General features: G+C 26.1%; 10 protein-coding genes across 10 annotated transcripts; 4 read left to right on the forward strand and 6 right to left on the reverse strand.

The window, feature by feature from the left end:
* The first annotated feature begins 322 nt into the window (after nucleotides 1-322).
* LOC114193197 (grpE protein homolog 2, mitochondrial) lies at nucleotides 323-5388 on the forward strand. Its single transcript, XM_028082916.1, has 5 exons — nucleotides 323-612; nucleotides 1622-2140; nucleotides 2214-2381; nucleotides 4094-4222; nucleotides 5023-5388. Exons 1-5 carry the CDS (start codon nucleotides 484-486, stop codon nucleotides 5110-5112), a joined length of 1035 nt encoding a protein of 344 aa, XP_027938717.1. The 5' UTR covers nucleotides 323-483; the 3' UTR covers nucleotides 5113-5388.
* A 162-nt stretch (nucleotides 5389-5550) lies between these two features.
* On the forward strand, nucleotides 5551-7011 carry LOC114195173 (uncharacterized protein At4g26485-like). The gene is made up of 4 exons (XM_028085564.1): nucleotides 5551-6211; nucleotides 6304-6502; nucleotides 6584-6927; nucleotides 7007-7011. The coding sequence occupies exons 1-4, from the start codon at nucleotides 6070-6072 to the stop codon at nucleotides 7009-7011; spliced, it is 690 nt and encodes a 229-aa protein (XP_027941365.1). The 5' UTR covers nucleotides 5551-6069.
* An 858-nt stretch (nucleotides 7012-7869) lies between these two features.
* Nucleotides 7870-11166, reverse strand: LOC114195174 (putative pectinesterase 10). The gene is made up of 5 exons (XM_028085565.1): nucleotides 10943-11166; nucleotides 9627-9786; nucleotides 9313-9540; nucleotides 8264-8502; nucleotides 7870-8110 (listed from the first exon to the last, which is right to left on the reverse strand). The coding sequence occupies exons 1-5, from the start codon at nucleotides 11164-11166 to the stop codon at nucleotides 7942-7944; spliced, it is 1020 nt and encodes a 339-aa protein (XP_027941366.1). The 3' UTR covers nucleotides 7870-7941.
* A 4400-nt stretch (nucleotides 11167-15566) lies between these two features.
* Nucleotides 15567-17274, reverse strand: LOC114195175 (probable pectinesterase 55). The gene is made up of 5 exons (XM_028085566.1): nucleotides 17072-17274; nucleotides 16704-16863; nucleotides 16401-16622; nucleotides 15882-16123; nucleotides 15567-15732 (listed from the first exon to the last, which is right to left on the reverse strand). The coding sequence occupies exons 1-5, from the start codon at nucleotides 17272-17274 to the stop codon at nucleotides 15567-15569; spliced, it is 993 nt and encodes a 330-aa protein (XP_027941367.1).
* A 3316-nt stretch (nucleotides 17275-20590) lies between these two features.
* On the reverse strand, nucleotides 20591-21422 carry LOC114195176 (putative pectinesterase 10). The gene is made up of 3 exons (XM_028085567.1): nucleotides 21411-21422; nucleotides 20927-21165; nucleotides 20591-20780 (listed from the first exon to the last, which is right to left on the reverse strand). The coding sequence occupies exons 1-3, from the start codon at nucleotides 21420-21422 to the stop codon at nucleotides 20615-20617; spliced, it is 417 nt and encodes a 138-aa protein (XP_027941368.1). The 3' UTR covers nucleotides 20591-20614.
* Nucleotides 21423-26923: 5501 nt separating this feature from the next.
* On the reverse strand, nucleotides 26924-27410 carry LOC114195178 (putative pectinesterase 10). The gene is made up of 2 exons (XM_028085568.1): nucleotides 27208-27410; nucleotides 26924-27095 (listed from the first exon to the last, which is right to left on the reverse strand). The coding sequence occupies exons 1-2, from the start codon at nucleotides 27408-27410 to the stop codon at nucleotides 26924-26926; spliced, it is 375 nt and encodes a 124-aa protein (XP_027941369.1).
* A 2460-nt stretch (nucleotides 27411-29870) lies between these two features.
* LOC114195588 (probable pectinesterase 55) lies at nucleotides 29871-32022 on the reverse strand. The gene is made up of 5 exons (XM_028086108.1): nucleotides 31795-32022; nucleotides 31321-31480; nucleotides 31022-31243; nucleotides 30340-30581; nucleotides 29871-30156 (listed from the first exon to the last, which is right to left on the reverse strand). Exons 1-5 carry the CDS (start codon nucleotides 31998-32000, stop codon nucleotides 29991-29993), a joined length of 996 nt encoding a protein of 331 aa, XP_027941909.1. The 5' UTR covers nucleotides 32001-32022; the 3' UTR covers nucleotides 29871-29990.
* A 2561-nt stretch (nucleotides 32023-34583) lies between these two features.
* On the reverse strand, nucleotides 34584-37860 carry LOC114193041 (putative pectinesterase 10). The gene is made up of 5 exons (XM_028082734.1): nucleotides 37640-37860; nucleotides 37186-37345; nucleotides 36891-37112; nucleotides 35028-35269; nucleotides 34584-34860 (listed from the first exon to the last, which is right to left on the reverse strand). Exons 1-5 carry the CDS (start codon nucleotides 37843-37845, stop codon nucleotides 34695-34697), a joined length of 996 nt encoding a protein of 331 aa, XP_027938535.1. The 5' UTR covers nucleotides 37846-37860; the 3' UTR covers nucleotides 34584-34694.
* Nucleotides 37861-45273: 7413 nt separating this feature from the next.
* Nucleotides 45274-46073, forward strand: LOC114195484. The gene is made up of 2 exons (XM_028085972.1): nucleotides 45274-45661; nucleotides 45808-46073. The coding sequence occupies exons 1-2, from the start codon at nucleotides 45334-45336 to the stop codon at nucleotides 45861-45863; spliced, it is 384 nt and encodes a 127-aa protein (XP_027941773.1). The 5' UTR covers nucleotides 45274-45333; the 3' UTR covers nucleotides 45864-46073.
* An 8760-nt stretch (nucleotides 46074-54833) lies between these two features.
* On the forward strand, nucleotides 54834-56845 carry LOC114193191. Its single transcript, XM_028082909.1, has 2 exons — nucleotides 54834-55158; nucleotides 56625-56845. The coding sequence occupies exons 1-2, from the start codon at nucleotides 54843-54845 to the stop codon at nucleotides 56639-56641; spliced, it is 333 nt and encodes a 110-aa protein (XP_027938710.1). The 5' UTR covers nucleotides 54834-54842; the 3' UTR covers nucleotides 56642-56845.
* The last annotated feature ends 8575 nt before the right edge of the window (nucleotides 56846-65420 follow it).

Below are 65420 nucleotides of genomic sequence, written 5' to 3' on the forward strand. Positions count from 1 at the left end.
GTAACCTAATCACATGATCATGGCATGATATATAACAGTTATTTTTCTTTTTAATTTTAAAAGAATAAAAAAAATTTAAAAATAAAAATTTCATAAAATAACATATGATATTTAAATTGACATGAACAAAAATAATCAAATTAATTTTTTTTACAAAAAGTAAAAACCAAATTAAATAAAAAAAATAAAAGAATGAAAATAAACCAAACTCACAAATTGAAAAAATAAATCACTGATTACACCTAAAGAATCAGTAAGTAGTTGTGTTAGACGGTATAACAACAAATTTGCCTAGATTTCTATACACTAAAAAATAATGAAACTAAATTTCTATATACTGTCGAATTGCTTGAAGGACGTTTATACAGAAAGGGAATGCTTCATGTAACACTGTTTTCTTTTCCAGAAAGTTCTCAGTTTTCCCATCTATCTGTTTTCGTTTTCAGAAACACCCTGTTTTTCATTAACTCTTCTTCTTAAGAGATGTTTGTCCACAAGGTTTTGTCCCGTGTGTCCACCACCGTTTCCCGAACCTCTTTTCTCTCTGCTTCCAAAACTTCCCAACACTTCTCCAATCACTTACATTCCCTTATTCACCAATCTCCCAACAAGGTAATCTTCCCACACTTATCTAATTCTTAGGGTTTTGCCAGGGTTTTAGGGGTTTCCTCAAATTTTTATTGTTTGACCCTTTTTAACGCTTGTTGTTACTTTTACGTTTCTTACTACCGATTCCTTTCGTGGAGGTTCCGTGTCTCAAAATATATCCTAATTGGCTCGTTTTTAAATAATCGACGTTCATGTTATTTTTTTAGTTTTATTAAGGTTATGGTGGCTTGTGTTTCAGAAATTCTTTTTCATGCATTATAAAGTGTAATCCGGTTGCTTTGAAATCAAACGTTCAACAAACTTTTGTAAATGTCATTTAGAAAGAAAGAAATAATAGGATGAATGTCTTGTGTCATTTGTTGCTGTTGATTGTCCTATTTAGCCAGGGTTTTTTAATAGGTTGCGTTGTATCTCATTCTTCTTTTATTTAGCTTGTTAATTTTCATTAGTGGTTTGATAGTATGAAGATTTTAAAAATTGTTTTCTCTTCTCTGGAAATTTATTGGTTGAAATTTTTTTAATAAGTCATTCTTTAGTCAATTTAAAAAGAAAAAGTCATGGTAAAGGTGTATGGACTGATTTTTACACTGTCATTCACTCATAGAATAGTCATATATGGCAAGTGCATAGACTTTCACAAAAATTATTTTGATAGTCATTCCAATGATGAATTTTTTATTGGTTACTACCAGTGGAACCTTTTTATACGTGCAAGGCATAGAAATTGACTTATAAGTGTAACTTGTTGATTTTTTGATGTAGAAGCACTGCTTGAGCTTTTTTCTTATAATATTTTTCCCTCTTATTCTTGATCATTGTAGTTTTCTTAAAATGAAGGATTGATAATTCCTCCAACTTTGATACGAAGGATTAATAATTCCTCCATTTTTTTTTGTTCTTTTTTTTTGTGTAGAAGATATGATGAGAATTGACCATGCCGTCATTATCATTTTTTATTGAGTGAATTCTAGTTAGGCATTTTAAAAACCCCATATACTTTCTAATGTTCCAGTTGATTCCTGTTCAAGTCAATTTGTCACTGCTACGGATAAATTCATCATCAACTCCAAGATGTGGGTTTTTTTCATCAGCTTCAAGTGAAACTAATGACAAGGAAAAAGGGAAGAATATTAATATTGAAGATTCTACAAATGATAACCCTGATAAAGCAAACGAAAAGGCCAATAATTTTGAACAGGCCGGACAAGCTAAATCTGCAGATAAAACAGAGGAATCAAGTTCTATTTCTGATTCTCAATCTCAAACTGTAAAAGGAAGGAGGAGAGGTTTCAAACGAACAGCATTTTCTGATTCAGATTCAGATTCAGATTCAGATTCAGATTCAGAGAGTGAATATCTATCCAAGGATGATTTGATTAAACTTGTGGCTGAGAAAGAAGAACTTTTGAAGTTAAAGCACAAGGAGATTGAACAAATGCAGGATAAAGTTTTGCGTACTTATGCAGATATGGAGAATACCATGGAAAGGACACGACGTGAAGCAGATAATTCGAAAAAGTTTGCTATACAGGTCTATGTCTGAAACCTTTTTCTCAAATAATTTCCTCTTCAACCGGGTGCTGAGTGGTTTAAATATGATGTAGAATTTTGCGAAGAGTTTACTAGATGTTGCGGACAATCTGGAAAGAGCTTCCTCGGTTGTAAAGGAAAGTTTTTCAAAAATTGATACACCTAGTGACTCTGCTGAAGCGGTAAAACTTCTGAAAACACTTCTGCAAGGTGTTGAAATGACCGAGAAACAATTGTCAGAGGTAGAATGTTCTACTTTATGCGGTATCTATTTAAATTCAAAAGTCACAGCGAATCTATTTTTCAATGTTTTCTTTCTTCTCATTTTTATAGCTGATGTTTATTCCCATTTCTTTGCAGCTGTCTTATTAGTTCCTCATTTAAATACTTTTGTTCAGTGATGATAGCGGACTGATGGTTAATTGAGTGATGTGAGGGTGAGAGTAATTTGGTGGGACTAAGTGAGGAGGCTTTAGACTAAAGTTAGTGGACTTGGTTCAAATTCTGTTAGATTAGGGGCTTGTTTTTTGTTTTGGTTTCTAATGGCCTATTTTAGTTTAAAAGTCATAATCATGTTGGAAATCATTTTCTTATTCAATTTTGTTTTAATTATTTTGTGAATCATTGTATCAAAAAATAGCTGTGTATTGAAACTCTGGAAGCACTTCATTCATTTAATGATCACTAGATTGGAAATAGGTTATTTAGTTTACTTGCTGAATTCTCATTGAGTTGATGGGTATCTAATAACTAGAGAATTTGGGTAAGGACTTTATCACCTTCCCGTGCCATTTGATCAAAGAAGTGCGAAATAACATGCTGACTCTGTATGGTGTGGGGTTGAATAGAGTTCAAAGCTTTTTCACAAATGCTTGGAAAACAAAGTGATAAAGAACACCAAATATTTTTTGTCCCTAAACCACTTCCGGATTTCACAAGTATTCTTTAGTTTGCTACTCCTAGCTACAAATAAAGTTTGATAATGGTTCCAGGAAAAACTCTCTTAGAAAGTTGTTTGATAGAGAACTAACGTTACTAGGTGAAGGATATGACAATATGTTTCTCTCAGAGACTAGATGGTCTAGTTGACCATCTACCGGATACTACTTTATGTGCTTATGGATTTATGAAGACTCTTTCTTGCATGCAATTTTTGTAGTTTTTGTGTCCGTGTATCTGTTGAAGAATTTGTTCAATATTTGATTGTTTATTGACGCAAATCTTATTGTGATCTTTGATTTTGTCCAATATTTTGCGTTGCTAATCTTTTGTTGTCCAATACTCTGCTTCGTCAATCTTTTTTATTTGACGATATTTGTTATAAACATCAAGAATGGAAAATAAAGAACCGTTATTAGATATTTGTTATAAACATATTTATGTTTGGGATTAATCGAATATTTCCTTTTATGAGATATTATATTTGGACCAACGAAAGAACCGTTAATTGATGAACCATGTTAGGTTAAAACATAGGAAGACATTCTTAATGATTTGGTTTTAGATTACAATGGGTCCTTTAAAATTATAACGAATTTAATATGATAAATATGATGTTGGGTCTGGTCAAGATTTTTATTGATTGAATTTATTTGTTACACTTTTGCATGTAGGGGCATCCTATAGATTTCAGAACTGGTCTACCAGTTTGAGAATTCTTATTATATACAGTTTAATTAGCTATTAGTAATTCAAAACTTAATCTTATTTATTATAACACTTACGTGTATGGATCATCCACTACGTCTGGCTAAACTGTTTTAGACTAGACTATTCGGAATTAACAAAATGTTTCCTTACACAAGTTATGACTTTCAATAATATTACAAAAAAAATTGTCTCTTGAATTTTACTGTGGATTATTATGAGTTTGAGTTTGAAATAATAAATCTTTGTGGACTGCAAATTGTTTCATGCTCCAGCATATTGTAGAGCTAACTGCTAGTGCGTACAGGTACTTAAAAAGTTTGGTGTAGAAAAATTTGATCCTACGAATGAGCCCTTTGACCCACACAGACATAATGCTGTCTTTCAAATTCCTGATGGTTCTAAGCCTCCAGGAACTGTTGCAGCTGTTCTGAAGGTAATTTTCATAATTTTTAGGAAGGAACTATGATCTGCTTGTTCCTATTTTATAATTTCGTTTAGACCCTTAAAACTGTTGATACGACGTGTTATTTTGTATATATGAAGCATGGATACTAAAAGGTTGTTGGCATATCTGTATCATTCATATTTGATACTATTACTTCTATTATTATGCCGCATTTCCATTTTTGATGTTTTCGTACCTTTTCTATTTGAAAAATCTGAGATAGAGATCAATGTCATGTTCTCATTTCCGACCATTCACTTCGTAGGGAAGCATTTTCTCACCCTTGCGTATTGCATAGCTTACTTAGAAAAAATCTGGCACTGCTCTAGTCGCAGTGACTGCGGATGAATAAATTTAATTTGTTTACAGATATAAAATTATTATTTAATACATGTTACCGTAATATATGAATTTTTTATTCAAATAATCGTTTTTGCTTATGGGAGGAGCTAGAAATACTTTTTAACGTGCTTTCTATCATTGCATTGATTTCATGTTGCCCGTTGGTTCCATTAAATAAATCTGTTACCTACAGGATTTCAAGTGCAGTTACGCCCTTTCAATTTGCTGTGCAATAAGTTCTGGTTTGATTTTGTCGGTATTTTAAGGCAAATTTAGAGTTTTATAAAGCTAAAGTATGATCGTTTCCATTTTTGAATCAGAATCTATTTAATTGCATATTTGAAGAGACGTTGTCTCGTTCTTCCTTTGTTGGGCTGTTTACTTATTTACGGAAACTGAAAACATGAGCAATGAGTATAAAAGCTATCCTATGGTTGTGTTTGCAGGCAGGATACATGCTTTATGATCGTGTCATTCGCCCAGCAGAAGTTGGCGTGACTCAAGCAGTGAAGGATGATGATAATAAGGATTCATAGAAGTGATTCGAGTGGCTTCTGCTGAGTATCTTAGGAAGCTTGTAATTGTGATTTTCTTTCTTTTACATGAATATTTTTCATCCCTTTTATATGCCTGCAATTTACATTCTTTTCAACCAGTTAGCAAGTTTTTGTCATCAAAAGGGGGAACGGCAAATAGTGGCAACATATTTATTACATTTCTTAACAATTTGTTGTTTAGTAGAGCAATTATGTTACTGATATAAATTTTGATCATGTTTGGTGAGGTCAACATAGTGGCTGTTTCTTTCTGTATCTCCATTTTTTTTTTCTTCTTGCACCCTATATCTTTGACAAAATTACGGATTTACTCTTTCTTTCTTTTACTGTGTACACCCTGTATCAGCAATGGCGAACCGCTTCACCTCAAAATCAGAAATGCCAAATCCTATAACAATTTAAATGTGAATTGTTTTATCCGTATCTATATCTAGAAATTTTATCGGTCATAAACTTAAGAAGAAAGAGTAAGCATGAATGACAAATTTTGTGGTGCATTGTTTTATCCGTAGCCTCTAAAACAAACTTCAGTTATATTGCATGGACCCATGCCCAAAGTCTACACATATATGAATTCAATTAAAATTACTAAACCAAGAATGCACCACACTTTTTCTCGTTCTCCCTTATGAAATGGGATTAGTGCGCGAAATTCGATGCATTGAGTAATTGGAAAAGGTAAGTTGCATGCGCATATTGTTGGGAATAACACTTATGATTGAAAATACTCAGTAAACTAATCAATTGCAGTCAGAAAATGTTATGGAGACTCTTCAGTTCTCAAACACTACAATGAGGCAGATGAAAAGCTTTGGAATGCATCCCTCAAATTCAAAAGTTATCCAATTAAAGTTCATCTCACAATTGAAAACGTAAATCTTCCCTATATATAGCAGCTCGAGTAGATGTTTATTTTCATTGCCAATAGTTACCAAAATGGAAGAGAAAACGATAAAACACTACAGTAGCTCCCAGAAGATACTCCTCGTAGGAGAGGGAGATTTCTCTTTTTCTCTCTCTTTGGCCAAGGCATTTGGCTCTGCTTCTAACATGGTAGCAACTTCACTTGACTCCAAAGGTGTTTGAAGGATGTTTTTTCTTTTATTTCAAACTGTTTTACTTTTGATGTCTTTGTTTTCTGATTCTAACTTTCTTGTTGAAATGTTTTAGGTATTTTATTATGGAAATACCCGAGGGTTTCAATAAAGTTGATGGAATTAGAGGAACTTGGTTGCACCATTCTGCATGAAGTGGATGTTCATACTATGAGTGAACACCCGCTCCTCAAAACCAAATGTTTTGACCGAATCATTTTCAATTTTCCACATGCCGGATTTACCTATCGTGAGCATAAACTGTGTCAGATTGAGTAAGTTTTTATGTACAGTAAAATCGTTAAATAGAAACTTTTGATAATTGCAGATTTTGAAATATCTATATTTGAATTCAGGCTACATCAGAAGTTGGTATCTGGATTTTTTAAGAGTGCAAAAAAGATGATAACTCAAAATGGAGAAATTCATGTGACACACAAGAATGGTAATCCTTATAATAAGTGGGAAGTAGTAGAATTGGCAGTTGATGAAAATTTGCAATTGGTTGAGAAGGTTCGTTTTCGTAAACGGGATTATCTGGGCTATGTTAATAAGAGAGGATCTGGGAATAGATGCGACAAAACTTTCGCTGTTGGTGATTGCAGCACCTTCAAATTTTCCCATGCTTCTCAAGATAATTGTTCGCTTATTGGTTTGGAAGACTTATTTTCTTTGGTTGAGAAATTTCCAATTGGGCGAAGTATTTGGATATGCACGTACCTTCATTTGATGTATTTTTTTTTGTCAAATTATTGTTAATAGCTATTTGTCTTGTTTAGTGTGAGTCACACTCTCTTAAAAGGGTTAGCTATTAAGAGTTGTCACTGTAAAATACAAAATCCTAAAAATGGAAATTAAACTTCATTAGTTAAATTTTAGTTAATTTTTTTGTAAAATTTGTGTATATATTTGGTCCGAGGAATGAAATTAGTTATTATAAATTTTCATTTGGAATTTGTTATAATTAATTAAAAACTAATATCTCCAATTTTAGTTACTTTTTTTCCTAATTTTAATATGTAGAAATTAAAATGTATTGTGTTGGAAGACAGTTAAAAGTATAACCGTATAAACTACATCAGTAAATTTGTCTAGATCGTTGAACTAAAAAAACGATTAAACTAAATTTATAGTTATTACCGTATAATTGCTTCAAGCAAGTGATTTATTCAGACAAAGAATGCTTCATGTAATACCTAACCTTTTGTAATAACTTTTATTAATATCATTATTGTTTGCAAATCATGTACTGCACATTTAATAACTTTTACTTCCATCATATTTTTTGAACTTACTAACTAATTTTAAATATTTAGAATAAATTATATATATAAAAGATTGAAAGCTAATATAAATATTTTTGATGTTCTATTTATAAAAATTTATTATACTTTTTTATAATATATTTTTAACACTCGTAATTAATGAAGATTAAATGACATTCCCGTCTATAATATATTTTTAACACTCGTAATTAATTTGACGACTTTTTTGGGTAAAACAATAAAATTTTCATTGACTTGTATACATTGTATTCACTTCGTCTTTAATTGATATGTAATCTTCAACCGTTAATATTTTAAAAGTATAAAAGATATAAAAATCATAGAATACTCACTTTTATTTATATATAAAACACAAAATATGGTTCATATTGCAAATTGCTATATTATCATTTAAGCATACATAGATTAACAATGAGTAATAAAATAAATTAGGAGGATTGTATTGGTAAGTTGTCAACCCATCCATCCTTATTAATAAAAGATGCTAAAGAAAATTCTTCCATTTCTGAAGCATTTAGGGTTTTCATCCATGGAACACGCTTCGAGGTGTCAGCTCCTGCTCCTTCACAATCAACTTCAGCATAAGTGATTCCACTCCTACAACAATTTAATCACAAATCAATAAAAAATCAAGAACAAATACTTAATTTATATAAAATATCATTACATACCCAAAAAAACTATTTTTTTTAAACCATGGAATATATAATAACAACAGTTTTTCATAAGCCACGTATCATTTAAACTTACTCATTGCCTGCATAATGCCAAGCATTCCATCCTTGAGGAGTTACAATATCAGAAAAATATGTTTTATGAAATATGACTCTTGAATAGGCTTTCCATGCTCTTCCTAAATTCACTTTACCATTCCCTATAAGGGAACCTCCTTCAAAAACAAAACCATCTGGATCATCTGGTGAAGTTCGTCCCTGAGCTGTCACATACCCTGCTGAATGAAATCTTCCAATAACATTTATCCAACAGTTCTGCACATTATAAAAACACAACATCAAAAAAATGAATGTTTTGATTATAAGATTATCCACTACCATATATGTAAAATGAATTTAAAAATAAGAGTTAAACATGTTTTTAAATTGAAATTCGTTTATGTCCGAAACTTTGATAAATTTTGGTCATCAGACTTTAAAAACGAGTGGATGTAATCCTTTTAATACAATTACGTTAAATATTTTTGACGTGTCAAACATATTTTATGCTAGTATTCGAGTTGTTTAGACTGTTTGACATGACGTTCTCACTTCAATATCTGTAGGAAAATATGTGTTTTACACGTAAAAAAAAATTAATGTAATTAGGTTAAAAATGCTATATTTATTTATTTTTTAAAGTTTAGGACCAAAATGTATTAAAGTTTCGAACAAAGAAAAATTCTAATTTCGTGTGAAAGTTGAGAGACTAAAAACATACTTAACCATAAAAATAATTAATGTAAGTTACCTAATAGTCCTTTTAATACAATTACGTAAAATTTTTTGACGTGTCAAACATATTTTATACTAGTATTTAAGTTGTTTACACCGTTTGACACAACGTTCTCACTTGAATATCAATTGAAAAATGTGTTTTACCCGTACAATATATATATATATATATATATATATATATATATATATATATATATATATAATTAGGTTAAAAATGCTATATTTATTTATTTTTTAAAATTTAGGACCAAAATGTATTAAAATTTCGAATAAACATGAATTTCAATTTCTGTCAAAGTTACGAGACTAAAAACATACTTTAACTATAAAATAATTAATGTAATTTACCTCATAGAAAGATTGCCCACTACCATATATAAAGTCGATTTCACCTTCAATGTAACAATCTTTGAAGTAATGACGTCCCCAATGATCATACAGAGTGTCTTGATAACCTAAAAAACTACAATTATAGAAGAAATATTTATCTCCATGCAGTCTTGCTGCATTTGCTTGTTCGATTTTGCTTCCCACGTTGTAAGATTTGTATCTTTTATTCACCAAATTATATGAGTTCTGCAGATACATAACATTATATCAGAGACTAAAGAATATTGAAGAACTATGAAAATATTTGTTGTGTAGTTTATTTATGCGTTCACCTTGAAAGTAATGCCACTTGCAACCACATTGGATGCTAAAGAAGTAAACGTAGCGTTATGGTTTATTGATCTGTGGTCTGCGTAACTTATGGTTGTTGTCGAATTACCCTCTCCTTCTAAAATTATACATGATTTTTCTCTCGGAATAGTAACCCTTTCTCTGAATAATTATAATATGAACATGGTTATATGATTATAGAAATGTCATGAGAGAAAAAAATCACAGTAATTTATCTATTAATACAAGAAGGAAAAAAACTGAGATATTCAAATATATTGCATATATTAGAGCCATACTATTAAACCTGAGAAACCTGCCAGATTATATATTTACATTCTTAAAGTTATATGATATAAAAAAATTAATTTTTAAAATAATTTTATTTTAAATTTAATTTGAAAAAAAGTGGTGTAGCAAGTCAATCCTTTTCGACTTAGTTTTTACCCACCAATTTTGACATATTATGTGCACTAACTATTCATTTAAATTTGTATTTATTTAAATTCACATCCTCTCTAAATCTGTATTTAGAAAAAGAAAATTTTCAGATAAATAATTTTATGACTTTATTTTCATAAAAATCATGTAAAGTTATTTGATGACTATTTTCAATTCGTTCTCATGTAGTTGTCAATTGACCATTGTGATAGATGTGACGAATGGTGAAAAATACAACCTTAGCTTGATTTAACTGATCAGATGATAAATGAGGAAAATCTTTCAACTCACTTATAATATCTCATATAACTCACTCATAAATGAATCTTTCAACATGAGTCCTTTTATAACATATCTTATGTAATTCATATATCTCATATTTTCAAAATTTCTACAAATTTTCGACAATCATAATATTTAATTCAGTAATTATATGACCCATAATATTCCATATTACAATAACTCATAAAACTTTATAAGTTCGCATCCCAATAAAATCTACATCAAACGTCTAAGATTAAAATACAAACTTAAAGCAAATGTTTACTGTATTGTTTAAAACAAACTAATGAGTTAAAAATTTCAATTCTAACCTAAATAATTTAACCTATGAGTCATAATCTACTTTGTAACTTATGTAAGTTAATGGATTAAGTCAACACAAAATCTTGGTACGAGGCATATTGTTGGAGAGATTTTTCCACTCTTTTTTCATAATGGTATCCTAATCTTATTTATTCAAGGTAAAACCAAATTAAATGTAGCTATATACAAAAAGATTATGCCATGCATGAAAAACATTCATTGTATTTTCATAACAAAATTCTTGTTATCGTTGATTAAATTTTGATGTTATAAGAGTATGATTTGAACTTACATGTATAAGCCTGCTTGAATATGAATCTTGATCCATTGGTCATTGTTAATTTTTACAGAATCAATGGCTTCTTGAATTGTACTAAATGTTGCGTCGCCTTCTTTACCAACAATGATAGTTTCTGTAACATGATTTCCACCACAGTCTGTGGCTTTACCAACACAAAAGAAACAACTAATCAACAAGATTGGAAGAAAACTCATCATTCTAGAGAACGATTCCATGATAAAATGTTGAAAGCATAAACTTCCCTTTTAATACCAAAAAAAAAAAAAAAAACGTGGCCAAAACTATTTCACTTTTCTTTTTGACTTAAAGAGAATGTTTAATTCATTAATTACTACTTCAAATTATTTTCAATATTTTAATTTAATTTCCCCTCACAATTAATAATTCTCCTAATAAAATGTTAACTATCACAGTGCATTTATATGAAAGAAGACAATGGATCAATGAATATGGGCTGTTACAATAATTAAAAGAAAACAATGTTCACTAAATACATTTATTACTTTATTCAACAAACGTGGCTATTGAAAAAGTCTAAATGCTGCTAATTCCACTATTTCAATCTTTTATCTAAATCTATATCACTACACATTTATTTTATTTTATTTTTTAAAATATTTACGTTTACTTTTATAATTATAACAAAAATAATTTTATTATTTTTACCATAAAAAAATAAATGTCATGCGCAAGAACAAGTGTTTCTACTAATTTTAATGAAATGTTTAATTATTTTCATTTTAGATTTATTGGATACCTTTATATAAATTTTAATTATTATAATTAAGAGTATATAACATTTGAAAAATGATAGTAAATTTATAAATTAAAATTTTAACTATGTGGTTCTTGATTTTTAAAACTAACTAAGTCAGACAACATTAAATCAAAATGAATAGAATTCACATTATACTAAGTTGAATGGAGTCACATTTAACATACTCAAGTCAATTCCACACAAATTTGTATATAAGATGAGAGTGAGATTCATATTCAAGCTTGTTATTGTATACAATACTTTGCTAATAAATTAATGATAAATTGAAAATATTAGTCAACTATAGATTATTACATTAAGACATTAATAGATTAATAAATTAATATTCATTGATTTATAAATTAATAGATTAAAACAATCAATAGATTATTAAATTAAAAAAATTCAAGAACAAAATAAAACTTAAAAATTAAAATGATTTTTTTAAAATTGAAAATTAGAACAATACAAAATTCATAAATTTAAGATATTAATAAATTAACATTAATAAAATAATAAATTAATAAAAAATATAATTGAAATTGAAAAAGGAAAGTAATTAAAGAAATTAATATATTTATAAATTAATACATTATTAAACTAACAAATTGAAAAATAAGAAATTGATAAATTTAAAAAAAAATTAAATTAACAAATTCAATAATTAACAAATTCAGAAATTAATAAATTAAAAAAATTGATTGATTAAAAAGTTGATGAATTAAAAAATTTATATATTAACAGATTAAAAAATTAATGCATTAAGAAAAACAAATTAATGAAATATAATTTCACATATTGATAAATAAAAAAATATATTAACTAATAGATAAGTTATAAAATTGATAAATGAACAAATATAAATTATGTAATTGATATATTAACAAAGTGATATATTAAAAAATTAATAATTTTAAAAATAAACAACTTAATATATCTATAAATTAATTTATTAAAAAATAATACTTTATAGAAAATTAATCGATAAAATATTGATAATTAACATTATCAATTCAAATATTAATTTATAAAATATAAATTATTGATAATGAAAATAGTTTTTATTATAAATAAAAAGTTATAATTGATTTTTAAATCGATAATTAAATTTTTTTTTATTTTAAATTGATCACTAATATTAGTTAATAAAATTTTGATTAAAATAAATTGATTTTTTAATTATTTAAATATATTTGTAGTTATTAAAATTTATTATTATTTAAGAATTTTTTATAATGATAAAAAAATGATAGTTATTTGTAAAATTACTTGCATTGTTGCCTGTCTAAGTCAATGTGACTCAGTACTAAGAGTGGCAAGAAACGTTTATCAGTTTTGATATGTTAAAACAAACAACTATTAATTAAGAAAATTCAGAAAAGAAAGAAGACATATCTAAATACTACTAGATTAATTAATTATTTCAAATTATAAATTGAAAATTATAACAATTATACCTTTATCAGAAGAAGAAGTAAATGTTTACACTAAAAGTTTTACAAGGTTAAAATCAAATTTAATTAATTTTGTTAAATTAAGAAATTTGAATCATGTAGTTTAATTTCCTGTCACAATGGATATACTTCTTCATCTTTTATCTCTTATAATTGGAGTTGTTTAAATGTGATTATTATTTGACTTGTTATATATGTACCTTAGTTCTTCTGTCAACATCATCGGAATTAACTCAGTGAATAGCTAACTTAGTTTCGAAGTGATGATTTTGTATACCTACTAACATGACAAATAGCTACATATATATTTATAACCAAGAGAAAATTTAACTCAATTTATTTTTTAATTTATTAATCACAATGGAAAGTCTTTCAAAAAAGTGAAGAATATTCGTCATGGGAAAATTTGAAGTGTTAAAATCCTCTGTCAAATAAAAATTATTGATAATTAAAATAATTTTTAAATATGTCAATATAATGAATCGATATTTAAATTTGTGATTAACATTAATTATTAAAATTTTAGCTATTAAAGAAATTGATTTCTATTTATCTATTGCATATGACCTTAAATAACATTTATTTCTTTATATTTTCATTTTTATTACTTTTACTTGAATTTTCATTTATTAAATTTATATTTGTATTAATTATAACTAGTAAGTATTTTTGTATTCACGTGCATTATACTTGACCTTTTCCTAGGCATTTATTAAAATTATTAAAATATTTTTTAAAACTATTCATTATTTTACAAAATAAAAATAATAACAGTAACGAAATGTTTAAAATATTAGTTATGATTAAAATTCAATAATTAAAAATCAATACCATATATCACTATATTAACTAGACAAAACACATGGCACATATATAATTACATTTTTTTATAATAATGAAAAATAATAAAATTATTATTATAAAATTAAGTAACTTTGGTAAAGTTATTATAAATAGTTTTTATTTATTTTGTAGACAACTAAAAAAAACAGTTAAATTTAAAGAAACAGTCATTTAAAAAATAAAATTAATAAAATAATTATTTTAAGAAAAATAAAATATTTGTTTAAAGCGTAAATCTGGAAAAGATATCAAATAGACGAGTCCTTTTATATATAGGTATAGACAAATCTATAAATATTAAATTTTTGGATTATTAATTATTTATACACCTTGCACTTGTTACTCTCTTATTTTAAATTGGTATTAAACGTTATTTAGTTATTTGGAAAGTATTATTGTCAAAATTTAAAATATGACATGTGTCAAATTGTTTAAAAGATGTTACATGTCAAAAATTTAAAAGATGTCACGTATTAATCAAGAAAAATATCAAAACAAAAGATGACAGATTTTGACATTTGACAATTTTTCAAACTCCACTAATGTCAACTTAACAATAATAACTACATAACATTTTTTTTTTTATTAAAAAAACTTAACTAAATGAAAAAAACTTATAAAACCCAAAACAAATCATAGTCTAAATAGGAGAACCAAGTTATTAGTTAAGCAAGATGGTTAATATTGCATACAACTATATTTCTTTGTTGATTTTACAAAAGTTATCGTAGTGTTCCTTTGTGTGAATAGTATTATTGAAATTAGTTTGAAGAGATGGATTAAGATGTGAAATGGTGTTTGTTTTAGAAGATGAGCACAGAAAAACACAGAAAGAATTGAAAAAAGATATTACAATTTGATCTCACCACAAATACAAAGATTTGCATAAATATATCGGTTTTTACCCTTTTCTCCTCATATTTTATTATCGTATTATACATTTTTAATAATTATTATTAATAATACATATAATAATCATTAATAATTAAAATATTGATAACTATAACTATGTAGAATAATTAAAATATTATTACAAATATAATGATTAATATATTAATATATAATAACTTATAATATATATAAAATGATTATTATTATTATTAATTAATAAAAGTATATAATAATTAATAATAATTATAATATTGTTAAAAACTAATAATATATGTAATTATTATTAATATATATATAATAATAATTAATATATACAAATATAATTAAAATATTCTTAAATTTTAATATTTTTAATTTATTCAATTATAATTTTATTAAATTTTTATTATGAAGGATATTTTGGTAAATGTAAAAATTTATCTATTATAATTTTTTTAATCTATCACATCAATCAAATCACTCACTAACTTTTATAAAATTTATCTCTAAATTCACTCATTTTATTTTCTAAATCTACTATAAAAACATACATATTCATCCCCTAAAATTCATACAAATCTATTTTCACACCCTCTTCTTAATTCATTTAACCGACGAGCACAGCGTAATGAACACTCAACCCATAGAGTCATGCAAGAATCTCAACCCAATATAGAAAAAACAAAATAAATTAAGACACTGTTGGTAAGTTGTCAAACCATCCGTCGCTATTGATAAAAGACTCAAAAGATAACTCATTCAAGTCTGAAGAACGTAGTTTCTTCATCCACGGAACACGCTTGGAAGTATCAGCTCCTGGTCCCTTACAATCAACTTCAGCATAAGTGGTCGTGCTCCTACAATAGTTTAATAAAGAAAATTAACCAAACATATAATAAAAATCACCTAAAATATAAACCAAAAGTACTCTTTTTTTCTTTAATACAAACATGAAATAATATAATTCTCAAAGTCTTTTGTAAGAGATGTATCTATTTAAACTTACGGATTATTAGCGGCTGACCAAGCAACCCAACCTTGAGGAGTTACAATGTCAGAAAAATATGTATTACGAAATATGACTCTTGAATAGGGTTTCCATGCTCTTCCTAAATTCACTTTACCATTCCCTTTAATCAAACCTCCTTCGAATACAAAACCACTACGATCATCTGCTGATTCTCTTCCCTGAGCTGTCACAAAACCTGGTAAATTTCGATTTCTCCCGACAGCATTGATCAAACAGTTCTACAAACATAAAAAAATGTTTCAGTATTTTACTTTGAAAATAGATTTAAAAAAAAAAAAGTTAATGTAACTATTAGGTTTTATAGAAGAGATTTTACTGACGAGATGCAACCTCAATGAGACATGAGCTCAATCACATAAGAAATTGACACCACTCTCAACTTAAAACCTTAAAACAATAGATTTATGGATCTTTATCCTTATATTGTATTCCACTTTCTCATTTTTACCCAATATAAAACTTAGACTCACGTTTGAGTTCCTATCGGTAACTTACCTGATAGTAGGATTGTGAGTAACCATATATAAAGTCCACTTCACCCTGAATGTAACAATCTCTAAACACATGACGTCCCTGAATATCATATAAAGTGTCTTGATAACCTACAAAACTACACTTATGCATGAAATATTTATCTCCATATAGTTTTGCCGCATTTGCTGGTTCGATTCTGCTTCCCAAATCGCAAGGTTTATCGGTGGCCACATTATATGAGTTCTGTAAATGCAAACCAATAGGTTAGTAATAGTGATAAAGAATATAGAAGAATCATGAAAATGGTTGTTCTATCATATTTACCTTGAAAGTAATGCCACTTGCAATCACATTGGGTGCGAAAGAAAGAAATGTAGCATTCTTGTTTATCGACTGGTGGTCCTTGTGATCAATGGTTGTTCTTGCGCTACCCTCTCCTTCTAAAATAATGCAAGGCTTGTTTTTCGGAATAACAATACTTTCTCTGCACAGTTACAATCAACAAAACAATTCAACATAAAAAAATTATGTTTGATTAAAGCATGCAAGAAATTCAGTTATTAAATGATTCTATTACGTTAAGAATTGAATTTATCTGATTCATTCTTCCAAAATCGACTTGTAAGGTGAAATTTGTACCTATTTATGATCTATGAATCGTTTGATGGTATAAGAATATGATTTAAACTTACATGTACAAGCCTGCTTTGATATGAATCTTCACCCATTGATCATTGTTATTTCTGACAGAATTAATGGCCTCTTGAATTCTACTAAATGCTGCGTCCCCTTCTTTACCCACAATGATGGTTTGTTTAACATGATTTCCACCACAGTCTGTGGCTTTACCAACACAAAAGAAACAACTAATCAACAAGATTGGAAGAAGACTCATTGTTCGAGCAAACAATTCCATAGTAGAGTATCTGTTGAATAATGTTTTTGTGTAAACTAAACATGTCACTTCTTTCTTTTATAACTTCAAGAAAACAAAAAGGGTTTGTTTAATTAATTATTATTTAAAATAATTCAAGTATTCTACATTAATTTCAATTCATAATTAATCACTTTGCCAATAAAATATTAAATATCATAGTGCACATTTCCTTGAGAGAAGGCCGTGGATCAATGGGCAACAAGTCAAAAGTAATTAAGTGAAATATTAATTAACTTTTAAGTTTTTCATAAAATTCAGAATTAAATGTTTAATAATTTTTTTGGGTATATTAAGTACACAATAAAAAATATATATTTTTAATTAAGTCATTATTATTAAATTTTTTTACACTAAAAAAAATTCTTAAGTAATAATCAATTATTTTGATAAAAAAGTTTTGGTACATAATATTTAGTTACCAATTTTCATTGGTAACCAAAATATTGGTAGCTAAATTTTAGAAACCAATTTAAAGATCAATTATAATTTTTCACTCAATAATAACCAATAAATTTTTATTTTAGTAAATTAGTATCTAAATTAGTTGCTATAGTGGTTAACAACTTTTGGTCACTAAGATTTGTTGTTAATGAAAAATTTGCTTATAGTGTTGTTGATCAAATGACATAGTTATTAAATGGCTAACACAAATCTTATGTTTCATCATAATAACTTATAGTCAAATGTTATTTTATAATTTTAAAATTATATAATTTTATAATTATAACTTTTTAATTATTTAAATATTTAATAATTTTTTATAGTATATTAAGTACTCAATAAATATATATTTTTAATTAGCCATTATTATTAAAATTTTCTATTAATCAAATGACATACATATTAACTTATAATCAAATGTTATTTAATAATTTTAAAATGTTATAACTTTTTAATTATTTAAATATTTAATAGTTTTTTGCGGTCTATTAAATACTCAATAAAAATATATATTTTTTAAATAAGTCATTACTATTAAAATTTTCTATTAATCAAATGACATAGTTATTAAATGGCTAACATAAATCTTATGTTTCATCATATTAACTTGTTATCAAATGTTATTTCACAATTTTAAAATTTTAAAATTATATAATTTTATAATTTATAACTTTTTAATTATTTAAATATTTAATAACATTTTATGATATATTAAATACTCAATAAAAATATATATTTTTTAAATAAGTCATTACTATTAAATTTTTCTATTAATCAAATGACATAGTTATTAAATGGCTAACATAAATCTTATGTTTCATCATATTAACTTGTTATCAAATGTTATTTCACAATTTGAAAATTTGAAAATTATATAATTATATAATTTTATAATTTATAACTTTTTAATTATTTAAATATTTAATAACATTTTATGATATATTAAGTACTCAATAAAAATATATATTTTTCAATTAAGTCATTACTATTAAATTTTTCTATTAATCAAATGATATAGATATTTTTTAATTAAGTCATTACTATTAAATTTTTCTATTAATCAAATGATACAGCTATTAAATGGGTAACATAAATCTTATGTTTCATCATATTAACTCATAGTCAAATGTTATTTAATAATTTTAAAATTTTATAAAATTAATTATTTAAATATTTAATAATTTTTTGTGGTACATTAAGTACTTAATAAAATTATATATTTTTTATAAAATCATTATTATTAAATTTAAGAAATATTTGTTTAGGAATACACATTGGGAGTCATTCATATATATACATATATATATATATATATATATATATTTTGATTAGACGACTCTAGCAATATACATCAGACTAATATTTTCATAAATAAATTTTATGAGTTTATTAATACACATTAGACAAGTTTATTGATTCACTTATTAGATGAATATTGGAATATACATTAAACGGGTATGTTTATATATTGATTAGAAGAGTTTAGCGAAGAACACTAGATGGGTCTAACCATATACATTAGATGAGTCTACCCACACATTGATTAGAAGAATATAGCAAAAATTATTAGATGAGTCATTTCATACATTGATTAGATGAGTCTAAGAATATACATTAGATGAGTATGTCCATACATTGATCAGATAAGTCTTGCAACCAACATTAGACGACTTTGTCCATATATTGATTACATGAGTCTAGCAATACATTAGATAAGTCTATTCATACATATATTAGATGATTATCAATACACATTAGACGAATCTATCCATTCTCTAATTAGACGAGTCTTGCAATATGCATTAGATGAGTCTATCTATATACTGATTAGAGAAGTTTATCGATACACATTAGACAAGTCTAACTTTACATATTAAATGGGTTTGTCAATGCATTGATTAAAAGAGTCTAACAATACATATTAGACTAGTATGTTCATACACTGATTTGTATTTTTAGTGAGTGTACTCTATATATATTGGCGTGACTTTTATATTTTTAGAAAGTCTACTCTATATTTTTGGACATGTTTTATCCTCTAAACTTTTACAAAGTTTACTATTTATATTTTTAAATACATATCGATTTTCTAAACATATAAATCATTTTCAAATAGATTCTATTCAAAAAATTATACACTTAAAAATATTTATTATTTCTTTTCTTAACCTTTAAATCTACTTTAATAAACACACAAACATACATCAATATGTGTGTAAACACGAGTTTAAAATCGGTTGTTTTATAAAAAAACTTGTTACATGTCAAAATTTGAAATGTGACATGTGTTAAATTGTTTAGAAAATGTCACATGTAAAGATTTGAAAGGTTTCATATATCATTCATGTGTCAAATTAGAAAGATCTAAAGATGAAAAATGATTTAAATTTTGACACATAACAATTTTTCAGATGTCACTAAAGCCAATCTAACATAAATGCATACATTTAATTTACTTTTTTATTTTAAAAAATATATATATGAAAACCAAAATAAATCATATATATCTAAATATAAAGACTGTTAGGAATCCAAGTGTGAGTCTAAGTCTCACATTGACCTGAGCACCATATAAGGATCAAAGCCCATAAATCCATTGCCTTAAGGTTTTGGGTTGAGAGTGGTGTCAGTGTCTTATGTGGTTGAGCTCAAGTCTCATTGGTGTTGTATTTCCCCAGTGATACCCTCTCCTTTATAAACTTGACAAAAGACAAACTTATTAATTAGGTCTTATTGAAAAGTATACAAGATGATTACAAAGTACTGTATATCTTCGTTGAATTTGCAAAGATTAACCATCACTCAACCAATACAGTGATAGAAGAACCTCAACCCAATATAGAAAAAACAAAATAAATTAAGATATTATTGGTAATTTGTCAACCCATCGATCACTATTGATAAAAGACGCAAACGAAAACTCATACAATTCTGAAGAACTTAGATTCTTCATCCATGGAACACGCTTGGAAGTATCAGCTCCTGGTCCCTTACAATCAACTTCAGCATAAGTGGTCGTGCTCCTACAATAGTTTAATAAAAAATAATAATCAAACATATAAAAAAATACTCGAAATATAAACCAAAAGTACTTTTTTTGAATACAAATATGAAATAATATAATTCTCAAAGTCTTTTTTTTATAAGGGATGTATCTATTTAAACTTACGGATCGTTAGCAGCTCTCCAAGCAACCCATCCTTGAGGAGTTATTTCAGAAAAATATGTTTTTTTAAATATGACTCTTGAATAGGGTTCCCATGCCCTTCCTAAATTTACTTCACCATTCCCTTTAATGGAACATCCTTCGAATACAAAACCACTAGGATCGTCTGCTGAACTTCTTCCCTGAGCTGTCACAAAACCTGGTAGATTTGGAAATCTCCCCACAGCATTGATCACACAGCTCTACAAATAAAAAAGACATAAAAAAATGTTTCAGTATTTTATTTTGAAAATAGATTTAAAAAAAAAAGGTTAAATATATTTTTTGTCCTTCAACTTTTAGTAAAAATTGGAATTAATCTATCTTTGAAATCTTGAACCAATTTAGTCCACCACTCTCGTAAATACGAGGATTTAGTTCTTTTAATCAAATTTAATAAGTTTATTTAACGTTTCAAACTCATGTTACAGAATTTTAGTTTATTTACACTGTTTGACATATGTTTACTTTGATATTAACCGAGAAAATCGTTTGAAACGTTAACTAAACTTAAAAAAATTTAGTTTAAAAAACTAAATCTAAGCATTTTTGGAACTAAATTAGTTTAAGATTTTTGAGAAGAACTAATTCTAATTTTTACTAAAAGGACACATACATATTTAACCCTAGAAAAACAACTAATGTATCTTACCTTATAATAGGATTGTGCGTAACCATATATAAAGTCCACCTCACCCTGAATGTAACAATCTTTAAAGTAATGACGTCCCAAAAGATCACATAAAGTGTCTTGATAACCGATAAAACTACACCTTTGGAAGAAATATTTATCTCCATAAAGTTTTGCCGCATTTGCCGGTTCGATTTTGCTTCCCCCACGGTTAGATTTATTTTCTGTAGTGGCCACATTATACGAGTTCTGTAAATGCAAACTACTAAATTAGTTATAAAGAATATCGAAGAATTGTGGAAATGGTTTTTTTATGATTTATTTATATGTTCACCTTGAAAGTAATGTCACTTGCAATCACATTGTGTGGGAAAGAAAGGAATGTAGCATTATTGTTTATCGACTGGTGGTCCCAGTGACTAATGGTTGTTTTTCGGCTACCCTCTCCTTCTAAAATTATGCAAGGCTTCTCTATAGGAATAACAACACTTTCTCTGCACAGTTACAATCAATTAAAACACATCAACAAATTAAATATGTTGTTTTCTAAATGTATCTTTATGAATCACCGGTGCACTAAGGACTTTTGGTCCCGATTATTTTCATCATTTTGCTTCGATTTTAAAACCGAGACAGATTGGTGTGTCTTTTGGTCTCGGTTATTACCCAAGGTCATAAAAACACTTTTTTATCTCAATTGCAGAGGAACTGAAGTCATAGAGGCACTTTATTGTCTTGGGTCTGCGAGAACCGTAACCATTGCTACTTTTAAAATCAGTCAACATCATTGGAATGGTGGAGAATGTTTCTGATGTAGCCAAAACTTTTGAATATAGTTTTTTGGTAGTTTTATAAATTGGATGAAATGAGTGTGAGTATTCATATCCTTATCAAAATTAGAAATGTATAGGTATAAAAAAAATTATGCTTGATCAAAGTATGCATGAAACATTAATTTCATATTCATAACAGAAGTCTTGTTTGTTGATTAAACATTTGATGTTATAAGAATATGATTTGAACTCACATGTACAAGCCTGCTTTTATGTGAATTTTGACCCATTGATCATTGTTAGTTTTTACAGAATCAATGGCAGCTTGAATTGTACGGAATGCAGCTTGCCCATATTTACCAACAATGATGGTTTCTGTAACATGATTTCCACCACAGTCTGTGGCTTTACCAACACTAAAGAAACAACTAATGAACAAGATGGGAAGAAGACTCATCTTTCTAGACAAAGTATCTGTTGAATAATGTACTTTGTAAACATAAACATATCACTCATTCCTTTTATAATAACCTCAAGAAAACAAAAAACGTTTATGTAATAAATGATTACTTAAAATAATTCAAGTCTTCTAAATAAATTTTCATTCATAATTAATAACTTTCCCAATAAAATATTGAATATCATAAATATAATGTACTGATACTTCAACTTAAATTATGTATTTGTATCTAACTATCTAACACGTTTAATATACTTTATTGATTAGATATATAATATATCAAAGTACTGATATTTTTATAATGATAATAATTTTTAGTTTTATATTGACAATTTTAATATATATAATTTTAATTTGAATTCATATCATAACAATTATATATTTATCATATTTCTAAAAGTTGTTGTACATTTTTTAAAATCATAAATCACATAATATTTTATCATTTTCAAAATAAACATTAATATATCGGATACATGTCTATCCGATATAACGGTGGATCAATATACAACGTGACAAAAGTGCTTAAATGAAGAATTAAAAAAAGTTTCAAAAAGTCAGACAAATTTAAAAACTTTTAATTAACTTCCTAATTTTTTTTTGTTTCACTGAATACTCATTAAATATATATTTTTGAGTATTTAATTTTTTTATTATGAAATTATGTATTTATAAAATGGAAAAATTAAAAAAATTGTAAAATTATACAAAATTATAAAATGAAAATGTAACATGACTGAGAATTTAGTAAGATCACAAAATAATAAAAACAGAGTGCATTTCTTTAAAACAAGACAGCGGATCAATGGACAACGGGACAAAAGTAATTAAATGAATAGAATGAATTAAATACTTTTACTTGTTTGATTCATTGAAGTGTTACTTGGAAAAATCTAAATGTCACTTAATAGACTCTTTACAGACCTTTTAATTATATTTTTGGAAAATGTTTGCATATTTTCATTTTCATTTCACCTCTTTTATTTAGTTCTCCATTATTTATATATTTTTAAAATATTAATATAGCATATATAGCTTAAAGGATAACATTAGTAATATACATCGTTCTTTCGTTACAATCAACCATTATGTTCCAATGAATCATCACTAAATGAATGAATGGTTTCGAGTAATAACTTACAATTATTGAAATATTTGCTGTAAAAAGATATTGCAATTATGTTTTTTAAAACGAGAACACACGAATAAAATAAATTTAAAAAAATATAAATTTATATACAATCTATCACTTTCATTTTTTGCGTGAAACCTACTTTATATACACCATACAGAAGTGTATTTTAGATTCATTTATATAAATTTTTACTCTAGAATCTTGTTCCAGAGGGAGTGAAAATTCGTTTATGATGGTTTTTGTGAGGTAACCGCTGGTGCTGAAGGTGTAAGTGTTCTTGGCAGCAGCAGGATAATGCTAAGGAGTTGTCGTTACAACTCTCACAAACAAAAAAAAAATTATTAATAAATTTAAAAAAATTGTACCAAATATAATATACCACAATGTATTTTCTTATTATTTTGTCATTTTCTAGTTCTAATACCACAATGTATTATTTTTATTCATTAAATCAATATTAACATTATATACTAGAACAACTAATTCTTACATATATATCTTAATATCATTTTAGTTAAATTGTTACTTTAGAAAGTATGTATATCTGAGATCAAATGGTTAAAAATGTTTTTTGTGTGTTATATATATATATATTTATACATAATGATTATTCTTTATGATTGTGGTTTTTTTCATATTTAAAGTTTTTACATTATATTTTAATTTTGTGTTTTCTATATTAATCTTATTTTTCTGTTGTTAGAGTGACTTTTAAGAATAAAAACGGTAACGTTTTTTATTGATAATGTGCATTTTTTCCCACACAAATCTTACCCTCTCCTAAAGTAATAAAGTAGAAATATAAACAAACTACCATCTAGAAATAACAATTCAGTCATAATCTAATTACGATACATAAACAAACAAAAAACAATAAATACATTATATATGTTACATCTAAAAGACGTTATTTTAGTAAAATAATACAAGGATAGCATAAAATAGTCAACTTACTTTAATTATTAAAAAAATTTAATTAATAATTTGGTCTTTATATTTAAATATTTGATTTGTTTTAGTTTTTGTAATTTTTTTGTACCTAATTGAATTTCTATTTCTTGAAAAAGAAAAACTTAATAAAGTTTGCTATTTTTTTTTGAAAGATTCAATGTGATTTCGTATTTTTTTTATAAAAGACTCTCAATGTAGTTCTTTCTCTTCAATTGACACTATTTAGAATGTGTCATTTATCAAAATCTGAAAAATAGCACATGTTAAATTGTTTTAAAAGGGTTATGAGTGAAAATCTAAAAATTATCACATGTCAAACTAGATGGTTCAAGATAAATAATGACACAAATTTTAACATGTAATTCTTTTCAAATAACGATAATATCAATTTATCAAAAATATATATTGAATATTTAAAAAAATAATAATAGATACTTAATTAAATAAAAAAAATATACGTATCAAAAGAAATTAAAGACTTAAATATTGGGATTAACTTTTTAACTATTCCTTATTAATACAAGATGGTTCACATTACAAACCACTACATTTCTTCGCTGAGTATACAAAGATTAGCAATCACTCAACCAAGTATAGTAATACAACAACCTTAACCCTATTTAGGAAAACTAAAGTAAATTACTAAGATATTTTGGTAAGTTGTCAACCCATCCATCACTATTGATAAAAGACTTAAAAGAAAACTCATTCAAGTCTAAAGAACCCGGTTTCTTCATCCACGCAACACGGTCCGAAGTTTCAGCACCTGGTCCCTTACAATCAACTTCAACAAAAGTGGTCCTGCTCCTACAATAGTTTAATTAAAAAAATTAATCAAACATAAAAAAGAAAAACATACTTTAAAATATAAAATATCAATGTAAACAAAAAAAGAACTTTTTATTGGAAGTCCCACGTTGACCAAAGATAAGACAATTTCATAATATATAAATGAAATCAGTTTTATAGAATTGGGTTAGGCTCTAAACTCACTTCTAACATGGTATCAGAGTCTGGTTAGAGTCTATCCTAATGAATTTTTTTGGACATTTTATTTCACTCGATATCAGGTCGCTAACAGATCATCCATTAATTTCATTTATGAGTTACAAACCGGTTTTATGGGATTGAGTTGCACTTTAAACCCACTTCTATCACTCTTTTCTAATACAAACATGAATTATAATATAATTCCCAATTTGTTTTTTAAATATGTGTTTATTTAAACTTACTCATTGCCAACAGCAGTCCAAGCATTCCATCCTTGAGGGGTTACAATGTCAGAAAAAAATGTTTTATGAAATATGACTCTTGAATAGGGTCGCCATGCTCTTCCTAAATGCACTTTACCATTCCCTGTAACTAAACCTCCTTCAAATACAAAACCAGTAGGATCATCCGGTGAATTTCTACTCTGAGCTGTCACAAAACCTGGTAATTTTCGAAATTTCCCCATAGCATTGATCAAACAGTTCTACAAACAAAAAGATACATGAAAAATGTTTCAGTATTTTACTTTGAAAATAGATTTAAAAAAAAAAATAGTTAATGTAACTTACCTGATAGTAGGATTGTCCGTCACCATATATAAAGTCTACCTCACCCTGAATGTAACAATCTTTAAACACATGGCGTCCCGAACGATCAAATAGAGTGTCTTGATAACCTATAAAACTACAATTATGGAAGAAATATTTATCTCCGTACAGTCTTGCGGCATTTGCTGGTTCGATTTTGCTTCCCAAATTGTCAGTGCCCACATTATACGAGTTCTGTAAACGCAAAACAATAGATTAGTGATAAACGATTATCGGATCTCTCGATAGAAGATCACTGGAAAGATACAACACCAACAAGACATGAGTTTAATCCACACATAATAGATTAATAATATTTTTAACCTAAAACCTTAAGACGATGATTTTATGGGTCTTCATCTTTATATAGTACTCAACTTTCTTAATTTGATTCAATGTGAGACTTAGACTCAGAAATTCTCAACGAGAATTATTTATATGTTTACCTTGAAAGTAAGGCCACTTGCAATGACATTGGGTGGTGAAGAAGTGAATGTAGCATTGTTGTTTAAGGACATGTGATCCCAATGAGTAATAATTGTTATTGAGCTACCCTCTCCTTCTAAAAGAATGCAAGGCTTGTTTACGGGAATAGCAACACTTTCTCTGCACAGTTACAATCAATAAAACAAATCAACAAATTAAATGTAGCTATAAAAAGATTATGTTCGTTGATTAAACTTTTGATCGATGTTATAAGAATATGATTTGAACTTACATGTACAAGCCTGCTTTTATGTGAATCTTCACCCATTGATCATTGTTAATTTTTACAGAATCAATGGCCTCTTGAACTGTACTAAATGCTACGTTCCCTTCTTTACCAACAATGATAGTTTCTCTAACATTATTTCCACCACAGTCTGTGGCTTTACCAAGACAAGAGAAACAACTAATCAACAAAATGGGAAGAAAATTCATTATTCTAGAAAACAATGCCATGGTAGAAAACAATTCTAGAAAATAATGTTAGTGTAAACATGAACATATCACTTCTTCCTTTTATAACTCCAAGAAAACAGAACAGGTTTACGTAATTAATTATTACTTTAAAAAAAATTCAAGTATTCTAAATTAATTTCCATTCATAATTAATTACTTTCCCAGTAAAATATTAATTACCATAATGCATTTCTAGAAAGAAGATAGTGATCAATGAAAAACAGGACAAAGGTAATTAAATGAAGAATTAACTAAGTTTTTTAAAAATAGTCTAAGTATGAGTTAAAAGTCTCATGTTAGATAGAAAATGACAAAATTAAACACTATATAAGAATAAAAGTCTATAATATCATTATCTTAAAGTTTTAGAGTTGAAGTGGTGTCAAATACCTTATATATATAAAATCAATATCATATATACGTAACCACCACAATCTCTCGATAATATATAAACCTAACAAGTTTTAAGTGCATGATAGATTTAAAAGGTTTTATGTGAATTTTCATGATCTACTCAATAAATAAATAAATATATATATATATATATATATATATATATTTTTTTTTTTTAATTTAGTCATTGTCTTTAACTTTTCTGTTAATAGTTAACATAGATATTATCTTATACCGTCATCTTATTCACCTGTCCCTCACATGTATTTTATTATTTTAAAATTTTATAATTTATAGTCTTTAAAGGTAGTTATTTTTTAAATTAAATTGATTATTTTACTGTTTTATCTTTTTAAACTTAGTTATTTCTTTTAAATCAAATTAGTTTTATATTTGTATTGGAATTCCACATCGATCATAAATAAAACAATTTCATAATATAAATGGAGTGCAAACCTCTTTTACAAATCAGTTTTGTGAGGTTAAGTTAGGTTTAAACTTCACTTCTAATATGATATCAGAGTCATTCTTTAAAAAACTTATCCAAACAAAATTTTTTGAATATTCTATTTCACCCACCGTATCGAACCGGACCACTCATTTATAATTTACGTACGAGATGCACCCCACTTATACATGTTCTTGAATTAAGACCACACCATCTATCAATCATCCATTTCTCTTTGGTCTTCCACTTATGTCATGGCAGTTTTATGATTGTCAATTGAGTTAAATCATACAGTTTTTTTTTTTTTCAACAATAACAAATATATTAATAGGAGCAACCCATATACAAAAATTAAACAAAGTAGGAAGGAAAAAAGAAAAAAACAATAAGAACAAATCTAATCCATACATTTTTCTTTTCCGTAATTGTTGTCCACCAAATTACAAGAAAAAAGTATAATAATAAAGAAGACTATAGAACATGAACTTGATCTATCACTCTTAATGCTAGTATATGGATCTGCATAGAATCATAAGCACAACACCACACACCAATATAGATTTCAATACCAGAAAAAAAAAAGTCATGTCAATATAATTATTTTTACTGTCCTGATAGGTTCTTACCATGTAAAAACTAAACAAGACTTAAACAACACAACGATTTCATTATAAAGTTATTATAAACAAAGAACATTACTGTGACGAAACTCTTTTAATCTACAATTCTTTAGGTTTATCGTATTATCTTCTCATTTTCTATAATGACTCTGATACACTAAAATAGCTAATTACCACGTCAAAATATGATTTATTTATTCATTAAATAAATATGTGCATACTTATACACTAAAATATCTAATTACTACATATGTTTAGTATTATGCGAACAAATTTACCACTATCCTAAAGTAATAAAATAAAAAATATAAACAAACTAGCTTCTAGAAATAACAATTCAGTTACAAATTAATTAATACATAACCAAACAATAACAATAAATACATTATATATTTTAATCTAAAAGACATTATTGCAGTAAGTAATAAATGAATAGCATAATAATAGACTATTTACCTTTAGTTATTTAGAGAACTTAATTAGTAATCTTTTAAACATTTAATTTTTTTTATTATTTTCACTCAAATTAAGTTTCTATGGTTTTAGAATAATTTAATATATTTTTTTAAACAACACAATGTGGTGCATTATTTTTTAAAAAGACTCTATGTGGTCTTCTATTTTTTTATAACACTCAATGTAGTCTCTTTTGATATTAATGTTATTTGGAATCTTTCATATGTCAAAATTTGAGAAATAATATGTATCAAACCGTTTAGAAACTGTCACTTATCAAAATTTGAAATGCATGTTAAATTAGAAAGATTCCAAGATAGAAAACAACACATATTTTAACATGTGTTTAACATGTAAATCTTTCAAATGATGATAATATTAATTTAATAAAAAATTAATATTGAATTATTTTAAAAGAAATATTCAATTATATATATATATATATATATATATATATATATATATATATATATATATATATATATATTAGTTAAACATAGGATAAATTTATGAATTTTGTCTTATTAAAGGTATACAAGATGGTTCATATTAGAAACTACTACATTTCTTCGTTGAGTACACAAAGATTAACAATAGTCATACAAGCACCTTAACCCAATTTAGGAAAAATAAAATAATTTATTAAGATATTGTTGATAAGTTGTCAACCCATCCATCACTATTGATAAAAGATGCAAACGAAAACTCATTCAAGTCTGAAGAACTTAGTTTCTTCATCCACGGAACACGCTTCGAAGTATTAGCTCCTGGTCCCTTACAATCAACTTCAGCGTACGTGGTCGTGTTCCTGCAATAGTTTAATAAAAAATTAATCAAACATATAAAAAAAATCACCTAAAATATAAACCAAAAGTACTCTTTTTCTAAAACAAACACGAAATAATATAATTCTCTAGGCGTTTTCTAAAATATAAAATATATATCAATATAAACCAAAAATACTTTTTTTTTAACCCAAACACGAACTTACGGATTGTTCGCGGCTGTCCAAGCAACCCATCCCTGAGGGGTTACAATGTCAGAAAAATATGTATTACGAAATATGACTCTTGAATAGGGTCTCCATGCTCTTCCCAAATTCACTTTACTATTCCCTTTAATGGAACCTCCTTCGAATACAAAACCACTACGATCATCTCGTGACTTTCTTCCCTGAGCTGTCACAAAACCTGGTAAATTTGGATTTCTCCCCATAACCTTGATCGAACAATTCTAAAAAAAAGAGAGAGAAAAAAGTTTCAGTATTTTATTATGAGAATATATTTAAGGTTTAATTAGTCGGATGATACCTATTTTCGTTCATATGTGTCAATTTGATACCCGTTTTTAAAAGGATGTCAATTGAGTCCAAACTTTTGAAAAGATGTTTCAATTAGATTTTTTTCAAAAAAAAATTGTTGTTAACAGTATTAATATTTAAATTTTGCTATTTATATTAGAATCTAGTGATAAAAGTCATGAATAAATTTAACTGTGTTAATAATTTTGGTCTGAAAAGGATCTATTGATACATTTTTTTAAAAGTTAGGATTCGATTGACACCTTTTTAGAAACGATAGGAACAGGTACCAAGCTGACACATCTAAATTAAAAGTGGATACCATCTGACTAATTAAACCTAGATTTAAAAGAAACAAGTTTATGTAACTTACCCTATAATAAGATCGTCCGTAACCATATACAAAATCCGTATCGCCCTGAATGTAACAATCTTTGAAGTAATGGCGTCCCGAATGATCAAATAGAGTGTCTTGATAACCTATAAAACTACACTTATGGAAGAAACATTTATCTCCATATACTTTTGCCGCATTTGCTGGTTCGATTTTTCTTCTCAAATCGTTAGATTTATAAATGGCAACATTATATGAGTTCTGCGAATGCAAAACAATATATTAGTGATAAAGAATATTGAAGAATCACGAAAATGGTTGTTCTATCTATGATTTACCTTGAAAGTAATGCCACTTGCAATCACATTGGGTGCGAAAGAAAGGAATGTAGCATTATTGTTTATCGAATGGTGGTCCCAATGACTAATGATTGTTCTTCGGCTACCTTCTCCTTTTAAAATTATGCAAGGCTTGTGCTTGGGAATAACAACACTTTCTCTGCACAGTTATAATCAAGAAAAAGAAATGAATGCTATGCTATGGTGTTTTTTTCTAGATAATTTCAGGGTAGATAGAACTATTAACTTTGAGAATTTTCTTTGTTAGATTTTTTGATGTTATCCTCTGTTTGAACATTAAAATTATACTGTGTTGGTATTTTGAAAGTCATGCAGAGAAACAACAGATGTAGTTCTAATATTAGAATCAAAGTAAAAAAAATATGTTGGATAACAAAATTATGCAGTTCATAACAAAAGTATTGTTTGCTGATTAAATGTGTGCTGTTATATAAGAATATGATTTGAACTTACATGTATAAGCCTGCTTTTATATGAATCTTCACCCATTGATCATTGTTAGTTTTTACAGAATCAATGGCAGCTTGAATTGTACGGAATGCAGCTTGCCCATATTTACCAACAATGATGGTTTCTGTAACATGATTTCCACCACAGTCTGTTGCTTTACCAAGACAAAAGAAACAATTAATGAACAAGATTGGAAGAAAACTCATCATTCTTCAAAACAATTCTAGAACAAGATTGAATAATGTTGTAAGCATTAACATATCACTTCTTCGTTTTATAACTTCAAGAAAATAAAGAAAAAAGGTTAATTAATTAAGGACAATGATATTTTGACTATTAAATTTTGACAATTTTCTCTTACAACCTTAGGTGTCATTTTTTAAGTGATTTTTTATTCTTCCATTTTCTCATTCTTAATATTCCAAAACCACTTAAAAAAATGTCACCTCATATTATAAGACAAATTTATCAAAATTTAGTAGTTAAAATATCATTTTTCATTAATTAATTATCGAGTATACTTACAATATTTGAAGTCTTCTAAATTACCTTCCATTCACGAGATATAACTTTCGCGATAAAATATTGAATATCATAGTGCATTTCTTTGAAAGAAGACGGTGGATAATTAATGGACAACGGGACAAAAGTTAATAAATGAATACAATGAACTATTTACTTTTATTTGTTTGATTCAATAAAGTTCTACTTGGATAAATCTAAAATGCCTTTAATTATATTTCAAGAAAAGGTTTAAATACTTTCATTTTCAATTTGTTGACCACTTTTATTAGCTCACGTTTTAATTGAGGATGTATAGTTTAAAAGGATAGCATGAGTGTTATAGCATCATTCATCTGACCATCATTATGTTTCAATGAATCACTAAATGAATGGTTTCGTGTAAAACTACATGTATTGAATATTAACGGTTTAAAGATATTGCATTAGTTATGTTCTTTTAGATTCAAACAACACACGGAATAAAATAATTTTATAAATATAAAAAGAAATCAAATTTTTTTGTTAGTGGACGAATCGACCGACTGACCGGTGATCAACCGACCAATTGGTGACTGACTGATAGGTTATATAAATTTTCATATATGATACAGTTATAGACATGATCATTGAGAGATTATGGTTCTATATGATTATATAACATTAGTCTTACACATATAAGACCTTAGACATCACTTTTACACCAAAACCTTAAGGCAATATTGTTATAGGTCTTTATTCTTATATAGTGTTTAATTTTATCTTTTCTATCAAATATGAGACTTTTGACTCACACTTAGACTATTCCCAACATTGACCATCAATTGACCAACTGGTGAACTTATAACCTTGACGATTGGCAAGACCAACTGATTATAACAACTATTATATATAGAAGTATAAAGTATGGTGGTTGACCTATGATTATAACATTTAATACCTTTCTATGAGTCACTTATTGACTCAACGTCGAAGTATCTACCGCAATTACCATTAGAACGGTTTTCAAACAGAAGATCTTGAAGATCAAATAAACAATAGAAAGGAAAGGCGTAAAACAAACTATCTTGAAGTTGTGCATATTTGACCGACCCATACCGAAATAACTATTATTATTGTTGTTGTACAATTCCTTCATGGTTTTCATTTATAGAATTATCTTTTAATGTAATATTAAATTTATTAAATAAAAGTGATTCAAAGAAAAACAAAAAAATTCTTTCGCTATGGATTGTTTTATAGAAAAAACAAACATTAATTATATTTGATATTTGGTAGAATAAATATAATATAATAGTAGGTTGGTATGCTAACAATTATCAATAAATTCTTAAATAGTAATCAACTTTAGAGACTAAAAATTAATTTAAATACTTAACATTACTGATATCTAAAATAGTCTATATTATGAATAAAAAATTACAACTAATTTGTGAATTAGACTCTAAATTTGTTACTAACATTATCTACCAAGAGGTTTCAATTACTAAATGAATTAGTATATAAATTGGTCACTAATTAATTAAAGACTAATTTAGATAATAATTCATTTGGTAGCCAAAATATTTGTACTTAAGGTTAAAAACCAATTTAAAGTCTAATTCACACGCCAGTTATAACTTTTTATTCACAACATAGACTATTTTTATATAAATAATTTTAAATTTATAAATTTGTATATGAATTAGTCATTATAGTAATTAATTTAATTATTTTTTTCTCAAAAAATTGTTAAATTTTTTTGTAGTGTGTGATAGTGATAATGTTTAAATAATAAAAAATAATAACAAAATAAAAAATAATAATTATTATTATTATTATTAAGAATCAAAGAAATTATATCACTTAAAAAGATAAGAAAATAATAAATTAACATCATAAAACAATAATTAGCTAATAAGCTTAAGAAGTTAGTAAATTCATAAATAAAAAAGAATTAACTAGGTAAACGTTGTCGAATTAATAAATTAAAAATTCAATAAATAAATATATTAAATAATTTAATGAATTAATAACTTTAGGCATTAATTAATGAATTAATCAATTAGTGTGTGTGGTTTCCTATGTATATATATTTTTTCTAAATATATATTTGATCCATTCTCTTGCTGCCATGGTAGAAATAGACCGAATTAGTCCGGATCGAAATTTAATCGAGAGATTTCGATTGAAATTTTGTCGAATTAGTCTCGGACAAAATTCAGTTGAATATATCTAGATTAAAATTCGAAATCGAGTTTAGTTTGGACAAAATTGAATTGAACATAGATCAAATTATTAATTTTGCCTTATCAAAAGTATACAAGATGGTTCATATTGCAAAGTACTACGTTTCTTCGTTGAGTATACAAAGATTAACGATCACTCCACCAAGTACAGTCATAGAAGCACCTTAAAATAAATTAAGATATTGTTGGTAAGTTGTCAACCCATCCATCTCTATTGATAAAAGATGCAAAAGAAAATTGATTCAACTCTGAAGAACTTAGTTTCTTCATCCACGGAACACGCTTCCAAGTGTTAGCTCCTGGTCCCTTACAATCAACTTCAGCGAAAGTGGTCGTGTTCCTACAATAATTTAATAAAAAATTAATCAAGGATACAAAAAATATAAACCAAAAGTACTCTTTTTTAATACAAACATGAAATAATATAATTCTGAAGGCGTTTTCTAAAATATAAAATATATGAACATAAAGCAAAAATACTTTTTTTTAACACAAACATGAACTTACGGATTACTAGCAGCTCCCCAAGCAACCCATCCTTGAGGAGTTATAATGTCAGAAAAATATGTATTACGAAATATGACTCTTGCATAGGGTCTCCATGCTCTTCCTAAATTCACTTTACCATTCCCATTAATGGAACCTCCTTCGAATACAAAACCACTTGGATCATCTGGGGAATTTCTTCCCTGAGCCGTCACAAATCCTCCTGATTTTCGAGCTCTCCCCACAGCATTGATCGAACAATTCTATAAACAAATTTAATGTTAAGTCAGCTTATAATATCATATAAAAAAATTGCAATGAGAACAACTTCATTTTTTTCGTAACAATTTGGGAATTAAAAATAATTCTCAGTGCATATTTGATGAGTGAGTTTGAATTGCTTAGCCAAAAAGGATAATTTAGTTAGGAGGAGTTGCATATCTTGTAATTTATGTGTCTTGTGTGGTGCATATGAAAAATCAGTTCAAAATCTTTTCTTTTGAGTGTATGGTATTTAACTTTACTTGGAATTTTTTCTTTAAATAATTTGGAGTATTAACAACACAACATAACCAAATTTTACACCGTTTTGATCAATTTTATATGCCTGACTTGAATATAAAAGAAAATAAGTTTCAGAAGGTGACGTGGGTGGTTATGATTAGATTTATATGGGACCACAGGAATTCCATTGTATTTAGAAACGAACAAAGGGATTGTGGGGAAATTTTTGGGATAGTATAGTAAAAGCTTGGACATGATTGAAAAATAAAATATCAAAGACAAATTAAAAGCTTGGACATGGTTCAAGGAAAATGACATGTTTGAATAAGAAAATTTAAAGGAAATTGAAATTAAAGAATTTTAAGAAGATATTTCAAATAACTAAAATAATTTAATTTGAAATTCACTCAAAAAAGAAGGAATTAAAATTTTCCAAGTTGTGGAATTGTTCATTGGTTAGGACATAAAAAGTACGCATTTCCAAAAAGTTGAGTTGAGTCAGACAAAAGATTGAGACAAGTCGGTTTGGACTAAAGGTCGAGTCAGGCTGGGCCGAGACAAAAGTCGAGCCACGCTAGTCCGAGTCGTAGGTCGACCTAGTCAATCCAGACCGAGTGACAATCATCCAAATTTATTTAAGAAATTGAGTAAATTCAATTACAAGTAATTCAATTACTAGGCATTTCAATTTCTTGGCAATGTTAACCCCTCATCCAAACACAAAGTTATTGGTACCTATGTCCAAAAATATGTATTCAAATTATCCTATATTAGTTCAAAAGTGGATAAAAGCAAGAGTCTCATTTGCTTTAATGTTATTATCTTTTATTCTAATTGCTTGTTGCCATCATTGTTCTATGTGTTGTTTTATCGTTAAATTTATAAACAAACTTATTGCAAAGGAGATAATTATATCTTGGAATTATCATAAACAAGCTACTCCGAAAAATAGATCATTTCTTGTTGACTCTAATAGAAAAGATGATTTACAAGAGTTAGTTGGACCTCAGTTTTTTTTTTTTTTTTCAAATCTATTGTATGTTAGATATAAGATGTTAAACATATCTTAGTAGAAGATGATCCTATGATACAATTGTATAAATAGATTTGTTGTAATATTTTGGATTTGTATATCATAAGATGCATTTTATTTGTGATTTGTCTTATGGGCCGTTTGAGTATCAAAAGAGACACTCAAGTTTCAATTTCTCATCTCATATGTTTTTATTGCTATTGTACATAGGTTGAGACATCTATAATATTATTTTATTTATATATTAGTTATTACTGATAAAAATAAATAAATGAAAAAACACATAAAGAAAAATGTTTTAGTATTTTTCCTAATAGATTTAAAAGAAACTAGATTACCTAACTTACCTGATAATAAGATTGTCCGTTACCAAATATAAAGTCCACTTCACCCTGAATGTAACAATCTTTAAACACATGACGTCCCCAATGATCATAAAGAGTGTCTTGATAACCTATAAAACTACAACCCTGGAACAAATATTTATCTCCATACAGATTTACCGCATTTGCTGGTTCGATTCTGCTTCCCAAATCGTAAGGTTTATCAGTGGCCACGTTATATGAGTTCTGTGAATGCAAAACAATAGATTAGTGATAAAGAATATTGAAGAATCATGAAAATGGTTGTTCTATCATTTACCTTGAAAGCAATGCCACTTGCAATCACATTGGGTGGTGAAGAAAAGAGTGTTGCATTATTGTTTATCGATTGGTGATCCCAGTGACTGATGATTGTTCTTGCGCTACCTTCTCCTTCTAAAATGATGCAAGGCTTGTCTAAGGGAATAACAACAGTTTCTCTGCACGGTTATAATCAAGAAAAAGAAATTAATATTATAGTGCTCTTTTCTAAAGAGAATTTGGATTTTCTGTTGATTTTTTTTGTACCATTCCTTTTATGTATCTTCATAATACACTAATTACCATTCAGAGAACAATTAAATTTAAGAATTTACTTTTTATTATGTCAAAATTATATGCTTGACCAACAACGCATGCATGAAACATTTTATTATGTTTTCATAACAAAAGTATTGTTTGTTGCTTAAATGTGTGTTGTTATAATTTATTATAAGAATATGATTTGAACTTACATGTATAAGCCTGCTTTTATATGAATCTTCACCCATTGATCGTTTTTAGTTTTGACAGAATCAATGGCTCCTTGAATTGTTCTAAATGCTGCGTGCCCTACTTTACCAACAACGATGGTTTGTGTAACATGATTTCCACCACAGTCTGTTGCTTTACCAACACAAAAGAAACAACTAATCAACAAGATTGGAAGAAAACTCATCATTCTACAAAACAATTGTAGAACAAGATTGAATAATGATGTAAGCATTAACATATCTCTTCTTCATTTTATAACTTCAAGAAAATAAAGAATAAAGGTTAATTAATGAATTATTGAGTATACTTACACTATTTGAAGTCTTCTAACTTACTTTCCATATATGAGAAATAACTTTCGCGATAAAATATTGAATATCATCGTTAATTTCTTTGAAACAAGACAAAAGTAATTAAATGAATACAATTACTATTTACTTTTACTTTTTTGATTCAATAATGTTCTACTTTGATAAATCTCAAATGCCATTATTAGTCTCTTTACAGTCCTTTTAATTATATTTCAAAAGGTTTGAATATTTTCATTTTCAATTTGTTGACCACTTTTTATTAGCTCTCCTTTATTAAAATTTTTAAGATATTATTAAATGAGCATGCATAGTTTAAAAGGATAGCATTAGTATTATAGCATCGTTCATCCTGACCATCATTATGGTTCAATGAATCACTAAATGAATGGTTTCGTGTAATAAGTTACAAGTATTGAATATTTACGGTAAAAAACAATGCATTAGTTATGTTCTTTTATAATCAAACAACACATGGAATAAAATAAATTTTTAAATAAAAAATAAATCAAAATTTTTTTGTTAGTGGACCAATCGATCAACCAACCGGTGATGAATCGACCGATCGACTGGTTGGCTGATCGTCGGCCGACGAACTGGTGGACCAACAGGTCTAATGACTGGAAAGACCGACCGATTGCAAAATAGATGTCAGATTAAGACTTAGCCAATGATAATCATAAACCAATCAAATAATGTTGATTAAGGTGTGATTGGATCATGATTAGGCCAACAAAAAAGTAAAAACCCATAACAACTGCCATAAATAAAAGTTTAAGGTGTGATTGTTGACACATGCATTACAACACTTAAATACCCTTTTGATCGGCCACCTGTTGACTTTAGTATCAAAGTACCTTTTGCAGTTATCATCCAAACGGTTTTCAAAGAACGGGAGATCATGACAATCGAACAAACAAGAGAAAGGAACGACATAAGACAAACAATCTTGAAGTTGTGGGTTGACTAGCGCATACACTAACACAAAAAAAATCCTATAATGATGCCCCTATAAAAATGATTGATGACATTTTTGCAAATTATGGGACTTTTTTAACATATGTCCATTCCAAATCAAACGTAATTTAACGTATGCCCTTCGAAACTCCGACGTTATTTAAAAAATGATGTCGACCCATTCACCCCAATTATTATTATTATTATTATTATTATTATTATTATTATTATTATTATTATTATTATTATTATTATTATTATTATTATTATACAATTCCTTCAGGGTTTTCCTTTCTAGAATTATCTTTTAATATGATCATTAAACTTACTAAATAAAAGTGATTAAGAGAAAACCAAAAAAATTATTTCCCTATGGATTGTTTTAGAGAAAAAACAAACATTAATTATATTTTATATTTGGTAGAATAAATATAATATAATATAATAGCAGGTGGGGATACTAACAATTATCACTATTACAAGAAAATTCTTAAGTAACAATTCATTTTAAAGACCAAAAATTAATTTAGATACTTAAAATTATTAAAATTATTGATATCTAAAATAGTCTCTATCAATAAAAAATTATAACTAATTTGTGGATTAGACTCTTAAACTGGTTATTAATATTATCTACCAAGGTTTTGATTTCTAAATTAATTAATGTATAAATTGGTCACTAATTAATTAGAGACCAATTTAGACACTAATTCATTTGGTAGCCAAAACATTTCTAACTAAGATTAAAGACCAATTTAAAGTCTAATTCACACACCAATTTTAACCTTTTTATTTATAATAGAGACTACTTTTTATACCAATAATTTTAAGTTTATAAATTGGTATCTAAATTAATTAGTATAGTGACTAATTATTTTTTCTCTCAAATGATTGTTAATTTAAGGATTTTTTTTGTAGTGTATGATAGTGATAATGTTTAAATAAAAAATAATAATAATAACAAAATAATAATAATAATAATAATCAATAATCAATAATAATAATAATAATAATAATAATGATGATGATGGTAAGAATCAAAGAAATTATGTCACTTAAAAAGATAAGAAAATAATAAATTAACATCATAAAACAATAAGCTAATAAGTTAAGAAGTTATTAAATTAATAAGTTCAAAGAAAACTAGTTAAAGGTTGTCAAATTAATAAATTAAAATTCAATAAATAAATATATTAATTAATTTAATGAATTAATAACTTTAGAAATTAATTAATTAATGAATTAATAAGATAAGAACATTAATATATATATATATATATATATATATATATATATATACACGAATTAAGTGTATGATATAGTTTTCTATGGTTTCTTATGTGTATATAAAGTTACGTACACTTCTTGAAAAATTCTCAAGAAGAATTTAGTACAATGGTTACTATTGGAATAAACAATATTAGTATTCTTCTGAAAAAAAAAAGACAAAATTAATCTCTTCCACCACATGTTTCTACAAAAAACTGTGTTTATTGACGTTAGAGAGATTTTATGTCAATAAAAAAATAAGTCAGTTTATAATATATATATATATATAAGATAATCATCATTTTAAATGGGTTATATTTAAACTCATTCTCTATTTTTTTTATCAATAAAAACAATTGGATTACTTCAACTTATATACACAACATAAATACAAGAAACATAAATACTAACATTTTGTAGTCTCCTTTCACATACCAGATCTAGTGCTAATAAACCTTATAATCTCATATATTAAAAAATTTAAAAATATTACGTGCTCATATATACAAAATAATTTCAGACCTTATCAGAAAACACATGAAAAAACATTGAACATTCAAAATCTCAAGTTACTTCTGATCCAACAGTGAAAGTGAGTTTTTTTATGTATCAATTAGTAGATACTTGATTAATACGTGTTTCTTGAATCTGTTATCTAAAAGCTATGTTCCACACCCCTTAAAACTATAATATACATATTACACAAACTGCGCCTAATCTGTAAATAAATCTACAATACCTTCATTTAAATTTAACTTACATACACAAATATTGTGAACTAACTTACTTAATTAAACATATCATAATTATAAATGAAAATATATAAAGTTTATCTTAATAAAGCTTGTTGAATATATCTTGCGATCCATTATTATTAGATCATCACAAATATTTATTCTCGATATATATACTATGTTTCAACATCAGAATATATACTAAAGATCTCACATAATCTAAAAAATTAAGACATAATTTATAATATAAATAGAATAATTTTATCTTATAAAATTAGTTCTGAAGAGAATCTTTTATTTATCTTGAGCATTAGTGTACCTAGATTAAAGTGACATAAGTATCTTAAAAAAATGCCATAATATGAATTTATATATAATATTAATTAACATATATTTTATATATAAAAATATTTAGAGTTACAATATACAAAAACTTGTAAATTATGAACTTACTTTTCAAACAAAATTACTAAAGATTGGAAGTAAGTAATTAATTCCTGAATTTAATGACCTTCTCAAGTAATTGGTCCCTAAATTAAAAATTTAGATTCCCACAATTAGTTCTTATGGTTTAAAATCATGAAAATATTATTATTATTATTATTTTTAAAATAGAACTCATTAAAAATTAGATAATCAATAATTTAATTATTTTATTTTATTTAGAATTTACTTAAAAATGTCTATTGTCAAATAATATCTAACTAATCTAATTAATATTTAAATACTTAATGTCAAAATAGGTTTGGTTTCAGGGATCACTTCATGTGACCTGTGATTCAGGTTATAGGTTAAATTTCCAAAATAATGAGCGAAATTAAAATAGGTTTTTCTTAGCTTGGTCTATCTAGTCTAATAATTAACAATGCTCATATAGTTAAGTTTAGGTTCACATATTAATGAACTGGTCCAGTAATTTTTTTTTACATTAAATTTTTATTCAAAATTTATATTATAAAATAATGTCTGTTTTAATTATGATAATTTTTTAAAAGTATCGTAATGCATATTGAACATAAAAAAAGTTATAATTTGATATTATTAATAAACAGTATAAAACAATATAGGAAATACATGATAAAATAAGATACTAAAATGAATATTGGTATTAAAAAAATAATACTTTTCTTTTCGAAATATGTATTTTTATTTACAATATACATGTAAAAGAATGTTACAGACCAATCAATAATAAACATCTTCCTAAATATATAGTCTATTTTTTAAGTATCATAATATGAGGGTTTTTTTTTTATCAGCAAAATATATATATATATATATATATATATATATATATATATATATATATATATATTAATAGGAGGTAATTAGGTTACCTTAACCAATAAATAATAATAAAAAAATAAAATAAAATAAAATAAAATGTTATGACTTTCTTTTATCATGAGAGTTATGTTAGATAATAATAAAAAAATATCAAATCAATGAAAAATTGATTGTAAGGTCAACAAGATACACTTGTTAAATTATTATTATTGAGTATAATCTTCCATTTAAATATGTCAAGTATGAGAGAGGTTGGGAGGTAAATAAGGTGAGAAAATAATTGTGTACAATCTCTTCTTTAAATATTTAAACAAAATTATTAATCAACTTCAACTTCATCCAAAGTAGTGAAAGTGACGTGAAATCTTCTTTATGAGATGGTAAGAGATCCTTTCTAATAATATGTTTTTCTTATAAATTTTAATATAATTTATTATCAATCATAGATGCAAAAGAATTGCTCAATTGTCCTAACTTAATATAATTTATTATCAATGATAGATTAAAAAATGCTAAGCAAAGAAAGAGATAATGTATCTAAGGAGATCAATAATAAATATTTCATATTTTTTTTATGTCATTAACTATTATTTTTTTGTACTAAATAAATACTGAAATAGTGCTTTATTGTTAAATATTTAATTTTATTTTTTAAACAATGATATATCTATAGATAAATTGTCATTTTTTTTTTAATTTCTACTTCAGAAAAAATAGTATGTTGTTGATCCGTAAATCTAATATAAGACCAAGTTAAATAAAATATTATAACTATTTTAAATATTTTAAAATATAAGTTAGACTCGACCATCAAATATTTTTAATTCAAAACTAGGCATCCCGTTTGGTCCTGCCAACATGAAAAAAAAATTGAGAACCATAATTATCTTTTTGTTATGTGTGGAAAAGCTTCATTGTGTTTTCAAAGAAAATAAATTATTTTGAGCCAGACTCAATTAATTAAGTTTAATACATTGTCTGTGTCCTTCTAGGTAAGGAATCCAAATTCAAACCTCATGTCGTAATCCGGACTAAGAAAATTAAAGATGTATATGTTATTACTATTATTAGTAACTTTCTCATAATAATTACAAATAAAAATTTAATACTTTTCTAATAACTAATTTTAAAATGATAAAATATTTAATTTTAATTACTTAAAAGTATAAAATAAATATTAATGGTTAAAAAAATATTAATTTTTGTTTTGTACATAATATATGTTTTCTTTAATCCACATATGTCAGTTGTTAATAGAGAGAGTTTAACTTATTATCCCTCATCTTCTGTTTTAAACCATTCAAACAAATTTGATTTCTCCCAAATGTTAATAGACTCTCTTGTTAGTTTTACGACTAAATCAACATTATAACTCATGTACATGTTATATGATTCATAATTTTATATATTTCCTTACTTGATGGATAGTCTCCTATCAAGGAATAATATTAGTAACAATTTTTTTATATACTTTTATATATTGAGTCAAATTAATCTTAGTAATACCAATAAAATAATAAGACTTGATAAATAAATAATGAATTCCATGAACTTTTGACAACATAATGATAAGAAATGATAATCGTAGGTTAAATATATTTTTAGTCTTTACATTTTAATAAAAAATTGAAATTCATCCATTTAAAATTTTGATACAACTTGATCCTCAAACTTTTAAAATAATTAATATAATCATTCTAATCCAATTGACATTAAATTTATTTGATATGTTAAAATAACATTTTGGATTATTTACCATTTTACATAACTCAAATGTCAGAGAGATCTTTTAACACAAACAACAGTTAATACATTTGTGTTAAATAATGAACTACCTTTATTTATTTTTAAAGCTAAAAGATTAAATAATATTTAATCCGTAAAATTATAATAAGGTTTTTTATTACTAAGTAAATTTTACACCAAAAAAAAACAACTATTTGATTAAGGCTAGAATAGTTTCCGTTTTGAATTTTTTAATATAAAATTAAAATAAATTATAATTAAAAAAAAAAAAAACTCAACGACTACAAGAATAATTTATTAAAAATTATTTCATTTAAAAAAAATACTTTACCATTATATTAACAAAACTGGGTATGACAATTTGTTGAATCCCGATAATTACTTTACTTTCTCCTCACACAAAGCAGGATAAAATGATTTTCAAGTTTATACAAGATGAGTGTAAAATTTCAATGCATATCTTCATTAATTGAATTTGAATAAATTCAGGAAAACCTCTACAAACAATTTTTACAATTTTAATATACATATAGACAAGTTAAATGATTTATATATTAATTTACAATGCATGAAAATAATTTAAAAAGTAAAAGTGATTGATGTTCAACTAACTTAATTAAACTCCATCTGCATCATACATTAATATACATTATTGTAAGATTCTATGAGATTGCTTCTTCAAGAATCGTATTAGAAGCCATTTAAAGACTACAAGAAAATCATCTCTCAATTAGTTATCTGTCTAATTATTTTGCTATTGAAAGCAAAACCTTTATAAAGTCTAAATAATTTTATTAATATTTTATTGGATCATTAATATATATATATATATATATATATATATATATAAAAGATAAAAAAATACATTTTTATAATAAAGTTTTTTTTATAGATTTAATTTATTTGTAAATCACTCATAAATTTAAATATTTTTAATTGAACTGTTATTAAAATTTTTTATTGAATAAGTTGAACATTCAAAATGTTTATATCTATTTTTTGTATTTTTACTATTTAATTTTTCTGTTAATTTTTTTTTCACATATTAACAAATATGAAATTTATGTTTAATAGACAATGAAATTGCATTCATTGGAAAACAACAATGGATTCTTATCAGCCACAACAAACTAGATGACTAAACAAGATAGTTTCATATTATCCACTTAATAAAAAGATTAAATAACAAAAAATAATGAAAAATATAAAAAAAAAGTCAAAACTTGCGTCTTAATCTTACTTGAACAGTTATGTTATGAACTATGTGTTTTTGTTAGGGTTTGGTGTATAAATAGGTGATCCAAAAGCGAGGATTCCACGATCAAAAGTGTGAGGAAATAAGTTGAGAAGGGATTTGAAGGAAGCAGAGTGAGAATGGGAAAGAGAGAGTTTGCATTAATGGTGACGGTTGGTGCAATGTTAGTGGTAGTGAACCTGCAAGGGGCTTCGGCACAATGTGGAGGAAACTTGAGTGCTATTTTCGAGCAATGTCAGGAGTTCTACAGACCGGATGGCCCAACGGAGCCATCTCCAGAGTGCTGCGCTGAGCTCAGAGAACAGAACATAGATCAGCAATGTGCCTGCGATTACATCGCTTCTAGGCCTCCTGGTATTGGTCCTAGGAATGGAATCGAACTCAACAGAACTGTCTTTGTCTCCAGAGCATGTGGAATCGATGTTCCTGCCGGACTCCAGTGTGGAGGTAACTTATTTATCCAACTCTTATCTTACAAGTCGATTTTGTGAGGTCAAGTTAGATATGCAAATTTCTACATGATTGTTTAGTTTTCATTTTGCATTACCTGTAACCTAACTACTAACGAATTTGTTGGTTTGTGTGGTTTTCAGATTTCACTGTTCCTCCTTATCCTGCACCTTCTTCTGCTCCTCTTCCCGAGGAGTGAAGTTGCAATCAGCATCGACGACTATTAATGCATAAAACTAAATAAGACAGCCATACATGGCCTGTACTAGAAGCGTTGATGCACGAATTTAGATTTTCTGTTTGTTTTTCTGTACTGCTATTATACTGTGTTTTTAAAATATATCGATGGATACTGATATCGATTTGAAAGCACAGTCAAATATAATACTACAAAACTACTAGTAAAGAATATGAACTCTGCTTGCACCTCTCGTGCACTGCATATTTTCATTTTCTTTTTCATGTTATAATTATGAAGTGGTTAATGTAGACACTGATAAATACTTTAGAAAACTATTTAAGGAAGACGTATAACCTTCAAATTTTGTTTGGAAAATAGAAACATATATAGTAATTTAACACCGTTTCACTTAATAATTCGGACAGGTACTTGGGGAGTGTTGATTTTAGGAGGTTATGATGTTAACCTAATGAAATATTTGTTCTAAGAAAATCATCGTGTTAAGTAACTCGATCTGTGAAAATTCACACAAGAAATAAATAAATAAATGTTTAAAGCAAAAATATAAAACTATGTATTAATTATCTCTTACAGCTTTGATAAATTATATGTTGTACATATCATCAAACTTGAAAGGTCGATGACCGATGTTGTGATGAGAATGTACGACGAAGGACATAAGAGAAGAGTCATGTTATAACCGATCGACCGACCCATACGATATGTATAATATAATATTATATAAATTTTTTAATAACAAAAATAAATATATTAAATAAGGACAAAATCGGATTATCCAACCCATGAACATAAAGTAATATAATGAAAAGGTCATAACATCATACAAAACTAAAGGGAGAAAGACAACCATTAGTGACACTTACTAAAGAGTAAAGGAGTTTTAGATGTTATGTTTAGAGTTGTAGTAATTTTAGACATGTGGTTAAGAATAAGAACCGGTTAGAATACGAAAAAGATGTTTTTGGACACTTATTTGCAATTTGGATCCATGTTTTAATTTGTGTCAAAGAAAACATTTTATACGAATTTTAATTTTTTATCATCAATAAGTTGTCAATAATTTGATTTACTGACGAATTTTGTGATTACTATCAGTAATTTCACCTTTTTTTTCTGTAATGGTATTTATATTAGAAGAAACACATTTATAATTACAAATATATATAATTAGATTACCTTAACCCATTGTTGTTTTCCCTTTTAAGGAGATAATATTGACGGAGGGTAAGTGTTTGAAAGAGGGTGCGGAAGGTTTCTGGTCTCCTCCGTTTTGCTTTGTTTGCACCGGTAATGTTTCCCTTTCATTCTTGCTCGTCCTGCACTTGCAATGGTTGGGGAATGAAAAATTCTAGCGTTTCTTCTCATGGGGTGTGGGGAGGAGGTTCGATTTCGCACCTCTTTGCTATTGCGGTGAGAAGGCAATCACGAGAATTGCTAGAACTGCTAAGAACAGGGGGAGAAAATTTTGGGGATGTCCAAAGTTCAAGGTATGCGATATGGAAATGAATTTAGTTCTGTTTTTTGGTGGATGTTGGACAAGGTGAAAGTGAAGAAGTTGTTGGGTTTCAAGCACTTACTCATTTTCCCGATCCAATCCCTAATTACATCATTTAGGGTTTCAAGCACAATGTTTTTTTTTTAATTCTCAGTCCACGCAGTCACTATGCAATACTGAAAAATAATACATAACGCCACGTCAGAAATTCAAAACCAAGTTAACGTTAAAAAATTTAACATTGTTACCGATTGCCCTGATTTAATACTCAATTATAAAAACGAGGACGAAATTGAGATCAATTAAAATACGAGGACCAATTTGAGATTTCTGAACCAAAACGAGGACCAACGAAGTATTTTAACCTAAATAAACTAAAATAAAAAATATTAACACTTTATGGTCTCCTCTCTCATACTAAGCCTACTGTGCATAAATCTTATATTCTCATAGAGCACAAAAGTTAAAAACATTACGTGTCCATACATACAACGTAATTCCAGAACCTACCACAAAAATAATATGAAAAAACAGATTAAACATCCAAAATCTCAAGTCACTTTTGATCCAATACTGACAGTGATTTCTTTCATATATCAACCAGTAGATACTTCACTTATATTTGTTTCTTGGATCTACTACCTAAAAGTCATGTTCCAGCTAGGGCCGGGCATAATTTACTAAACTATACTAAACTATAGTTAATTGTACTATATTAAACTAAAATATACTAAACTATTCATAATAATAATTGAACTGTACTATAAAATAGTTCAGTTTTAAGAAACTAAACTTATGTTAAGTTAACTAAGTTAACTATTGAACTATAGTAGATTGAAAGAGCAAAATACCTCAAATAAAATATTAGTATTAGGATAAGAATTGGACTTATGTGTTTTATATCTTACGTTCTATTCTTTCTCTTTCATATTGAAATATTTATTTTATTTTGTCTTAATTTTTTTCTTTACTCTTTCTTTGAGAAAAATATAAAATATTTATAATTAATTTATTAAAAAAAATTCTAAATTAATTCAATATCTTATTTATTTTGAATGAATTTTACTATGTAATGTTATTTTTATGTTATGATTTTACAGAAGTTATTTTTAAAAATTAAATTATGTGACAACTAACATTTTTATAATTTTTTATTTATATTAAAGTTTTTTGTAACTTAAATATTGAAATTAGTATAATAAATATAAATATTGGTACTAACGTATTTTTTATTTTAAAATCTTATATAATATTATTTTTTAGTTTTAAAATATTTATTATGTGGCATCAACTTTTTTAAAGAGAATTTATTTTAAAAAATTCTTAAAATATTAATTTTAGAACTTCATAAAATTTCTATAACATTTTTCACACAAATATTAATGAATACAAATGTTAAAAAAATATTAATTTTGAGAATTTTCTAAAATAAATCCTTTTAAAAAAATTTACGCAACATAATAAACATTGTAAAACTAAGAAGTAATATTACATAACATTTTAAAATATAAAAAATAAGTTAATACCGATATTTATATTTATTATATTAATTTTAATATTTTAATTACATGTTACAAAAAACTTTAATATAAATAAAAAAATTATAAAAATGTTAATTGGTGTATTGAAGTATGATGCATATTTCAAGTATTATTTTCTAAGCATTTTCAAATTATAAACTTTAGATTATTATTGCGTAGTACAATCATATGTAATTAGTGCAATTCAATTCAAAATCAATGCAATTCAGTTCAAAAACAATGTAGTTAAGTTAAAAATTAGTGTAGTTCAGTCCAAAAATAGTGCAGTTCAGTTCTGACGTAGTGCAGTTCATAAAACAGTTCAGTTTATAACAGTTTAGTTCAGTTTATATTATAGTGCAGTGCAGTTCAGTGCAGTGCAGTTCAGTCCAGTTTATTTTTAAGAATAACAGTTCAGTTCAGTTCATCTGAATTGTTTTCCAGTTCAGTGCAGTTCATGCGAACAGTTTTTTAGTTCAGTGCAGTTTTTGGTAATGCAGTGCAGTTTGGTTTATTTTGCCCAGCCCTAGTTCGAGCACCCCTGGAAGCTACAATATACATATGACACAACATGCCACCAAACTACAAACAAATCTATAATACCTCCATTTGAATTCAACCTACACGCACAAGTATGTGAACCCAACTTATTTGATTAAAACATATCATAATTTGAGTTGACTCACTTAATAATCTTCTATTTTCCTATTTTAGTTTATATATTTATTGTACTACACTCAAAGGATCGACTCTCTTCATTTTTTTATAGGAGTACAATCTAAGTGTTAACCTATTTCACCAAACATATTATAAAAATAGACATTGAAAATTAAAATGTCAATTTACATTAATTGGTAAATAAATAAATTAACATTCAAACTATATTCAAATATTGTTGGACACTGGTGTAAAAATAATAAAAACGTTTTTAGGTAGTTATGAGCCAATTCATTTTTAACTCGACTCAAACTTATTTAATTCATTAATTAAGTGAGTTGTATTCATATTTCACATTAAAAAAACTAAAAATGACTATTTAGATTATAATTTTGATCAAACAATACTTAATATTTTTAATTATTTGATTTTAATCATTAGATCATTTGTTTAAAAAAAAATCAAATAACAAGTTGTAAATTTTGTTGCTATTCTAACATCTATACTCTGATAATGATTGTTAAAGAGTTCAAATGCATTTTCATTCCTATTTTGTAGTTTTTGCGAAAAGCTGAACACATGCAATTGGAGAATACCTTGAAGCAGTTTTCATTGGACATGAAAAATAAAAGATACCTTATGAAAAGAAATAGCCTATATCCACTTGTTTATTTAAATGATAATATAATTAAGTTGTGTAACTTATTCAAAAAAGCTATACATTTAGAATTGTTGTGGTGACTTAGGAATAGATAAAAAATAGGTCACTAATTAATTTCATGTCAAACTTTCTCAATCTTTATGTTGATATGTTCATGTCATTAATTAATTTCATGGCCATCTTTGGTCAAGAATTTGCAATTTTACTTGATTCATTTTCATATACTTTCTCTTCATCTATGTTTGTTATAAATATTTATATCATATTTAATAATGTAATTGAAATTTAAATAGGCAAAAGGATTAAATATGTTTTTGGTCTCTCAAGTTTTAGTAAATTTTGGGATTAGTCCCTCTTCGAAACTTTATACCAATTTAGTCATCCATCTTTAGAAATGCGTGAATTTAGTCATTCTTACCAAGTTTTGTTAAGTTTATTTGACGTTTCAAGCGCATTTCATTATAATATTTGAATTGTTTATACCGTTTGACACATTTTTGCTTCAATGTTAACTCAAATATTATCATAAAATGCATTTAAAATGTCAAATAAACTTAACAAAATTTGATAAGAAAGACTAAATTCATGCATTTCTAAAGATGAAGAACTAAATTGGTATAAAGTTTTGAAGAGGGACTAATCCCAAAATTCACTGAAATTTGAGGGACCAAAAACATATTTAACCCTAGGCAAAAACATAATATTTAAGAGGGTATGTTTTTAGTTCCTGAACTTTGGCCCAAAATTGGAATTCGTTCCTGATCGAAACTTTGATAAATTTCGGTCTCTAAACTTTAAAAATGAATGAATATAATCCTTTTAACCCAATTTTGTTAACTTCTTTTTAAGTTTCAAACGTATTTCTCAGTAAATATTGGAGTTGTTTACGCCGTTTGACACATTCTCGATTTAATATTTACTGAGAAATGTATTCGAAACCTAAAAAAATGTTAACAAAATTGGGTTAAAAAGACTATATTCATTCATTTTTAAAATTTAGGGACCAAAATTTATCAAAGTTTCGACCAAAAACGAATTCCAATTTTGAGTCAAAATTTAGGGACTAAAACCATACTTAACCCTATTTAAAAAGTTATAGCATATAGAAATTCAACTTGCGCCAACTTTTACCAAGAAAATGTCACAAAAAATAAAGAGTCATGTGTCACTATATAAGGAAGCTTCGTCAAAGTAATTTTCTCAGTAAAGATATAAACTACTGCCGTGTACTTGTAGGACTCCAAATTCAAATGCTGGTAAAACTAATTAAAATGTGAATTTACTATGTATAAATGGCCAGTTAATATGCACAAAAGTCATAATAATTTTTAATGGCAATTTAATAACAATTTTTAAATAAGTTATTTTAAAATATATTAATGATAATTTTTTATTAATTGACAGTGTAAAAAAATCACATTGTGGTGCATATAAATAAAATTCATACATGTTTAATATAATTTTTCATTACATATTATTCTTTATGAAAAAAAAAAGTTTAATGATTATGAGTCTCAAATATTTTTCTCAAAATATAATTAATTAATAAAATTATGAACGTAAAACTAAATTTAGTTGAATTTAATTTATATTGATCACCCACTGTAGACCACCTTTCATATAGCTTTACTTTAAAAATAAATAAAAAATATCATAGGTATTCACTTTTAATTAAATAAATATAAAAAGTATATTATTTATCGTTAAAAAACATAACACTTCTCTGTTATAGTAGGACCTCTCTCCTCCCCTCTCTCCCAATGTAAGATCTGATTTCCTTAATTGAAGATATTAACGGAGAAATAATTTCAAAGTTGGTTAAATATAGTAACTTTACATTAAACATTGTACTGATTTTCTACTATATTACAATTATAAATGAATGGTAGATTTAATCTCTATTTAAAATAGATACTTAAATTTACTATTAAAAATTACATTTTTTTTTGTCAATTTTATTTTAATTTTAATTTTACGAAATATTTACAAATTTTGTCATGAAAAAAAAAGTTACAAGAAATTACTTTCAATTTTTTCACAAAAATATTTTGTATAAAACACTTTTCACGTAAAATTTTGTAAGAAATATTTACAAATTTTATAATTGTTTAGAAAATAATTATTCAAAAAAAAATCATACCAATTAAAATTATTAAAAAAAGACAAAAAAAAAAAGTTTTTTCTTACAAATATTTTTAACAAATTTGACAAAAATCTCATAAAATATGAACATTTTGTAATGATTATTTTTATTGCTTAAAATAGTGCAAGTATAAGTAAAATATTTTATTTTACTTCTAAATGTATACCGATAAATCTCCTTACCGATAAATCTCCATATAAAATTTTGACTTGAATAAAAATAGGTACACAAATAATAAATGTAAATATGTATTTTTTTTTACATCCAATACAATAATATTCAATATAAATACACTTTTCATAGGTATACAAGAAAATTATCATTTAGAAACCAAAAATAGTTAGTCAAGTTAAATATCAATTTACAAAATTAAAAATTATTGATTACTAAAATAATCACTATTATAAATAAAAAATTATAATTAGTCACTGATTAATTAAAGACCAATTTAGAAACTAATTCATTTTGGTAGTCAACCTAGATAGCTAATTTTATCATAAAAGTGCACCAGAACAATTTGTTAATGAACAAAAATCAAGGGGGTGAATTGTTTTATTAATAAAATTAATACTTTTAAAAAATTTTAAAGAATTTTATGGTTTAAATTAAACCTCGGTTCCTTTACATGCAAGAGTGGATAATTTGATGAGATAAGGAAGAAGATCAACATAAATATTTTATACTCGTCTGGATAAAAAGACTCTACACCAGTTGCTAATCTCTTAAACAAAGAGATTAACTCAATTACTAATAATAATCACTTACAATCAGATTAAGAGAATAAATGATTAGAAAACATCTCTCTACAAGAGATGAAGAGACACTTCCTCTGAATCACACAAAGACCAACTTTCCTAAAACCAGTACTAGCACCCAATCTCCTAAGAACTCCCCTTAGGAAAAGTTATCGTTATACACACATTAGGTAGGTTTTTCAAAACTATCTTTTAGAACACTTAGAGAAACACTTGCAATCACAGTACTAGAACTCTAGTTCTCGAAAATGTAAGTTTACAAGTGAAAGAAAGTTCTATTTAAAGAAGTTTGAAACCTACGTCAAGAAGTTGAAAAGGCAAATTCAAAATTGACAGGGATAATTAATTATCACTTATGAAAATCATTCCAGTGTGTTTTCTATAAACAAAAGTTCGAGGTGAGATAATCGATTATTCCAATGGATTTTCTGAAAATGAACACAACTTCAGATAGTTGATTATCCTAAATGATAATTGATTATCACAACGAGTTTTACAAAAATAAAAGGATCCAAAAAAATTAAGATTTTGATGTTGATTCTAAGCTAAAACATAATTAACTTATTTGCAGAGGACTTTAAACATCAAAAACTTATCTTCCAATTTGCTTGAGATTTCTTGTGATCATCAAAATCTTTTTAACTTGAAGTCTTATAATAGTGACTATTTTTTGTAACCAATACCTTTTAGTTTTGTAAATTGATATCTAAATTAGTCACAATAATAATTAATAATTATTAGTCATTAAAATTTATCACTTGAAATTTTCTTGTAGCATACTTAATTATGAAAAATTTTGTAATGTTTATTTTAGTCAGAAATTTTTTTTTTTTTAAAAATCAATTATATCTTTAGTTATAATCCACCACATTTTAACGTCATCGATTATCTTTCAAGAATAATCTCCTCTAAAAATATTATCTTCATCTAATTAAATAAAATTTAAAATCAAAGGTTCTTCAAATTTGATTTGAAATTATATACTTCATGAAATGTTATTATCACATATGCCGAAAAGTCAAATTGAAATAATATTATTTAAGATCTTTTTAGTTAGTTTCATATTTTTAATGTGCAATAGAAAATCAGGTAAAATTGTTTTTCTTTTTCCTGAATTTGGTATAGTTGATCAAAACAATTTCCTTTCTTTCTTCCTATCTCTACAAATCAGTGAATACAAAAACATCCACAACATGTGTTTTTCATTTCTCCATGAACAGAAACCAATATAAAGTCAAATATCTACAACAATACAACAACATCTTCGTCACCAAGTCATAACATATATGCTGTTATTTTAGGTTTACAGAGATTTCACCGGAGAGAACGAACATCAATGAAATTTGAATTTAACCACATAAGATATTGATATCACTCTCAATCCAAAATCTTAAAACAATAAATTTATGGATCTTTATCTAATACTTTATTTTTTTTATTTCTAACCAATGTAAAACTTAGACTCATACATAAATTCTTAACCTATGGTAGCATCCTAGTTTTAACCAAAAGCTTCTGTGAATGCCCTTTACTGATTGAAGAACCCTAAACTGAAGCGTACTACTTGAGCCAACCCTTGACAGAAAGTCAAACACCGACTTAATCACATTTTAATAACATAAGGAAAATAATGACAAGTGGTTTACTTTGATTATTAAAAACAAAATGGCTTAAACCCTTGTGTTTGTGGTATAAATATGTGATACGAAATCCTCATTCCATCGATGGTGATGTTAACGTGGAAGATGGGAAAGAGAGAGTTTTCAGATGCGACAATGTTGATGGTGTGTGGGATTGTGGCGATGGTGATGGTGCCACTGATTTCAGCACAATTTGAATGTGGTAATGTGTTTGCAATTTACTGGGAATGTGATCAATACATCCAACGGTCAGGGCCAATGGTTCCACCATCTGGGACATGCTGCAGAGCACTGGATGGCAGTAATGTCACCTGTCTCTGCCAATATTTTGCAGAATATGAGTCGCGTTACAGCACGGAAAAAGTTGTCTATGTCCTCAGTGAGTGTGGTATGCCACTTGCTTCTGGAACCAAGTGTGGAAGTAAGTTCTCATTTTCTTTTCCTTCCTATATATACTTTTACATATTTTCATATATTAATAATTTATATATTTTATTAAAACACTACTAAATATTCTGGTATTAAATAGAAATTTTTTGTAAATTTATTATAAAAATTTGCAAAAAAATATTTTTTCTGCTATTTTTTCTAAGAATTTTAATTGATAGATAGTTCCTTCGTGAATAATTACTTCCTACAAAATTATAAAATTCGCAAGTATTTCCTATAAAATTTGTTGTGAAATTTGTTACGCAAATGAATTGGCAACAATTTCTTGCAATTTTTTTTTTCATAACAGAATTTATAAATATTTTTTAAAAAAAGAAAATTCAAAACAAAATTGACAGGAAATATGAGTTTTTTTAGTAGTGAAATTAACATAAATATAAATGCAGTGTGTAATAAACATTTTAAATATTTATAAATTATTTAAATTTTAAAAGTAGTAATTAAAATAATAAGATTGATAAGAATAAAAAGTGTATATAAGTATAAATATAACTATAGATAAAATAAATTTTAACTATTTAAATAAAAAAATATTATAAGTAATATCGTGTAAATAATATTATGAATAATTTTAAAAGAGTAATTATTAAAATAATAAAAAAGTAAATAATTGTTTTATAATGATTAATTATTTAAATTTAAAAAAAGTAATTATTAAAATAATAAAACTCAAAAATAATTTTTTATTATAAATAATTATTTAAATTTATAAATTAGTATTTAAGAGAATAAAATTAAAAAAATAAAATAAAGTACCAAATAGAAATATTCTCCTTGTATATAATTATAGATCATATAATTTTAAAAAGATATAAAATGCAAATATATTTGGAAGAAGCCGAGAGAAGATATTAAGTGATTAGTTCGGAGTTCTTAGTTAGTGTTAAATATTGAGTAAGTATGTAGTTTATCGGATGATAAAATTATTTTAATTTAATGAAAAATAAAACAGTTTTATTGCAATTTTAAAAATGTTAAATTATGAAAAATAAGAAGTAACAAAATATTTAATGGATAAAATAAAATAATGCATGAATTAATTTTTAATTTTTCGTGTAAATTTGACTTTTTGACATCTTTATTAATATTTTTCTTTTGCAATTTTTATTTCTATATAATAACCGTATAATACTTAAATTGTAATAACGTTTACATTTACTATAAATTTTACTTTTATAATTCAAACTCATATAAAATCATGTCAACATAATTAAATAAAAACGTCTAACTATAAATCAGAATATGTCATAAAATTCACTCATATTTTAATAAATATTTATTTACACTTCAAATTTCTAAAACATAAAAAATGAAATTATTTATTATATTTAAATATTATTTTAGTATTATTATGTTGATATTGTTCCTTCGTATATTTTGTAAGATAAAAAATATTTGATATTGAGATGACTAATACTATCAAATTGTGTTTTTCAGATTACACTGCTCCGTAGCTCCGAGGGAGACGCATGCATACATATATATATATCTAAATAAATCAGCCAAACATGGTCTTGCATGCGTTGTCATGTCTTACTTTTTTTTCTATTATTATTATTATTATTCCGTTCCAGTTCAATGTTAATTGATGCAACAGGAACATGGTTTTTCTTTAGTAATGTCATTATCATTAAGTGGGAAGCGACTTTATCAATATAATATTTCTATTATAAGGTGAATGTTTGAAGAAATAAATGTTGAGATTATCGATTACAGTATTTGTTTTTTTCTTAATTAGTCGTGTGTTCTTAATTTTGGTTGAAAATTTTTAAGTAGACTTTTTTTTCAATTAATTTTTTATTTTTTTAAAATTATCACATAGTAATATTTATATGATAAATAAGAATATATTGTCTGATTTAAAATAAAATAAAATAAATATAGAATAAATATTTGTCAGATTTAAAATGTTAAAATGAAAATAAATTATAAAATCAATTTTTATTATATAATTAAAAAAATAAAAATAGTAGATTGTTTAAATTATTAATATCTATAAATTAAAATTTAATTATTATTATTATTTTATAATAATAAAGTAATTTAATATATAATTATTTTAATTTAATATGTTAAAAAGTCAAAAAAAATGTCCTATTTGACAATTTTTAACCAAAATTGTAACCAAATAAATATTTAAGCATTATTTTTTCATCACGTCTTTTCCTAATAATTCTTCGCATATTCTAATAAATTATTAAATACAAATGAGTAAATTTAACATTTTGTTTATAACATAAGCATTTACCAATTCTTTTTTGTTTTGTTCCATCATTTTATAAAGTTAGTTATAAAGTTAGTTGTTTTCTTTAAATCTCGTATAGATTAAAGACAAGATCAATTTACATATATAAATAAATGAAAATCTCACCTTACAATTTATTTTATAAGATTAACTTAAATTTAAAATTTATCAAATAATCAATTAATGTTTAATTTCACACCTAAAATGTATACATCTCAATGCAAAAATATGTTAAAAGTTTTACACCGACCATAAATAAAAGACTAAATTATAATATATAAATTTAAATTTCACCTTATAAGTAAGTTTATTGACAACATATAAATTCGGGTAGAAAGTTATGTTTCAACTTAAAACAAGTTTGTGGATTTAGGGTATGTTATAACTAATATTTCTCAATTTAAACATTTTAAATATTCAATTTCAAGTATAAGTCAATAACAATATAAAAGCAATTCATGTTAAATTACAATTTTCGAAACAAATATCAATATAATTTCATTACCAATAATAGTATATAAATCAAGTCAACTTTAAGAACAAAATAAATTATATTACCTAAAAATTACTTAGAATCCAAGTAATATTTAAAAAGGTTTGAAGATTTACCAAAATCGTGTAAACTTACTGTAATAAATCAAACAAAACAAAACTTCATTATTAGGTTAAATTTGTTGGAAGAATATCTTTTTTTTTTTCACGTAATCAAATTAATAAAAAGATCAAACACAAGTTGAATAAGGAATTCAAAAATTTTTAAAGTAAAAAATCACTTACACCAAATTAAGAGATATGATTAGGTGAAGATAATTTTGACAACATCAACTAATACATGATAAGTTATGATTTTGAAATTCAGAAATTATAATAGAAAATGATGGAGGGAAAAAGGGATTATGACATACAAGAAGAAGAATTAAAAATAAATAAAATAAAGCAAGAAAAATGCGCCAAAGCTAAAAGATCTTACACATTTCTTTGAAAACTAAGAATTTTCGAAAAAGTTCATTTTAGTATGTGTTTTTGTTTAAACAAATAAGGGATAAATACACATTTTAAAATTGTATTAATCTTTTTGCCACAAAATAAATTGTAACGGTTGTTAAGTTTGCTTGTTACTAGTTTAGTGTCATTAATTATCTTTCATTACAATAAATTCGTCAAATCATCTTGCTAAATTTTAACCAGTAATAACTTTGGTGTAAGTTGTACCCCAAAATTAATATAATCAGCTCCATGTTCAGATAACACTAAACTCAGTGGATTAAAATTCAAAGGCGTATAATATCCTAAAAATTTAAGCAAAGCTTGGTTAATTTATTTATTTTTTTTGAAACATTATATTACACTTTATAAGGGAGATAAAATAAAAATTAACAGTGTGCTATTAAAACTAATTTTATTCGTTCCAAATTAATGTTAACCGAGGAGAAAATATTTCGAGTTTATATGTTCGAAAGACAAACCATTAGAATAATACAATAAGATACAATTACTCGTTTTAGATAAATATTCTCATTTCTTTCTGTATTATGTTGTTATCAAGAAAAAAATAATAAAAAAAGTTAAAATATAGAAGAAAGGAAAAGATAATATATGATTTTTGGTTTTGTTTTTCCGTAGGAGTAGAAGAAATCATCATTTTGGTGAGTGCGTGTAAAAAATACGTAACAAACCATGTTCAATATATACATTATAAATGGTTAACAAAAATAATGCACATTTATTATTATTCTTAATTTAAATAATATTTTGTGAGTTAACTTCCTAATGAATGCCATTATAATTTCCATTAAGAAACCCCCACTAATATTATGTTTTCAATGTATAATCAATGTGATTTACTATTTATTATTTATCATTCGATAAAAGATAAGTACAAAAGATACATTAGTCAAATTGCTATTTTAGTAAAGTTATTTACTTATTTTCTTAATTTTCCAGAAACACCTTAATTATTTTGATATGGGTGAATCACCTTTTTTAACAAAAGCTATATAAAATATAATGCCTAAACTTAAGTTTCAAATGTTATGCAATAACTTATAAAAGGTAAACATCAATGCCCTTTGTACACATCAAGAGTTTCGTTGTAGAAAAAATGTTCATGTTGAAAATACAAGAATTACTCATTTTTATCATCAGTAATGACGTTTAGTATATAAGTTTTATAAATTTTTAAACTATTTGAAATATATTAAATAAATTTAATGGAATGTATACAATATATTTTAAATTATATTGAAATGTTAACATATCCAATTATTAGATTTATAAATTATAATGTATACATATCCAAAATACCAACTTTACTATAAATAAATAAATAACTTGATTAGTTCCTCACTTTATTCGTACAACCACAGTTTATTATAATATAATTATGTATTAAAAAATTGTATCCTTTATTTACATTTTTTGGTAAATCTTATCCTTTCTTTAGATATTTTCTGAAAAAAAAAAGCATTATGTAGTTGTTAAAAATGAAACTTAAAATAAATTTAAGAATTTTCGAAATCTAAAACAATTAGTATCAGAATAAAACTTTAGATTTTTTTTTTTAAAACCTAAAACAAGAGTTTTATGTGTTTGGCCATTGAGTCTTTCGATTAATATGAAAATGTTAGCATCAATGCCGTAAGAACTTTTCGCTTTTATTTTAAGTTTGAAATAGTCTACACATAATTTAAAAATGAAGAGTTATATTCTACGAATCAATTTATGTATAAATTAATTTTAATTTATAAAAAGTAATTTAAATTTAGTTATCACTTACAAAATAATATCATTTGCTTATGTTAACATGCACAACTTAGCATCTCTAATATTGTTTCCTTACATGATTGACTCTCTTTCTTTCTCACTCACCTTGACATTGAAATTTTAAAATTTGAACTTCTTTCTATGTATTCGTTTAATGAGAGTCGTTTATGATTAAAAAAGGTAATATTGTAATATACTTTAATTTTAAACAATTTAATCTTATGACCTCTAAAAAAACTATTTTTTTTATCGATAAAAATATTTTATAAGGAACTTTCATTAGAGATGTTTTGTTTGTAAGGAAAATATAATTTTGTTTCATCCAATATCAAGAAACAATAAAAAGGGAAAATAAATCGTACAAACGAAGAACAAATAAATGCGAGAAATTTATACCACTTTTAGTATTGAACAGGAAAGAGAAACAAGTGCAATTTTTTTTTTAAAAAAAATGAAGAATATAGTTAACAGTTAAATAATAAATTTAAAAAATAATTTCAACATATATGAGTAAGGTTATTATGAGTGATAAAGAGGGTGGCACACAGTTTAAGGGAGAGTCTGATACTGTAAATTTGCATGCGTTTTGTTTGGGCGTTGTGAATGCATTCTAATTTGTTGTGTCATAAATAACTGTCACAAAATACTACGATTGGGTCTCTAAAATTTGCATGCGTTTTGTTTGGTTCTTGGTCTGAATCATTCAACCTAATTTCTAATAAATACTCTCACAAAGTCCAAAGACATGCAACTTTATCTGTGCACTGCAATTTTTTGTGTGGTCAACACTGTCGCAAGAAGATAACAAATCTGTCACTTATGTTTCTTCTGTTTTCACTTTTTTTCTCACATGATGTCTGAACATTAATCAATTCCGTTATATTTTAAATAAAAGTTGATATATTTTATATGTTATTCAAATTTGAAAGTGTTCAGAAAAATTGTAAAGGATAAGTTAATACATGTTAATATGAGTCTGATAACACCTTTGCAACTACAGCGGTTAAAATGGATTGGTATTCGTGAACTAATTTGGTTCATTATAGGTTTGGACTAAGTTAAATTGAAATTTTTTTACAAATTTCAATATGGGTTGATTTTTGACTCGACTCATCCGGGTTGAACCCATGGTGAACCGGATTGGTTCACTACCCTGCAGATAAAAGGGTCATACAAGTGTTTTTTATTAAGTTGGACTTTACATTTTGGTCATGTTAGGTTGTTTTTTTTAGCCAACACATAAATAATTTATATTTTTTTATTTTGGTTTGTATTTGGATTGTATTAAAGTTTATTTAGATTTTAATTAGAATTATAATTTAATTTTGATTGAAAAAAAATAAAAAAATTGTATTTTTTTTAATTAAGTGAATCCGTAAGTCAATCCATTTAACCCGCTAACCTGTGGTGGGTTGAGCCGGGTTCGAATTGTTTTGGCTCGCTAAAAAGTGAGCCGGGTTGGGTTGGCTCACTAAATCATCAATCCGTGATGGGTTAAACTGGGTCAACGTAATGGGTTAAACCGGATCAAGTTTGAATTACCCGTTTTGAGAGCTCTATCTGCAAGCTTAACTATTTTATGTATTTCTACAAGATTAAAAATAATCTATCAATTTTTTTCTCAAAGTGTTTACTTTATTTTTCTTTTATGTTATGTTGAAGATTAATATTTATCACTATTTGTAGATATCGAATATTAATCATCAAATAGATGTACTGAAAAGAAGATTTGTCTCATTAGATAATATTAATGTATTAATGTAACATTTGACTTATCTTACAATTTTTCATATTGAATTGTTATCTAGTCCAAAAACTGTGAAATGTGGGAGATACATATTGAGAAACATATAATAATTTTCGACATTAAATAAATGCCTTAGATCAACAAAGAATAACTATCACTAATGGCAAAGAAAAACATGAATTCTTTGCAAAATCCAAATAAATACAACTTCTAATTCTAAAACACAATTCCGTCAAAGTTCTGCGCAAAATGTGATCTTCAATTAAATTATTTTTGCCATTTTGCACCTGTAACAAAAAAACGCCATAAAAAGAAATGTGTTTCTGCATTTATAAAAAATGATTTTATTGTAACTTAATTTTTTCATACCTTCACATACGTGTAAATTAAATAAAGAAGATGCACCAAGTAAATAATTCTTTACATCCTCGATTAGAGCAACAGAGAAAGATTTATTATGTATTGACTCAAAAGTCTGCATTCTGGTTAATTGAGAAGATTGATCCTCTATAATATATCATGAAATATAGACAAAAATCCTACAAATAGTATTAATTATCACATTAAACAATATTGTAATTCAATTATTGAACTATAGTAATATAACAATTATTGAACAAGTAACTAAATTATCATAATTTAACAAAGTTTGAGAAAAGTGAGAGATTTACATAGAAAGGGTATAGAAAGGGTTTAGGAAGGTTACTTATAACACAAGGATTGTGATTATGAGTAACATAAATAATGATGGAATCAACTAAATGTCCATCATATAGGTCATCCCGAAACTCTAAACTAAAATTGAAACATAGAAATTATCTACAAAATCCTCAAAAAGTATAGGATCTTCATATATGAGTCATGCAGATTGAGGTTCACTACAAAAAAATGTATTTTAGCGATCACTGAATTTGGTCACTAAATAACATAAATCAGTCGCTAAAATCATCTGCGACTGAATTAACGACCGAATTTATGGGGTAACAAAAATCTTGGTGACAAAAACAATAGCGACCCATTTTTTTTAGTCGCTAAATAGCTACTGAAATATGGGTCGCTATTTGGTCCCTAAAAGTTGGTCACTTTCCTAAGCATAAGAGACCAATTTAGCAACCATAAGTGATATTAAATTCGGTTGCTAGTTTGGTCGCAGAATGTAGGTAGTTAGCGACCAATTATTTCGGTCGCTAAAGTATGATTATTATATTTATGTATGAGACAAACCGCGACCAATTAAATCGGTCACTAAAGTATGATTGTTTTAGTGATATACAATTTTTTTGGTCGTTGAAATGGTGGCAAAAAATTTTGTGAACAGGGACTAATATTTGTCGGTCGCTAAATTGGTGGCAAAGTTCGAAGACTAACAACGACCCATAAAATCGGTCGCTGATTAGCAAAAAAATGATTTTTTTTTTATATTATTTACAATTTTTACCTGGTTAAAAACAATATTTTTACCTATTTATGAATGATAAAATTTGATCTAGCTAAGTAATAACAAACTACATTACATAATATAGTAAAGTGTAGTACATACATCACAAGTGATAAATATATAACATGATCCAAAAGAACAAAACAAAAAAAGTTTCAAAGTGTGCAACATTGAAGCAACTATATGTTAAGGTCGCTATTTCAGTCGCTGATTAAATTTATGTAAGTACAATAATATTTTTGTCGCTATAGTGGTCGCATATTGCAACAAAAATCATTCAGTGACTAATTCGGTCGCAAATAGCAACCTATATTTTTCAGTCGCTAATTTCGGTCGCTAAAACATTAAATTCTAGTAGTGGTTAGAGAAATTCAAAGATACCTCCATTGCTTGCTTAAAACAAATGTTTGGAATGTCAATTTTGTTCAATCCGTCTTCTTTCTTCCCTCTATTCCTTAGTGGATGCAAAATTGGCATTCTAAATATTTGTTTTGAGTAAGCTATAAAGATATTTTTAGACTTCTTTATTCGTTCTTAATTTGTGTTGGAAGTTCCACATTGACTAAAGATAAGATAATTTTATACTATACAAGTAGGGTACAAACCTTACATTACAAATAGATTTTATGAGGTTGAAGTAGGCTTTAAGTCTACTACTTAACATAGTATCAGACGTGAGGGGGTGTGTTGAAAATCCAACATCGACTAGAGATAAGACAATTCCATACTATATAAATAAGGTGCAAACCTCGCCTTAAAATCCGATTTTGTGGGATTGAGTTACACTTTAAGTCCATTTATTACCAATTCGCGTGACTCTACCGTTTAAGATTGTATATATTTTGAAGATCTTTTATCTTTGATCTTCACTCAATTTTGCTTTTGACGTAGAAACCAATCTTATAGGAGACAAGTTCACATGTCAGAGTTTTTAAATTCAATTTGGTTTCAATTATCTCACCAGATAAAATCATGTCAATTATTGTAGATTGAATTGATTTTTTAGATTAATTTTACAGCATTTCTTTTATATTATTATTCATACACCACTTGTGCATATTAAGTTACCTATTGGATCATTATCTAACTATTTGTAGACATTGATTTTTATATAATATATTTAGTTCGTGGTTAAATATCTTATATTCTTATTGATACAGGCGGATCAATAAGAATATGATAAAGAAAGAAAAATGAAAAAAAACCAAAGTTTATTCAATAAATCTAAACATAGAAGTTAACAACCCTTATATTATAAAAAGTAAAATAAGAATTCGAATTGTGTACGTAAAAGACCAGAACCCTCTTTATATATAAATATATAAATATATAAATATATTTATATATAAATTGGATAATATTAATTTGATTAGTTATTTTTAAGAATTGAGTTTATAATTAAGCTAATGTTAGATATCACTTAATTTTTATTTCATCTTCACGTGAAAATTCCATTCCAACAAATGAAAATAAAAATAAAAGTAATGTGAATAAAACATGAAAAATCATATCATAATCAAACTCATGATAAAAAATTACACCTTATAAAGAAAACATTTAATATTATTATGCACTAGAAATACTTGTAAGGTTATTATTTAACCATCCGCTATTATATTGTTATCCGTTCCAATTGACGACTCAATGCTTAAAATAGTTTAAATGATTCAATTTAAAATAAACTTGAAGTGATGATATTCGTGGAGTATTTAAGATATTTTCTTGAGCTGGTGAAATTGACAATGGTTTATTCGATGGATGATTTTGAAGATTATCCAAGCAATAAATTGTTTTTTTTTTGGTTCAATTGAATGGTTAAGTTGAATAAAAAATGAGATGATTATTGTAAAATTTAAAGTAGATTATAAACTACTATTTTATGAGACCAAATTTATGTAAATATAATTTTATTGTGGTACAATTGAACAAACTTGATAATTGACACCATGATGAATGCCAAGAGGAAATTCACTTACTCTCTGCCATATGCCTTTTTAATTTCAAGAATTTGGAAATGCACACGAACTTGTAAACATAAAA

Source organism: Vigna unguiculata, chromosome 8, assembly GCF_004118075.2.
Source record: "Vigna unguiculata cultivar IT97K-499-35 chromosome 8, ASM411807v1, whole genome shotgun sequence".
Lineage (NCBI taxonomy): Eukaryota > Viridiplantae > Streptophyta > Magnoliopsida > Fabales > Fabaceae > Vigna > Vigna unguiculata.

Excerpts from the sequence above, each read along its gene's own strand:
- LOC114195176 (XM_028085567.1), bottom strand. Across the intron at positions 20,781-20,926 it reads TGGAGAGCTGCTAACGATCC|GAGCACGACCACTTATGCTG; the intron begins GTAAGTTTAAAT and ends AAACTATTGTAG.
- LOC114193041 (XM_028082734.1), bottom strand. The coding sequence starts at position 37,845 with ATGATGAGTTTTCTTCCAATCTTGTTGATTAGTTGTTTCTTTTGTGTT. Across the intron at positions 37,346-37,639 it reads ATAAAAGCAGGCTTATACAT|AGAAACTGTTGTTATTCCCT; the intron begins GTAAGTTCAAAT and ends ATAACCGTGCAG. Across the intron at positions 34,861-35,027 it reads TGGGGAGCTGCTAGTAATCC|GAACACGACCACTTTCGCTG; the intron begins GTAAGTTCATGT and ends AAATTATTGTAG.
- LOC114195178 (XM_028085568.1), bottom strand. The coding sequence starts at position 27,410 with ATGAATTTTCTTCCCATTTTGTTGATTAGTTGTTTCTCTTGTCTTGGT. Across the intron at positions 27,096-27,207 it reads ATAAAAGCAGGCTTGTACAT|AGAAAGTGTTGCTATTCCCG; the intron begins GTAAGTTCAAAT and ends GTAACTGTGCAG.
- LOC114195174 (XM_028085565.1), bottom strand. The coding sequence starts at position 11,166 with ATGGAATCGTTCTCTAGAATGATGAGTTTTCTTCCAATCTTGTTGATT. Across the intron at positions 9,787-10,942 it reads ATTCAAGCAGGCTTATACAT|AGAAAGGGTTACTATTCCGA; the intron begins GTAAGTTCAAAT and ends ATAATTATTCAG. Across the intron at positions 8,503-9,312 it reads GTGGGCAATCTTTCTATGAG|AACTGTTGGATAAATGTTAT; the intron begins GTAAATTACATT and ends TATAATGTGCAG.
- LOC114195173 (XM_028085564.1), top strand. The coding sequence starts at position 6,070 with ATGGAAGAGAAAACGATAAAACACTACAGTAGCTCCCAGAAGATACTC. Across the intron at positions 6,212-6,303 it reads AACTTCACTTGACTCCAAAG|GTATTTTATTATGGAAATAC; the intron begins GTGTTTGAAGGA and ends GAAATGTTTTAG. Across the intron at positions 6,503-6,583 it reads CATAAACTGTGTCAGATTGA|GCTACATCAGAAGTTGGTAT; the intron begins GTAAGTTTTTAT and ends ATTTGAATTCAG.
- LOC114195484 (XM_028085972.1), top strand. The coding sequence starts at position 45,334 with ATGGGAAAGAGAGAGTTTGCATTAATGGTGACGGTTGGTGCAATGTTA. Across the intron at positions 45,662-45,807 it reads TGCCGGACTCCAGTGTGGAG|ATTTCACTGTTCCTCCTTAT; the intron begins GTAACTTATTTA and ends TGTGGTTTTCAG.
- LOC114195588 (XM_028086108.1), bottom strand. The coding sequence starts at position 32,000 with ATGATGAGTTTTCTTCCAATCTTGTTCATTAATTGTTTCTTTTGTCTT. Across the intron at positions 31,481-31,794 it reads ATAAAAGCAGGCTTATACAT|AGAAAGTGTTGTTATTCCCA; the intron begins GTAAGTTCAAAT and ends ATAACTGTGCAG. Across the intron at positions 30,582-31,021 it reads ACGGACGATCTTATTATAGG|AATTGTTCGATCAAGGTTAT; the intron begins GTAAGTTACATA and ends TCTTTTTTTTAG.
- LOC114193197 (XM_028082916.1), top strand. The coding sequence starts at position 484 with ATGTTTGTCCACAAGGTTTTGTCCCGTGTGTCCACCACCGTTTCCCGA. Across the intron at positions 613-1,621 it reads TTCACCAATCTCCCAACAAG|TTGATTCCTGTTCAAGTCAA; the intron begins GTAATCTTCCCA and ends CTAATGTTCCAG. Across the intron at positions 2,382-4,093 it reads CCGAGAAACAATTGTCAGAG|GTACTTAAAAAGTTTGGTGT; the intron begins GTAGAATGTTCT and ends TAGTGCGTACAG.
- LOC114193191 (XM_028082909.1), top strand. The coding sequence starts at position 54,843 with ATGGGAAAGAGAGAGTTTTCAGATGCGACAATGTTGATGGTGTGTGGG.
- LOC114195175 (XM_028085566.1), bottom strand. The coding sequence starts at position 17,274 with ATGAGTCTTCTTCCAATCTTGTTGATTAGTTGTTTCTTTTGTGTTGGT. Across the intron at positions 16,623-16,703 it reads CAAGTGGCATTACTTTCAAG|AACTCATATAATGTGGCCAC; the intron begins GTAAATATGATA and ends TTGCATTTACAG. Across the intron at positions 15,733-15,881 it reads TGGTCAGCCGCTAATAATCC|GAGCACGACCACTTATGCTG; the intron begins GTAAGTTTAAAT and ends AAACTATTGTAG.